Source organism: Aythya ferina (assembly GCF_964211825.1).
Source record: "Aythya ferina genome assembly, chromosome: 1".
Classification (NCBI taxonomy): domain Eukaryota; kingdom Metazoa; phylum Chordata; class Aves; order Anseriformes; family Anatidae; genus Aythya; species Aythya ferina.
The window spans coordinates 169259691-169330638 of record NC_140296.1 but is presented as its reverse complement, the minus strand read 5'-3'; the positions used below and the strand labels follow the sequence as shown (position 1 = coordinate 169330638).

General features: G+C 40.5%; 3 protein-coding genes across 6 annotated transcripts in view; 2 read left to right on the top strand and 1 right to left on the bottom strand.

Annotated features, from left to right (window-relative positions):
- Positions 1-5973, top strand: part of LOC311433321 (cathepsin E-like) — an 8863-nt gene extending 2890 nt beyond the window's left edge. The window contains exons 4-10 of the mRNA XM_084512334.1: positions 125-242; positions 778-896; positions 1072-1271; positions 1948-2070; positions 2744-2888; positions 4738-4836; positions 4921-5973. Of these exons, the coding sequence (XP_084368460.1) occupies positions 125-242; positions 778-896; positions 1072-1271; positions 1948-2070; positions 2744-2888; positions 4738-4836; positions 4921-5100 (984 nt within the window). The 3' untranslated portion in view covers positions 5101-5973. The remainder of the gene's footprint in view (positions 1-124; positions 243-777; positions 897-1071; positions 1272-1947; positions 2071-2743; positions 2889-4737; positions 4837-4920) is intronic.
- A 2743-nt stretch (positions 5974-8716) lies between these two features.
- Positions 8717-29399, bottom strand: BEST3 (bestrophin 3). Of its 2 annotated transcripts, XM_084515101.1 has the most exons (10): positions 29196-29399; positions 25716-25885; positions 23894-23988; positions 23103-23336; positions 17816-17970; positions 17004-17081; positions 16456-16608; positions 13561-13641; positions 12401-12552; positions 8717-10222 (listed from the first exon to the last, which is right to left on the bottom strand). In XM_084515101.1, exons 2-10 carry the CDS (start codon positions 25865-25867, stop codon positions 9313-9315), a joined length of 2010 nt encoding a protein of 669 aa, XP_084371227.1. In that variant the 5' UTR covers positions 25868-25885; positions 29196-29399; the 3' UTR covers positions 8717-9312. The 2 variants fall into 2 exon arrangements, with proteins under 2 accessions (XP_084371227.1, XP_084371228.1); XM_084515102.1 differs by lacking the exon at positions 16456-16608.
- Positions 29400-41092: 11693 nt separating this feature from the next.
- Positions 41093-70675, top strand: RAB3IP (RAB3A interacting protein). 3 transcript variants are annotated; one of them, XM_084521351.1, is made up of 12 exons: positions 41131-41175; positions 41934-42041; positions 47314-47589; positions 47791-48052; positions 55232-55327; positions 57874-57951; positions 58326-58529; positions 61243-61371; positions 63637-63749; positions 67132-67231; positions 67323-67392; positions 70299-70675. In XM_084521351.1, the coding sequence occupies exons 3-12, from the start codon at positions 47339-47341 to the stop codon at positions 70379-70381; spliced, it is 1386 nt and encodes a 461-aa protein (XP_084377477.1). In that variant the 5' UTR covers positions 41131-41175; positions 41934-42041; positions 47314-47338; the 3' UTR covers positions 70382-70675. The 3 variants fall into 3 exon arrangements, with proteins under 3 accessions (XP_084377476.1, XP_084377478.1, XP_084377477.1); XM_084521350.1 differs by lacking the exon at positions 41934-42041 and having other exon boundaries at positions 41093-41175; XM_084521352.1 differs by lacking the exons at positions 41934-42041; positions 55232-55327 and having other exon boundaries at positions 41093-41175.
- The last annotated feature ends 273 nt before the right edge of the window (positions 70676-70948 follow it).

The following is a 70948-nucleotide window of genomic DNA, read 5'->3' as shown; positions in this document are numbered from 1 at the left end:
CGTTTAGCTGAACTTGCACTGCAGAGCTCGAGGAGGTGCTGCACCGTGTGCCAGGACCTGCCTGCTCCTCAGCAGCAGCAGCCGGGGGGACAGAGTGGGGCTGACCACTTTGTCCCCCCCCCAGGCGCAGTATTATGGAGTTGTGAGCGTGGGCACGCCGCCTCAGAGGTTCACCGTGGTGTTTGACACCGGCTCGTCCAATTTTTGGGTCCCTTCCGCCTATTGCATCAGCGAAGCGTGCAGTAAGAAAACCTTTTACCATCCCTCGCACTCCTCGTGTCCTGGGTAGATTGGCCACAGCCAAGCACAGACCTAACTGGCAATTCATTTCCTTGTTTTCCTATTTGTGCCACCCGTGAGCAAAATTTGGAAAAAATCCAAAAGGTTGTGCTCTGAAATTGTCAGGAGTTTGGGAGGGGAGGATCTGGGACAGCTCTGAAGGCTGCCCTCGCCCCGCCAGCTTGCTCCTGTGCTGCTGCTGCCCGGCCTCCCTCTGCACCACACGTTAAAGGTGTGAAAATAAATGGGGGAGAGGAAGAGAGAACTGCAGGAAAGTCAAGTTTTGTTTAGATTTCCTGCTTCCATTTAAAAGCCAAAATAAAAAAAGATAACCCCCCAAACAAGGTATTCTGTTTGTCTGCGGGGGGACAGGTGCCTGTGTCGATGGCTTCCTTACAAAAAAGCCAAATCTGCCTCGCTTGCATCTCAGCCAGTTCTGTACAGGGGAGTGGGTCCAGGACCTTCCCTCGGGGCACAGGTATCGTCTGTTCTGTGCAGGGGTGCACCAGAAATTCAAGTCCTTTCTGTCGGACTCGTATGAGCATGGTGGGGAAGCCTTCTCCTTGCAGTACGGCACCGGAGAGCTGCTGGGCATCGCTGCCAAGGACACGCTGCAGGTGAGCATCCAGCCAGGAGGGGTGCCAGCCAGCAGGGCAACACCAGGCTGCTCAGGCTCTCTGCACTGCCTATAATAAACGTACTGAATTCATCAAAATGGATCTGAAACGTGTCTAATTTCTTGGAACTGATGGTGCCCTTACTTCTGCTTGTTCTTTTTTTCATGCTGGACAGATCAGTAACATCTCCATCAAGGGGCAGGACTTTGGCGAGTCCGTGTTTGAGCCAGGAACAACCTTTGCCCTTGCCCACTTTGATGGTGTGCTGGGCTTGGGATACCCCTCCTTAGCAGTGGGCAATGCTCTGCCCGTGTTTGACAGCATCATGAACCAGAAGCTGGTGGAGGAGCCGGTCTTCTCCTTCTATCTGAAAAGGTCAGTCTTACAAGTGACAGTGCCCAACAAGAAGCAAATGTACTTGGGTTGTTGATGGAGACAACAGTGCAGCTGTATAGATCTTCCACTCCAGGAAGTAATTTCCCCTATTGTCCTCTTTATTTATTTAGTTATGTTCCAATTTTCCTCTGGGGAAAAAAAAAAAAAAAAAAGAATGAAAGAGAAAACTGTGTTGGGAGGGGATCATCAATTTTTGGACAGACAGTTCTTCTTGCTGGAGCTGGCCACAGACAAAAGAAAAGCTCAGACTTGCAGGAGTCCTGAGCTGCTGGAGGTTTCCTTATTGCCAGTGTAGATGAAGAGAAATGCAGTGCTACACCCAAGTGGCCACATTTCAGACGAGAAATGTTCCCTAATCTGAACCTAGCTGTAACTCCACCAATTTATCTGGAGTTTATTCTGAGGTGAGAGCAGTAACTGGCTCAACCTGCTCCTAGTGCCTGCCTTCAGCCCTTGGCAGCCTGCAGTAACTGTTTTGAGATTGCTTGGAGGCTCTGAACTGGGATCTATTCAGTAATAATCTGGAAATAATCAGGTTCAGGCATCAATATCTGAATTTAGAAAGGTCTGTGGCTTGTCCTTTGCTTTCTAAGTGTAATCTTGTCGGTGTACGCTGACATACTGCCATGTCTCTGCTAACGTGTTCTGCTTCCAGAGGAGATGACACTGAGAACGGCGGTGAGCTGATCCTGGGGGGGATAGACCACTCCCTCTACAAAGGCTCGATTCACTGGGTCCCAGTCACCGAGAAAAGCTACTGGCAAATACATCTTAACAAGTATGTATGTATGTGTGAAATATGTGGTGAAATTCACCTCCCCAGGTAAAGCACACAGAGGCAAAACCACCCAGCAATACAGATGCAGGAGGACTTGGCTGCAGTCTTTCACCTTGGAGGCCCTCAAAGAGGGGGTTTGCCAGGATGGGTCAGAGGATTACCAGCTTTCCAAATCCGCTGTGACGTGGGTAGCTGGTTTCTGGGAGAGCATTTTTAGATGTTTTAATGTGATACACCAATGTCCAAATTGACTCTTGGTGGACTATTCAGTGAAGTGGGGAACCAGGGAACTGAATCCAGCTCCAGATCCTGTTCTAATTTTTCCTCTTAACCTTGGTCAAAGCAGTCGGTGTCCCCTTTGTTTGTGCCTCACAAAAACCACGAGGATACACACCTCATTTTGGGTGGGGACAAGTTTGTCAGCAGAGAGCAGGTTGGGGCTGCAGGAGTCCAGAGAGAGAGAAGTGGGCCCACAAATGAGAAGTCTTCCTAATGCTGCTTGCTTTCTTTACTTTTCCTTTAAAGACATTCTTGACTTTTAAGATTGGGAAGGCTTGGTAGCTGGTTTTAACTGCAGGCTGTACTTCAGCTGGCAATGATGTGTTGCTTCAGTCACAGTGTGACAGTCACAATTTGTTTAAAGATGCTTTTTTTTTTTTTTTTTCACTTGCAGTATCAAAATCCAGGGCCGGGTGGCATTTTGCTCCCACGGTTGTGAAGCCATCGTTGATTCAGGCACTTCTCTCATCACCGGCCCCTCTTCACAAATCAGGAAACTCCAGGAGTATATTGGGGCAAGTCCGTCACATACTGGAGAGGTAAGCACTATGCAGCCAGAAAACAGACAGAGAAAAGAGAAACTGGTATTTGGTGCAAAGAGCTTATAGGGTGGAAAATAACTGAAGCAATGAATCAGAAGTCAGAAAAGACCCACACCTGCAGTCCTTGGCTCCCCACACCCCTTTCTGGGGGTGTTGCATGAGCTGAGGTGCTCGAGGTGGGGCTGGTCATCAGGGATGTCTCTGTGCTGCCCTTCGTATCCTTTTGGTGTTAATTTTCCGATCCCTGGCAATACCTGAAGCACTGAGATAATGAGCCTGAGATGACTAAACTGACCCATCTCCAGGGAGGGGACAGCTTATTTTTGCAGTGCATTATTGCTGGCCTTTTGCTGACTCCCACAGCTAATACTACCTTACCATGGCTCCAGGATGTGCAGTTCTTGTTAACTTTGCTGACTCAAAATTGTACTTTGGAGAAAATTAAGAGTGTTACTTTTGCCCAGTGATCCAGGCAGAGATCAGAGAGAAAGTAAGCTTTTAATCTGCCTCCCTTTGAAAGGGGAAGACCTGGAATTACTTCAGTGTAACTTATGAGGCTTCTGACTCCTTTTTCAATTAAATGTTAAATTTTGTTTCCATTCAAATTTTCAGATGCATGTTGAACAGTTTGTTTTGATAACAAGTTATAATGGTACATACTCATGGATATAGATAAAACACGTATTTCCAAAGTAGTTATATTAATATAATATAAAAAAGAAACAGGTCCTTTCTGTATACAGTTATCTACTCCAATGCTGAAGTAATAGCACTCAGCTGGCATCTCAGATTCTGCAAAAAGGAACCCGAAAGCAATACTTTATGTGACTGTTTTTGTGGCAACGACAGACAGGCTAAGTATACTGGCTCAAATGTATCCTGGTGTAAGTGGGTGCATCTGTCAATGATTTTACCAGAACTTTTATCTCTTTCCAGCAAGGATTAATTTGCTCTGGATGTACTAGCTATGTAAATGAATTATGTCTTGCTTTTCATATCCTTCAAACTATTATATTGGCTCCGTTACCCTTATCCTGTGTATCCCATGGTTTATTTTGTTCTAATGGTATGACACCTGCTAGGTATACAAAAGATTTTGGTCTCAGTTTTCATTAAGCAGACTTAACAAAAATAAAAGTAGACTCTTCCTTATAGGAAGCCCCTAAAACAAGGACTTTAAACTATACAGTTTGCAGCAAAGATCCCTCTGGGGCTTGGAGCATTCTGCAGTGCCAGTTGTTTCATAAAATAGCTAGAGAGGCCAGGAAACAATTTGCTGTGTTACTGTAAGTGAATGTATTATTTATAGAAATTAATGGACATGTCAGAGTTTAATTCTTCTTATTCTGTTCTTTAAATCTCACTCCAGGGCACAGTAAAGTATAAAGTCCTGTGTTCCTCATAGGCTTTTTGGATAGGTCTTTTTTTTTCCCTAAAACTATGATGTTACTGGAGAGAGTACATGGGATCCAGTCCCAGCCAGGGCATTGGAGGAGTTTTGCTCAGCAGACCTTGCTTATTTCTTCTTCACTGGGGCTCACCAGCTTGGTTTTGCTTCCAAATTTTAAGGGAGAACATCAGAGTATCCCTTTACCCCTCTGGAGCTTGCAATGATTTTCATCTTCCCTAAGTCCCCAGGGCACTGGGGCAGGTGATCTGGGCTGATAGACTGGCTTGACCCAGTGTGAGACCTGCAAAGCTGGAGGGCAGTGTTGGGCTGTAAGTCAGACTGATGTTGTTTCTCTGTGGTAAATTCACTATCGGCTGCAGCAAAAAGCTCGAACGCAAAAGACAGTGTTTCATAAAAGCCAAACCAATCGCATGTCAACCAGTGCATTCCTCACAGTATCTTGTAGACTGCAGAAGACTGTCCAGCTTGCCCCACATCAGCTTCACCATCGGGCACCACGAGTACAAGCTGACAGCAGAGCAATACGTCGTGAAGGTGCGTATCCTCCCAGCTCCTGGCTCCCAGCTCCCGAGCCGGGGCTGGAAGAGACACTGAAAGGAAATGTGCTTTCCCTTCCAGGAGTCCATCGATGACCAAACCTTCTGCATGAGTGGCTTTCAGTCTCTTGACATCACCACTCGCTCTGGCCCGCTCTGGATTTTAGGAGATGTCTTTATGTCTGCCTTTTACTGCATTTTTGACCGCGGGAATGACAGAGTGGGATTTGCAAAAGCTGCTCATAGGAATGATTATTACTGAGTTACAACTGCATTTATTCTGCCTCAACCCGAATGCTGCTGTAATAATCTTCAGCAGACCTGTGAAAAAGGACTATAACTGAAACTCTGAACCAGAATGTAGCCACCCCTCCCCAGAGATTTCAGGGTTTGGGATGATCCTTGTCCCAGAATACATAGTTTGGTTCAATCTCTATATATTCACAACCAAGACATATTTTCTTCCTGAATAACTGATGGACACCACAGCTCTCTAAATGAAGAGAGCTCATCACACCTCATCTCACAGATCTGCAAGAGGGCACGGAGGATAGAAATGCTTAACAGTGCAGGACTGACGAGATGGCAGTTAAGAATGGGTGAAACTAATCCTGGTCTGATCTGTTCTGGGTACTGTTTCTTCTTCTTGTGTGCTGTTTCCATCTCATTTCCCACTGACTTTCTTTTCCTCATTATGTTCCATGTTTTGGCAACCTTGTTTTCTTCATGCCACATAAATTCTCTTTACACAGGCTTGCTCCAACCAATTTGTATGAAGAGTTGGACTTATCCCTGTGCTTTCCCCTACCCTTGCAGACAACTTCCTCTCAAACCTGCTTTTCCCCTGTGTTTGTTCTTGCTTGTTCTTCTCTTTGGGGTCTCAGTGTTCAATGTTGCCTGACACCTCTGCCCTTTGGCCCTTTGGCCATTCAGGCAGGTGGGAGCAGCATCTATCTGAATTGCAAAAACCAGATCGCAGTCCTTGCAAGGGGAGCTGTTGAGCTTTCTACAGATGGTTAAACCAAAGAAGATCCACCTGAATGATACCCACTGAAATATATGTTTTGGTTGTTAAAACTGATGCTGCCCCTGTTCATGTGAATAAAATTTCACCCAGCAAAATCTTTCTGCTCAACACTGCCTTGTTTTGCATTTTCTTGCAGTAGTTTCTGCACTGCCAGGGCTGCCCGTGCTGAGGGGGACGTGAGGGTCAACAGCAATTACATTTCCAGCTCGCTTTGTGCCCTGGAGCGGAGAGATGGGATGTGTTGGGGCTGCTCTTCTGTCCCTAAAGCTGAAAAATACCTGTGTGTGGCAAGCTCTGAGCACGTTTACTCGGCTGGTGGAAGAGGCTATGACTTGAAGGCCTGGACACGAAGAGTCAAGTCCTCTCCGTCAGGCCCAAATGGCGCCTTATCTTCCACCTCCCCTCACAGCCAGGCCTGATGTGAAGTGAGGGCTGCCAGGAGGCAGCAGTGGTGGCAGATATGGCCGGTGTCCCTGGGCTGCATCTGTGGTGGCACTTGGGCAACCCTAGCCCCAAGCATCGGACACCTCCCTGGGGACATGGGCCCATGTTTTGGGGCCAGCTGGGTGGATGCCATGACTGGGCAGGGCTGTGGGGCACTGGGGACAGGCCCTGCTTCAGCATCCCTGGGGCAGGGACCGATGGCCTCAGCTGCCACGTGTGTGGATGTGCTCAACACAGAGCCACCGCTGTGCCCAGTGCAGGCCTTGGCAGGGTTACCATCACGGGGTCTTAGGATTTAAGGCTTCAGTTGTAAGACTCAGTAAATATAAATAAGGATAGGCGGTTTGTGTGTAGGTATCTCTGAAATATTGATCCTGCCTTCAGGTGTGGAATGCTTTCTCTCTCTGGTGCATGTTTTCACAGCTCTGTATTTGCAACTACATCGTGTTAGACATCTGGTATCACAGCTATCAACCTGCGGCAACAATAACTCATCTGCCATGTGTTTCCTTTTACAGAAAAGATTAAAGTGTATGAAGTTATCATTTATTTCAGGATTATCTTGTCTTATCCTCTCTTTATCCAGATCATTCTTAAAGAACAGAGTGACCATAAGCAAACTCCTTTGTCTAGACAACTTATTTTTCATATGTATGTGTGTGTGTGTGATATACCAAACATCTATGAACATGTATCACTCATTTAACAGCAGCTGGGTATTTCTGTTTTCCTGTTACGCAGTTGACTTACCATTCTGGTACATTTCCATTATTTCCAAAATACGTATGTATTCCTCAAACAGGAAACTGCAGGAAGAGTTAGAGATCTGTTATTTACGACTGAGGATTTTCAGGGTGGTAGGATGTGTCCCTGCAGTGTGAACACTGACAGCTTGGCTCTCTGAATCCTGGCATAGAGCACAAACACATCCTAGAAATACGTGGAAAGTCAGGCCGAGTGTGCAGGGACCATCCCTCTCTTTATTCTGATGTATCTTATCTCTTTTAAGATTAACACCACTTGCTGGGCACAAGCTGTTGTTCTGACATATTTATCTTTCCTGGCCCTATTATCTCCTCAGTCTTTTCCAGCTTTGCCCACTTCTGTAGGTTTTCCTCTCTGGTCCTAGTAGACATCGAGCTGATTTGCGTGGTGGGTCAAACCTTTGCCAGAAGTGTTTCTTGAAAGTTCAGTACAGTCAAGACAACTGCGTTTCTCAAAATAACTTTATTCATGCAATAATTCTACATTGTTCACATTGCCAGTGAACATGAGTTGTAAATTGTTTGGGGTAGCTAAAATAGTCAATTTACCATGCTAAGGCAAATAGTTCACCAAAATAAGTGCCTAAAAGAGCATGTAATTCCAAAAGATAATTTAATACAAGTCAGAACCTGCAGATGTTTGCAAAAGTGAGATAACAGATTAAACAAGAGGAAATTTTTCTGATAACTCAGCCCAGCAGTAGTTCTTTATTATTATATTTATATTATGGCTAACCTGGAGCTGGCCTGCTGTGTGTGAAATGTTATTTGCTTATTGCAGAATATACTGTGGGACTTCAGATCTGTCATTCCTACTTTAACATATATCTGCGTGTAATAGACACCTCTGTGGGACTTAACTGAAGCTTATCCACTCAGTGGTTACTGGATGGCTTCCTTTGGCCTCCACTGAAGAATGGACACTGTTGCTGGGCCAGGGAGTGCTGGCAGAGTGAGTGGGAGAAGCAGAAAAATCATTGCTCATGTCATGCTTAATGGCCTGGCAGAAAGCATGAGTGTGTGGCCTAGGTAGCAGCCAGGCCAAGAGGAAAATGATGGAAGCTGAGCAGAGCTGGACAATGAGAAGCTGGGAAGGCTTTTGCAGGCCTAGATGTGCTGAGATAAAACCCACTGATGTCTGGGTTGGGGAGGATGAGCACTCTGCTCCTACAGCTTTAACCCTGGTGGAAGCTGTGTGAAGGAGATTGAGTAGGTGTGGTGGGACCAGACCCTCAGTGAGGATTTGTAGGAGAGTCATCTCTAATCTCTGGCTGAAATCATCTTTCAGAGGGAAACACAGTACCTCAAGCTCATGGTCTGTGAGGACAGAGTTATATAAAAAGTCAGATTTTCTCCACAGCTGCTGAAAATCCTTCCTATATATGCCAACTGAAAATCCCTACAAGAGTGGAGGAATGAGATCAGTTGCCTCTGTAGCTCCCTACCTCTTGAGAAAGTGCCACAGCCCCTGGGCAAGCTACATACATCCTCCTAGGAGTAGAAACCAAGGCTCAAAGCTCCAATGCCCAGCCATCAGAAGATTTACATCTTCTTCATCTTCTCTTTTTCTTAATTAAATTAAATATTTAATCCATTTTTTTTTTCCTTTATTTTTTTCTTTTTCCCCCTCCATCCTGTAGTGGCATAGCTTCAGCAGGAGCAGATCAGGCTCTTGCCCCCACAGGCCACAAGCAAGGAGCCTGATTTTTCAAGCATCCCTCCAGGCAGTGGGAGATACCAGACTGTATCCCTCCAAGCGGAGGAGGGAATTGAGCCCACAACTCCCCTTCCAGCTGCTTGACTAGAAACCAAAGCTGTTGGTGATCTTGCAAGGATGTTACAGGCTTAAATCTGAAAGAATGGCCATCAGATTAGATGGCAGTGTTCAGGGTGGATCCCTGAACAAAGCCACCTCTGCTCTTCTTTACCTTAGTGTTTCCTCTAGGTGAGCCTATACATCTCACTGCTGTGTGTGCTGCCTGGTTTGCATCCACTTCTGAGGCTCTCAGTTCTCTCCATAAGTGTTTTCCCCACAGGGTCACAGATTTGAAGCAAGTGACCAAATGGCTTAAAGCATGTCACCACAGTGCCTCCTGTTTAGGTGCCCAAATCCTCTGTTGGATCTTGCTCAGGACTTGTCTGAGCAGCATGCCTGCTTTTCTGCACTTTCCAACAAATCTGTGTGAGAACCATTTTCAAGAAAAGACAAGAAGTTCAACCAGAACCAGAAGAAGCACTGTCAAAGTTTTCTTTCACTTTTCTCATTAGAAAATTCTACTATGGCTGTTTCTTTAGTGTCCAGGTTACCCAATAAGTGCTGCATTTCAAATGTCTCTGGAGCAGCAGCAGCAGAAGTAACATTTTTTCCATCACTTAAGGTCCTTTGTTGTGAAGTTGTCCCAGGATCTGTCACAGGAGGTGGACCGTCAGCATTTGACATTGTACTGGGACTATGGAAGCTCGGTAAACTCCATCGCTGGAGGTTTCCCTCATGATCTGTTACAAAACCGGCTATGTTACTACTATGGGGCTCATGTTTGGACTCCCCTATCATGCTAGGAAGTGACTGATGCATGTCAGAGTCTGGGAGGTATGTAGTCATTTCTGGGGGGAAGAAAGGGAGGTCCAGAAGAGTCACGTCTGCCTCAGTTAGGCTCCTTTGGAGCTTCTCTTCTGGCATGCCTGTGGTGCTCTCTGTTTGCAGAGCTGGTTTCCCCAGCACATCAGGTGCTTTCTCCTCAACTTCAGAGATGATGACCTCGGGAACCGGCTTGCTCGTCTCAGATGAGGTATCACTGTCATTGTACTGCGTCTCATTCCTCGAGGTTTCAGTTATAGGTCCTAGATCTCTGCTGCTGTGAAGTCTGTTACTTCTTTCAACTCCTTCATGTTTCTTCTTGAAGCTTGAGGTAGAATGTCTCCCCCTCGTGTGCATTTCTTGCAGCCTTCTGATGTGCCCCTTTTCATCCGCTGGGAAAAACACCGAATTCTCACTCGTCTGCCGATTGTAGCGCCGGTGAGCAGGGGATGAAGGACTCTCATGGACGCTGAGAAACCTCTTGACTCTTCTCAGCACTGAATGTTGTCTTCGGTGTTTCTCCTCTTCCCAGGGCCACTCTTCCCCATAGAGGAATTCGGTATCAGCCAGCCTGCCAAATAAACCAGGTGGTAGGTGTTATTTACACGGAGGAAGTGTTGCAGTCTGCATACACTGCAACACTTCTGCATGTATCCCACTGTCTTGGCAGGAAGAAAGCAATGAGGGAGGAGTTAGGAACCAAATCCCTCATGTGTCCCTCAGCAAGGGCATGGAAGGGAAAATTTGGGTCAGGAGCCAGGGCAGCCCAGCAAGGCTGCTCCACTCAATACTTGGCAGCAGCTCCCTGCAACACCTCCACATGGTTGGTTTGCTTTTGGGATTAGGGTAAGGGAGTAAAGAAACCCTGCACAGTGCTGTAGGCCTTCAGGCAAATGAGAACTTCAGGTTAATGAGGATAACTTCTGGTTAATGAGTTCAACTATTGTTTCATCTGCCAGGCCATTCACTACACATTAGAGACCTAGTCCATCCCAGAAGACAAGTCAAATTAGCCTGGTTATCTGTCCTAAGGGCAAGGATTGCAAAAGGACTCGGGCCAAACTCGAGGCAAGGAGCTCAGGAAGGAAACACTAACCCAGAAGGACAGAGGAAGTTTCTTTCTGCATTTGTGAAGATGCTAGTTTAGGGGACTGGAGAAGAACTTGGATTTGGGCTCAAGATTTATATACATTTGCTTTCGACTTAGATGACCCATCACACCTTGGTTTTGGAGTCTGCAAAAACTAACTAGCTCTTCTTTAGAGAGCTGAATGCAGAAATATTTCAGAGGGGAAAACTGTTAATAAGAAAAGCTGTTTGCATTTTATTGGGGCTAACACAAAACTATTCTTCATCTACTATCCCTCATTTTTGTGGAGTGCTTCTTATTAAAAAAAATGTTCTCAGACTTAATAATGTTTCTTATATTCTTCATTATTTTTCTTGTGGTAATTACAGTAAAATAAATTATACTCTATGGATTTTTCTTCTTCTCTTTTGGCTATAAAATAGTTTTTCCAGAATGAAAGAACTTCTGAAAAGGCTGTGTGTGATAAAATGAACTGATATAAAGCTTTGTTCTTTGTATTACAAGGCAATCAAAAATGGAAAAATAAGAGGAATAAAAATGAGAAAACATCAATTTCCTTTCCAAGACCAAATGAAGCAAAACAAACCAAAGCAAAACAAACCCACTTTTTTGCTTTGTTTTGTTTTGTTTTGATGAGGGATGGAAATTTTTGAAAAAGTTGAAAACTTTTTGAGATATATTTTTAGGCTACAAAAAAAGACCGAAGTTTTAAAAAAGATTTTCAGATAAAAATGTCTACTTGTCCTGGTATTTGCTTAGGCAGGATGGTATTTACACCTACTGCCTTGTTTTATATTAGAGCATGTCACAAGTGTTTAAACTTAACACCTTCTAAGCTGACTGGCCTATCACTACTGTGTAATATAGATCCTGACAACACCTGGCAGTCCTATAGACTCCCAACACTTCTTTATAACAAGGGTTATTCTGTTGGTCTTGGCAAATATCTCCTCTTCTTTATCCCTTCATAAAATCTGACCATCCCAGCTTATTTGCCTAGATTATTAGTCAATGAAAAGCCGTATAACATTTAAGATGACTTCTTGTTTACCTTCACAAAAATTTGGACTAATTTCATCCAGCAAAGTAAAAGGCATCATCTGCTAATTGCACCGGCAAAGGAATAGCTATTTGGGGTGTATGATTAAGCTGTAGTAAATAAAAAATTATTAATATAGCTTTTCACTGTCTTCAGGTGCCGTCCTGTACTCAGAGACTATCAGCAAGCCCCCTCAAATGTAATCTGTTCTTTAATTAGACAACCTGTGCCATGGATGCACAATTTGTATGAGCATGTGGATTGCTGAGGACATCATCCTGTCAACACCAGCCTGCCCACCCCCTCCCAGTAACGTAATTTCCCATCGCAGTCTTCCTCGTTCACAATATCATCACATCCTTAAGTCCCATGCCTCTTTATCACATTCCCACAAAGGAAATGGTCTTAATCAGGCGTTACAAACTGGAACTCCCAAGGCAGCTGCTCCAAATGAGCATCAGCAGGGAGGACCAGCCTTTGGGGATTGGTGAAGGTCCCCAAAGTGTGCAAGCCACTGGTGCCAGCCCGCAGCCCTGTGCAGTGTCCATCAGCCAACAGAGGTGCTGGGCTGCCCTGGTGGTAACCTTTCTTACGGCATTAAGGACTTCAGAGCCACTCACCCCATTTCAATAGTCGATCCAAGGAATGACGGAATGCAGTAATCAGCAGCTGCTTTTGTGTAGGGCGGCCGGGCAGAAGAGTCATTCCAGTAAATATCTTTCTCCATCCTTGGTAAGTTCATGTGCATCTCATCCACCGCCAGAAGCGAGACCTTAGATATTTTTTTGTATAAATTATGTCACGTTCAATATATGACAGCATACAAAATAATCTGCTTTGAACTCACGGACTCAATATTTCTTTCAAAACCCTTTAAAGTGAGCCATCTATGGTGCCCTGGGCATTGTGAAGAGACTCAGTGTTATTAAAATAGATCCCAAATACCCTCCTACACCCACAAAATTCTACATTTTATTGTAAACTGAGTCTTCTGTGCTGTGAAGATATTTTTTTGTGATAGAAGTCCTTTCCTTACAAACCATGTGGTTAAATGGATTTGGAGTCCTCTACGTGCTATGGGCAGTCTGTGCAGGGCGTTAACCATGCTCCTTAAAATGTTCCACAAGTTGAGGAGCTTTTTGATAGGCCTTGTCCACATTTTAACACCTGTACAATCAAGAGTGTGACTGTCCTGATTTAGGGCCTTGTGATATATTTCATAAAAAGGGCTCTCTGTCACCCTTGCACACGAAGCCTGAGGTAGTGTTAAGCCAGAGACCATCTCTGGCAGGTGTGAAGGCCTTTCCCACTTGCTTGATTTGCTTCATATTCAGGTTTGCTTTTCCTGCCCTTGCTGCCCCTAAATACAGTCTCTGCAGTACCTAGCACTGATATTATATATAAATACATATATATATTTATTTTTAAGGAAGATTAATATATATTATTATAATAATTAGACATTCAGATTAGCAGAACATGTTTTTGTCTAGACGGGAATAACATTATTTGCTTTTCCTGGCATAAAGTGAGCTTAAAGCTGGAGGTAGTCTGTCCGTGTGTTTAGTCAGGCAGCAAGCAATGCCAAATGCCAAAATTGGGGTGCACTAGATTATGAAAATAAAACCTGGGGATTATAGCTATAGGTACACCTTCAGGGAAAGAGTTTGTTTTGATGACGCTTGTTGCCCTTAATTTGTACCTCGATGTAAGAAATGGGATTAAATGTGATGATGATCTATAATACGGTAAAGCTGGAAGTAGAAATAACAACAGCAACCTGCAAGTTTCGATCGATGCACCAATTAGTTTCAAAATCATCATCATCTTCTCCAAATGGATTAATAAGTTGTTCTGCGACCTGAAAGGGAAAGGAGACAGTGTGAATAGAGGTTGGCAGGCAATGTCAGGACTGCTGCTTCAGAGAAAATTTGATCTGATTTTTCTCTCCCTCCCTGCCTGTCACTTGCAATCATAACACGGGCTCCAGTGTGATGTTTTTGCCAGTCGAGAGAAGGAACAGCTTGCTTTCCCCATGGATGCAGCCCCTGGTGTCTCGTTCGTGCTGTCAGTCATCATTGTCGGCACTGGCCTACAGGATTGGAGAAATGTCCGTGGCACTGTGATTGTCATATAAGATATTCCTTACCTTCCCTCACTGCTGTCTTGGGCTGATTTAAATTAATGATTTAGCTGCTGAAGGCTGTGTTATTGCATTATGGTCTACGATACTTCACCAGCCCATTCAGTTAATATTTCCCAGCAATGCAGCTGAAGACTTCTGGAAGGCATACAGCTGCCTTTTGAGCCCAGGCCTGGATGCCAGCCCCTAGCTGCTCCCTATTTTCCTAAGGTAATGCTAACTGCATCCCTCTGAGTGGTTTTGAGGAAAAGCAGTCCACAAAAATCCTCAAATATAATGAAAGCCGTGTGTCATGCTAGCCAGAGCCAAGATCCTGAAGATGGCCAGGGAGCAGTGGTGAGGTCCCAGCTTCAACACGGCATTGAGCAAAGAGACTGCAGGGTTAAACAGCCTCCCTTGTGCAACTTGCTATGGGCTGCTGTGATCTAAATGACTTATAATAGCAAGGCAGTCACTCTGTGGTTATTTATTCACATGTGCCTCATGATTAAAGACCTCTCAGCTGCAACATTAGCTAATCACTTGCTGACTCTCCTAGGCCAGCAGTGGAAGGTGAAGAATGAGGTGCTGAGAAGACCAACATTATGAAAACCTCACTGAAGGCAGGAGGAATGAAAAGCAGACAGGGAACACGTCTGCTCACACCCGTTGGTGTGCCCTGGGGCACTGGATTTCAGGTACAGCCATGTAGCTGCTGGAATTGGAGTGTGCCAGAGCACAAATGGTGCTGTGGCTCTCCAGGGAAGACAGTTGGTGTGAACTCAGGAATCACTGCCCCAAAACCCACTGCAAAACCTATCACATGAGCTAAAAAACCACAGTGAGCATGACAGAGGGAACAGCAGCAATGGCCTTTCCCTGGCCACTGGCCTTTGTTGTCTGGAAAGGAATGTAATGCTAGACAGCTCAGGCCTGTATTTGGACGGCCTGTCTATTACAGTAACGAAAATGGGGATTTAGCAATGTCTCACGTGACGGGAAACTTTGTCCCTGTATTGCAGGTATAACAGATCAGGCCTGAAGCCAAGGAATGAGCTCAGTTTCGCCATCATTTCTGAGGAACTGCCAAGTTACTGGAAGTCAATAGTGCTGAGCCCTTTACACAATCTGGCAGCTGAAGCCCAACGCACTCAGCAGGAAATGGGCTTTAACCTTCAGAACAGAAATATCCCGACTCTGTGGTTCTGCAGGTCTGAGGGAGCATTGCCGATTTTAAATCTGCTTTTTAAAAGCTGCTTCTCCTCCCTTTCATTGTCTTACGCAGAAAATTTCTCAGTTATTATGGCATCCCACACCTGCTGTTGCCTGGAGTTGGCTGGGAGCCTCCAGCCTAACTGGAAAAGATGCTGCTGACAGCCTTGGGTGTTGATGGAGGGGAAGGCATTGGGCAGGGGAGGCAAGAAGAACAGCATCCAGTTTTGTAACTCACTAGTAAACCCCTGAAAGGCAGTGCCTAGAGATAAAGCCTCTCATCTGCAACTTCAAAGAAAGTCCGTGATGAATACACTTTAAAAAGATAGGAATTTAAGGTCTGTAGGCATCTACCCTGCTATTAAATGTCTGCAATCCTTGCAAAACCCTTGCAACACACCAGCTTGGTATGCTGCCTTCTTTTGCCCTGCCATTGTGAGGTGGCTGTGGGATGAGGGCTCTCAAAATGGAGGTTGTAATGGGAAGAGGGCTCTAAATGGCCAGTGTTATTCCATTTATTTCCTAAAAAAAAGTGAGCTCAAAGTTTCCAGCTATGATTATTAATTCCAAAAGGAAACTTAATGTACAAATTTGCTTTTCATTCAAACCCTTTTTTTTTTTTTTTTTTTTTTGTTAGTCCACCTTGATACTCACTGCAGAGGAGTATCAACCAGTGTGAGGTGTGTGCCTTAATTACTCATCTATGAGATCGATGACGAGATGTTAACTGATGAGGCATCAATGGGACGATGGGTAGCATCCAAGTCCTTCCATAACTCTTTTTTAATGAATGTTTTTATGCAGTGGGATTGTAGCCAATATTAGCTGCCATGTTTGATAGCCATCTGAAACTGGAGACCTTTAATTGCCTGCATCTGATTAGTTAACAGTAGACACTAAAGGCAGGCTTTGATCCTAAGAAGCAAGTATGATTTAGTCCTGTTCAGCTCATGCCAGGTCTGCAACAACAGTATTTCCCCACTGCACAGCAGAGGGGGAGAAAACTTTTTTTTTTTTCCTTTATTTTATAGTCCAAGTCCTGGGACTGGATTTTGCTGGATTAATGGGGAGCTGTCACTGCTCTATTAATAAAATGGGCTCTTTCAGGTTCCCAACAATTTCTTACAGTAAGATCTGTTGAGTGGAATTAAAAATGTATTGGATGACTTTTTCTTTATGACCACAGGACACTCTGGGCTGAATCCTGCTTTGGTATAACTCCATTAATCCTTGGTGATTTTATAGTGTGCCGTGAATCTGACACCTTGACTTTGGCTCTGACACCTTCACCAGCTCACCCAGGGAGGGTTCCCCCATCACCTTCCCAGAAAACTAGTTTACCTTGAGCCATCCTGCGTAGAAGAAGAACTGTAACAGTGTGAAGATTGGAATGTAAAGATCTAAGTCATGTCCCTGATACCCTTGGTCAGTATCCAAAAATTGGCGCCCTATCAGGCAGGCAAAGAAAAAAGTATAGACTGCAAGAGTAACAACCTGCAAAGAACAAAACTTAATTGGAAACATGTCATAATACAGTCTTATGCATAAGGCATCACATATCCAAAGGCCTCTGACTGCCTTTTGTAATACTATTTACAAATCTGTAGAAAATGTTACAAATAAAGAGGCCACATGAGTAATTATGGCTAGGAAGTAGACCCAGGAAACAAAAATTTTGGTGCTTCCCCGCTCTCCAAATTATGCAAGGACTTCAAAACATCTCTACATTAAACACAACTTAAATATTTAGCCAGGCGTCCATAATCCAGTGGGACTCAGGGAGTGCCCAACAGCCTGGAGCTGCCAGTCAAGTCTATGGACATTTGGCACAAATCTCCCCTTTTATGGAAACTGTGTTTCAAATTTTGTGAAAGACAACATCTCAGTACCTGGGTATAGACCAGTGGAATTCCAACCCAGTCATAGCCAAACAAAAGGCTACACCAAGACCGGTACTTATTCATCTCCTGAATGGGAAGAGAAAAAAAAAAAAAAAAAAAAAAAAAAAAAAAAAAAAAAAGGAAAAAATAGAAACAAACCCCAATGAACTTAAATGGCATCAATTCTGAATGATAAACATTTTGTTACAGTTCATTTTCATACATGCAAAAGGACAGGGAGACAAGAAAGTGTAGTATAAATTGATTAAATTATTATATCCAGCAACCCATTGCCATGCTTGAATATTCACTTAATTTATGGAGTTTAAATGGTTTAAGTATGATATCTATTTCTTCACAAATTGTATTTTGTTTATATTTATCTACAATTTAGTTATATATGAAAGAGAATGTGTTCTATCATATAAAGGATGTTTGGCCACGTAATAAAATATTCAGGGAGATTATTTTTCCTGAAACTGATATTAACATTTTCAAAATGCCAAATAATTCTTAGATATTTTTTTTTCCTCCAGCAATGGACCAAGTATAAATTTACAGTGAGGCTAGAAGAAATCTTTACTCATCAAATTGTTGTTTCAGGTAATAAATACCTCCTTAGTCATATAAATACAATCCCAGTGCACTGCTGCTGTGTGTGCCTGAGTGTACAGTGGTGCACAGAGAAAAGTGGTACAGACTTTGAGTAAGATCATTTAGATGACTGGAGAGTCATGTGCACTAAATCAAGTTGTGTAAGTGAAAAGCTACTGCATAGCAATTTAATACTAGTTTTCTGTAGATTTACTTTTTCTACTTACATTCATTAGTGTCTGCAGATCCACACTGTCTCGAATTCTACCCTCTTTCCGTGCCTTCGATGCCAAATTTCCAAACCAGACAAAGGGAACCCAGTATTTTAGGTGGGGAGACTTGAGGTCATCAAATATTTTTCTTTCATATCTTGTCATAAAACCTGTATACAAACAACAGCAGCAACAACAAAAAAAAAGAGTTGATTTATTCTGTGCAGACAGTGCAATTTATGTAATGTATTTTGAATATGATTATGTTCATATGATATTTCCATAGAACTATGCAAAACACTAATTATAATTCTAAATAGTAGTCTCCTTTAAAAAAAATATTCCAGCATGACTCTTGCTTAAAAGCAACTTCTTTCTGCACTAAGTATCTGAAAAATAATCCATCTTGATCAATATATGCAGCAATTTGCTATAGCTCTGTTTTTCTATGCGACTGCTGACATACTATAGATGCAGATAATACTAAGTATTGTACAGATCGCTCTCTAGTTTCATATCCTACTTTTAGAAAAATAAGGAACTGGATAACATCAGTCAATAAACTATCACTTTTCAGCAGTGATGGCTTTTAGCAAGATGTCATTATACATTGCAAGGCAGCCCGGCGACCTTCTGATCCTGATAATTTTTTGGTAAATCTGCAATGAAGTGAGCAAGCCAGGGAGGACGCAGGCATGTGCATGAAACATAGCACAGCAGAGAGCACGCCTTCTGCCAGCGAAATGCTTCTCTGCCAGCCTGTGTTTCATCTTTGGGGTTATGCAGGTGAGTGAGGAGAAGGAAGAGGAGCCATGCAGAGAAATCCTGCTGCTCGTGGTTCACTGGGCCATGCTCTGGGGCTGCAGGCTGAAAGCGTGCTGCACTCTGCCTGGCAGCCTGCCTGGCCCTGGCGCTGGGAAGGCATTATGTTTCCTGCAGGGATAGCCTGGCCTTGTGAAGTCCTGCTTCCCTCCATGGTGAGAAACTCCAAGGGCAGCCAGGGCTGTGTTTGACAAAATCTGTGCTGCCTGGGACTGGCATGGGGGCAGCTGGCTGTTTTGAGCAACACCTCAACCCCCTTGGGCTTTGTGGGTAGGAAAGTTCAGCTCTGCTCTGCTGTCATCCTTCCACCTGTGGCTTTGAGAAAAACAACCTCAGAAATCTAACGACAGGGAACCTCACATTTTCCTTTTAACGAATCTTAAATTTTCTAGTATAAGAGCAATCATTAGCTTTGAGGATCTCAGTTTTTGCTCAGGTGGGTATAAGGCTTCTTTTGCGGTGTTGATATTAGAATTGAAACAGGACAAAAATAGTAACAAAGCAGCTCCAAAATAAGTGGCTCATCCATTAACTACAAGTTTAATAATAGATGGAGTGCTGTAAATTCAATTTTGGGGAACTGAGAATGGAAGTGATTTTGTTCTAGTCCTTTAGCTAGTAGCTAAGAGTTGATCTGCTCTTACTAACTATGGTGATGATACATGAAGGTGTGAAAAAGAAATATATACAAACTTCTACAACTTTTTTTTTTTTTTTTTTTTTTTTTTTTTTTTTTTAATGTGAATAAGCTAAGAGCAAAAATTTGTTAACCAAGGTGACCTCTGTAAACACTCTGTTATTGACACTAATGCCACTGCTGTACAGTTGCAATAGTACAGCACAGGAGGTGCGAACACTGCACGTACTTGGAAGGAGCACAAGGATGGTACACATTGCTGTTGGGCTAGAAGAAAAGCAGGTCAGCAGCAAGATATAGTATTCTTGCAGAATCCTGGAACTTAAGAACAGAGTAATACACAAGTTTTAAAAGGTGCCTGTGTGGTTTGCAACCAGCTCTCATAATAAGTTGCACAGAAATAATTGGGAAACTGATTATTGACCTGCTAGCCACAAATCCTCCTGACTCCTGAAAGTCAGTCTTTAAGGCTGCTTTTGATTTTTGGCTAGACATATTTCTTATTATAGGGCAGGAAAAGGTGTTTCTCTCATGCTGAAACAGAAGGAATATAAAAACAAATGATAGTCTGGAGTATGCAATTCCCTGGAGAGGTTCTGGGAAGTCATTATCGAGAAGGGCAGAGCCTGAGGGGTTCATGAAGAAAAGCAAAGCTCCAAGAATCAATGGAGCTCTGCACTTAAACTGGGTACCTTTTTGTTGAGAAAAAAATAAACATCACTGTTCTTTTCAAAGTAACATTCAAGTTGACATTATTTCTAATATTAAGGCATTCATGTTTATATTAATTAAATATTGTCTTTGATGGACATTAATAATACCTAGAATACTTATCACAGAAAAATATTTCCTTCTGGTAAATGTTACAGCAACACAAGCAATACACAATACAGAATTGCTTGTTGTAATTGCAGGGGTAAGAAAGCACCTTATATGCCATGAATTACAGGAGAGGATATTAAACCTCTATTATTAAACTTAAACAGCTTCTAAATATGTTCATCTTATTTTTATTTAAGAGAATTTAAAGAATTAACTGACAAACTCTCTGAACAAGAACATTGGAACTGGAAGACTGGAGCAGTTCCAGAAAATTGAAAATATTTGGCAAATACTCTGCCAAGATCTTGGAACGGGTGATCTAAGGAATGATAGGGCACTGAATACTTGTAAAAATGTGAAAAGCTTGACACGGGATACAATCAATAAAGAATGAAAAGACAATAATGTGAAGAGTATTAGCCAAAGTGATCTTATAGAAAAAGTATTAACGAGAACACAAGTCTGGCTGGAAAAAGTCAGTAGTGCTCTCCCTGAAATGATTCACAGGGTATTCAGGGCTCCCATCAAAATGGGATGGATTGAGGCAAGACTGGTTCAGGGTACCCATGTCAAATACTGTAATGGCTAGAGGTTAGAAGAAGGAACTGGTCGGTGGGCATCTCCCACATCTCCACAGTGTGCTAACAACAATCAAATATATATGTTTCTCTATTCTCATCTGAGAAAGGATTAGTTAGGTACTTCATCCCAGTGGTGGGTCTGGGACTGTGCACTTCAGTCAACAGTAGGTAGCCATGTCACTGGGTTCAAACCTCACGTTTCTCTTCAGCACCTCCTGTTTGGTTTGGGTGGCTTGCTGCCTACCAGTTGACTCATGTTTTTCAAGATTCACGTTCTTGAGCATCCACCTTTCCTCTCACAACTTGCAACAAACAGGATTTGAAAGTTAAGGACTGCCAGGCATTTGATCCTTATGGTGTACGTGCTGCAGTACTCAGCATCATGATGTCATGAGTCTGTGTGAAATGCCTGCCTACAGTTCCATAAAGAATGGTAAAAATGAAATGAAAAGCTTAGAAAATAGTTATGAGGAAGATCCAGAGCTGAAAACCATACCTTGCAGGAAGAGACTAAGGAAGATGAAGCTCATATTTTTTTTCAAGCCTCTATGCCCTCTGCTAATAGGTAGTTATTGAGAGAAAATGGTATTTTCACCTAACTAAAAAAAGAAAGAACAACCAAAACCATTTAAAAATCCAGTGAACAGAAAATGACTGTATGCAAGTTCAGGCTCTGAATGAAATTCCACTTTTCAACAGTGAGTTCAGTGTTGTGAATGCCAGCTCTGCGGTGTATTCTCCATTGTAGTCAGCTGAATTTTAAATCAGGGCTGCTTAGATTCCTAGAAGGTATTACAGTTCAGTCAGAAATTGCAGCTTGATAAAGGAGGCTGTGAGTAAGCTTTTCTGCCGTGTGTTGTGGATGAGTCAGACTAGATTATCATTGTCCTGCTCTCAGATTTAAAATCTACAAATTTAAGCAGTTCATTTATTGAAAAGGGAGATGTGTAGCAGTAGTTACACTATGGCAGTTCTCAGTTTGAGAGCAAAATGCAAAATCGGCACAAGTTGTTTCAGTGATGCCTGCTCTGTAAGTATCAGATTCTGCCACTCACGTTCATATTAAATGTTGCCCTCCCATGCAGCCTGTTATATAATGCCGCAGGGAATTAGGGAGGGGATAATTGCAGAGTGCTGTCTTAATCACTGGATGCTCGTAGTAGCAAAATATACCCTCAAGTGCTCAATACTGCATCAACAAAAATTCTGTGGCACAATGTGCATAAGGACCTACACAATCTGTACTGAAACCCACGGAGCTGCCTGCCAATTCTTAGTTGTGTAGTGTATAGTAGAATGTTTTCCACTGTGCAGGAAAAAAAAATAAATCTTGTTTTCCAGTCTACAATTTTTGTACAATGCTGCGACATTTTGTCTCTTTCGGAACAGATTGTCTTTAGCAATAGGGAGGCAGAGCTGGATTAGCCTGCTGGAAATGTGGTAATTTTCCAGTACATGCTAGAAGCAGATTGCTTGGAGAGAGCAACAGAAGCTTCCTTGACCTCTCACAGGCTCAGGTAAACAATATTTTTGAAAAGCACATGGAAGAGAACTACAAAATTCAACTGAATTTTGGAAAAAGAGTGACAACAAATGATTTTTTTTTTTGTAAGATCAGTGCATTCTGCATGGATTTTTTTTCAACATCAAAAGCTTCTTACACATATTTGAATGTGTATATGTATATACACACTGCATATTTTAACTTGCTACAACTTTGCTTACTAATCCATGCCAAAGGAATAATTTTAAGAAATGTAAAATGTTCAGTAAAAACATATCTCCTATTTGGAAGAAATCACCCAATCTCTATGCTGAGAGAATAAAGACATATTTAATACTTAGCATATCTATCCTTGAAAAACTAAGTTTAAGGTGAGGTTGTAAATTCAAAGAAAAAAGCCCTGGAATTTGGGATATTCAGAGTGCATCCCAACCAATCTGCAACCTACTCAATCTACTCAGAAATAATTGAGATTAAACTGTATTTGTGATGTGTCTGTGGAAACCAGCCCCTGATGCACTAGACCCTAGACATTGAGACAATGATGGATAAAAAGCCAGCACTCCTAATGCATTATATGACATTGCAACTACGTCAGTTTTCACGCCTTGGAAAACCTTGTACCTGCTCCACATACTTGTTTGTTGGGGACAGACCTATTGCCTCCACAATATCTGCAAGAAGATCCATGTGAGAGTATCCAACTCTTTCTGCTCTCTGTAGGGCCACTAGATGAATCTTGAAGAACACTAAAGGTGGCCATCTAAAGGCACTTCAATTAAGGCAGTGGCAAAAAAGTGGCACTTTGACAAGGGTTAGCGTGACAGACACATGGGGCCAATGAAGAAAGGAAACATGAAGGTGGTTCCTTCCTTCCCTGTACCCCTACCCATGAGGGAAAGAAAAAGAAATTCTGGGAGAAGGACGCAGCAGTACCTGCACCCACCACATGGTCCATGGTGGGAAACCTTTTGTAGACGGCTGTGCTCACGGAGCGAAAGATCAGCAGAGAAGTTAAATTCACGTAGCGCATTAGAGTCCTCCTGAGCAAGCGGCCGTATTCATCTCTTCCCTGGACACAGCTGGAGATCAAGAACATCAGTCGGTCTGGCCATGGCAAATTCACAAACTGGTTCCACCACCGGTTCACCACCAATGTGACATAGAAACCTGTGGGTTGGAAGAAAAAAAAAGTCCAGTCCCTATCAGGGCTTCTGCTTAGCTTACCTTGATTTACATTATAGGGCAATATTCATATCACTAAGCTACTACATTCCCCAGAATACATGTAAATGTGGTAAGTCATGTCAAAATCAGTATGTAATCAATACTTATTTAATAGACACTGCAACTTAATGACCTGTTACATATGAGTATCTCATACAATGTTAAAACAAACTTCCAAATTTCCTTTTCTGCAGTAGACTTTGAGTGAATTTAGTGCTTTGCAAGGTCAGGCACAATGTACCAGTGTTAGTGGGCACTATATATATTTATATATATGTTAAAATGCTCTTTTGTTGCAATATTAAGAACTTGAGCATAAATGTTGATGTGACAAAAGCAACCTGACTTTAAGGAAACCTGCTGGAAGCCGATGACTTTACTGTGAGCCTCTAATCTCCCATATGCCCCTCAGCTCTGCAATGCTTCCTTGCACATACACTTACAAGATACTTGGACAGAGACAGTGTTGGAGAATAATTTCACGTGTAACCAGTACTTACCAAGCACGAAAGTTACTGGGATTTGTTCTGCATATTTGTCACAGTAAATTGATAATTTTTCAAAGAACCGTTTTTGGCTTCCTGTAAGAAAAAATCTGCAGCAAAAATAAAATGTATATGTCCTTTTGCAATATTCTGGCACTACAAAGTGCAAATACATGCAAATGATCATATAGTTGTATTTGGGAGCAAGTTTGACTAACGTCTTCAAGAAGATTCTTAAAATGCTGAACACTTGTACCATGTCATAAAGAAGCTAGAGAAGACTATAATTCTCATGTCCTTGCTGTTTTCTCATGACTAATTCGACTGGCACTGCTAATTAGAGTCAATACACCTTTAGAATTAGCATGCTATCTCACCCAGACCAGTGATGATAATAAGAGGTAAGTGAGCAAGCAGAGCTTGCTCTCATTTTCCAGAGGCCTACTTAACGAAAATGCTAAGGTCTGTCTGAGGTGCAAAAAGTTGCTGATTTCTACTCACTGTTATTTGAAAATGCCACATTGTTGCAGCAGTTTTTGCTCTTACTCCTACAAAATTTTGCTTATCCACAAACTGAAAAACACAACTGTATCCGTCTTGCAGTGGGGAAAATATTCATCAGATGATAGAAAATTAGTGGAGCACAGCAACTTATTCCCATGGAGAAATATATCTAATGAAATACAGCAGGCTTAAATACAAGCAATTATTTTATTTGGCTCTATAGGTATTACAGTTATTCTTTGATTTCATATAAAAGGAACACGTGACAAAGATTTGGTGGATTTTGCTTACAATCATGTAGTAAAAAATGTGGTATATATTAAGTGCTTTCCATGTCATATTTATTACCGTCTTTAATTGCCTAACTTTTCAGTGAAACTAGATTAATTTAAATGAATGTCAGACTTCATTTTTTCTTACATATTAATACTGCAATTTTCTTTCTGAATGTACAGGTATAGACCACTGAACATCGTGTGAAGGTGGTCATTAATCACAAACAAACTGAAGCTATTTTTCCTTGTTACACATAAAAAGAAAACACCGGGGGCTAATTACAGATTGAGGCAAGATCTGAATCATGGTTTTGATACACTTGTGTAGTGCACTTCATCAATTAAAAGGCTCACTACATTAATTGGTGCGTTGCTTCTGTTTAATTCACACCTTGGTGGAAGCAGTAGCTCCCCTTCTGGCCTGGGCCTCCCAGGTGCTGTGTTGCACCCAGGTAATAACCACAGCGATTTTCCAGCTAGTCTTGCTTGTCCCTTTGCAAGCTTGGATCCTTAAAAATAAAGTTAGTCATGCCCTCCTACCTTTAAGGATAACTTCGCCTTTCCTGAGAAAAGACTATATAACCTGCCCCTCAAATTATTCACTTCAGTGTCATCAGTGAAATTACCTCTGAGCAACTGAAGACCAATTCTGCAAGCAAGAAATGCCTATACTCATCATCCAAAGCAGAGAGGCACACTCAGTGCCAGAACGATAAAGGCTAGATATCACGGGATACTTATGGTATTATTAGTTAGCCTAACTAACTAATTTAGGCTAACTTATTTAGCCTAACTTCAGCAGCAGGGTTGCTCAACATTGGCAGAAGGCTGAGAGTGGAACCAGTTGAGTACGATAGACCATATTTTATTTACACTCTACATGCTTCTTCTGGATCTATGATGTAAATGTGGAAATTAAAGGAGATTGGAAAAGGTTCAAGGAAAGGACGACAATTATGTGGCACCCCCCGCCCCAACCAGTCACTCATCAGCCTAATGCTACAAAATGTGAACCTTCAGTATAACATTTAATGAGATGTGAATTGGAAAGAGTGTACCTGTATAACACACTTATTGCTGTGTAAAGAGTAGCAAAAACAATAAATTCTCTGTACAGCAATTTGTAGATGCTGCCTTTCCACTTTAGGAGCAATCTGTGAAATCCAAAGAAAGTGGCATTTGCTACTTTGCTGGAATAAGTGACTGTCATCGTCTTGGCAGGCTGTGCCTAGAAACAGTGGAAGAGAAGCAGGAAACCAATAACATTTTAGACAGCGTATCCTAACCTGAACGCACACAGATATACACGCACAAATATACATATAACAGTATACATAAACATATGCTGTGTGTTTCTACATGTAAAAAGAGAGAAAAATGTGAAGATCTCATGGTTACAAGCCCTGCTGAGCTGCAGGTAGATGGATGTAATGTTGTGCAATGTTTGGTTGGCCCCAGCCACCACCCAAAAGCAGGAGCCAGCGTCAGATGTGGCTGCCCGCCTGGGTGGCAGTGGCAGTGTCAACGGGGACACATTACACCTCTGAAGCCTCTGCTTACTCCCAGTTTGCTCCAGTCTGGTGCAAGCAAAGAAAAGAAAGCAAATTTGCTTGAATTTTTCCCAAACTCTGTCAGAGCTCCAGCAGCAGAAGCAAAGCTGAATTCACCAATGTACCTTCCTCCCCAGCCGGTATTTTTAGCTGGCTTTGGTAATTACACTCATCGAGAAGCAAATGAGATCTGGAGACGGCCTCTTTCATTAACAGTTACGACAGCAGCTGAGATCGGTTGGGGAACCCTGTTATTTTTCTCCTTGGCAGCTAGACACACTCAGCACTACACTGGTGCTTCAGCACTGCATGGCCATGCAAAAAAAGCCACGGGGTTGCTCAGGTAGACAGCATGCAACACCACGTAATTAAAGCAGCACTAAAAGCATACTGGCAAATATTTTACACTGTTTTTCTTGCTTGCTTACTCGGTGCAGGGATGCTACAGCAACTTTTCTGTGCTTTCAGAGAATTTAACTCCAAATAGAGATGAAAGCACTTTTGTACAGCATTCAAGAAAAGGAACAAACAAGACAAGCACAAAGCCTCAGGGTAGTTATTGTGTAAGACACTAGCCTAAATATTGTTCTTGTACGCATTTTCTTGGTGCCAGTGTAGGTCACTTACTCTCAGAAAGAAATATGAACCCACAGTAAATAGATGGCTTGATAGTGTTTTATGTAACTTGGCTACATCTCCTATGCAGAGCATAAAAACAAGCCATTAAAATTCAGCTGTAAAAGTGCCACTTTTTCTTTTAGTCACCATGGGAATCAGCAGGGAAAAGACACCATAAGCCTCCTATTACTGACAGACTGTCTCTTCCCATGTGCCGAATGTCTGCTTGAGGTTTGCCAGCTTGAGCTCTGAGACTTTTTTTTTTTTTTTTTTTTTTTTTTTGAGATGCATGGTTTTTATTCCTTAGCATCCAAATCCAAATGATAGTTTTTCTGCATCTGAGACTGGACACATCCCTTTAAATGTTGTTGTTGTTGTTGTCATTGAACTCCCAAAAGTTAAATTCAGGAGCCAAACTGACTGGCTGGCATGCAGCAGCACGGCCCTGCCTGCTGGAAAGCCTGTGGTCAGGATGCAACATTAAGGAAATGGAGGCAGAGATCTCCATTCCCAGCAGAAATGGGGCTTTAAAGGCAAGGAGAGGTCAGTGGCTAGGCCATAGGGTAGGAATGGGGTAGAAAGATGTCAGCGGCACACTGAGTCTCCTGGGACGGCTGTAGGAGGTTTTAACCTTGCCCATAATGCCAGGCAGTGTGTGTTCAAACAACACAGTGAAGACATGTCCACGAGGATCACCTGTCACCAGCTCCAGCACCCTGTTAGCTGCAGGGCTGTGTTTTTTCCCCCAGCTCCCTCCCCAGTTTCTGAGATCTGTGCATTTAGTGTGTTCCCCCTGGCTTTCCTCTACAGCATCAGTGCCTGCATGGTGCCAGAAATCGACACTAGCTCAGCAGGACAAAATGGGTTCACCCCCTCTAAGGACCTGCAGCAAATCCTGCCTGGAAATGCTAGTGGGTGGATTTTGGCTACAGCTGCAGAGCTGTAATGATAATAGGATTCCGGATTATGAATATTTCCCCTGACATTAAGCTGGGAGAGGGGAGTTTTCTCCATGAAGTGCAATTTGCCTGCTTAAGTTGAACAGCTACATTTCACTTAATCAGATTCCTGCCATCTCTCTTAGCACTTTGCTTGAAGTCCTTGGCTGTGAGTAGAAAATCTTCATGTGAACGTGGGAGGCACGGGCACCAGTGGCTTTTAATTTCTGCCTCAGAAATGGGGCAAATAAAAGTGAGACTCTCACAGCAATTTCAGGCTGTGGTGCCTTGGTTTTCTTTCCTTGCCTTGCCTGGGATGTTCTGTATTTTAGTTTCCTGCTAAGCAAATGTGTTATTGAATGTTGATCGTTGGGCTCATACAGGGGTTTCAGGGTGAAATGTAATGTCCCAAAATACACCTTAGGTCAGATTAGGTGACCTGAGATCACTTCAGACTATAGGAACTATGACAGAGAGCAATGTGTCTGTCTGGTTAGATCTTAGCAAGTATAGATTTAAAACTGCACTTGTGTTTTTCCCCTGTGAACAGCTACCACCACCGTGGTACTGCACACGCACATTTAGGCAGCAAATTTTTGCATAAATCCTGGTGCTGTGGCTGATTCCTGTGCGGTGGTCCCAAGCCTTTGGGGCATGGGCAGCGCTTGCCCGAGAGTCCTTCCAGCATTACTCATGGTCACAGGAAATTAAAAAGCTAAAGCTGAGGCTGACAGGAAGAGCGAAGGATCACGATGCCCCCAGCACATTCCTGCCTGTCTTGGCTGGGGCCACAGAAGGACAGGGCACTGGATCGGACACCGCAGGAACTGCTGCCATGCAAGACTGTCCTATTAATCGCCTTGCCCTGGGCTTCATTAACAGATACGGGGCTAGGCTTTCTGCTGGTTTGGATTTGTGAGTTCCGACGACGTGACACAAGTTATACCCATTTTGTGCCTGCAGAAACTTTGGCTCACATCCGCGACATTGCTTTTCCTTTGGCTCAGTGTTTGCTCCCTCTCTGAAACTTTCTCCAGCCTGGACCGAAATGTGAGGTATATATCACTCCACTTTTGCTAAGATCATCAGATGTCCTGAGACATAAATGCCTAAAAATAAAAGATCTTTTTCCCCGCTAATATTGAGCCCAGTTGTAAATAGGATTTTTGCCTGGCTGAGAATTTCAGGATGCATTAGAGTTCGGAGAGAAACCACAGTAAAAAATAACAGCAATCAGCGTTCCCTAACTGACCATTAAAGAGACATTACAGAACATATAAATAAATAGTGCCTCTGCACAGACCTACCCTTTGTCATTGTGTTATCTGATTTATTTGTTTATGGTATATTAGAGAAAGCAAGCGAGAGAGAGAGAGAGATCGGCGTTAAGTCAGGCACAAAAGTACATCGAGCACGCTCCATGCCCACTGACCTGCTATTTGGATCTGGCAATCCAAGCACGAAGGCAAATCCCGGACCCTTCCTCTTGCTCAGACGTCCCAAACAGGGCACCCCTTGGGGCTGGTGTAATCCCTGGGCTCTTCCCCTAACCTGAAGCAGGGGATCGCTTCCACCGAGCCCCGGGAGGAGAGGACTGACAAGCACAGGGGTTAAAATGTCTTTCCACTTCTGGAAGGCTGTTTTTGCCAAGTCCTCTGTCCTGTCAGTTACACAGGGAACAAACGCAAGCAGCAGCAGCAGCAGCAGCTGCTGATCTTGCTCTTTTCTAGTCTATAATTATAACGCCGCTTGCCGTCGGAAGGACCCCTTTCATTTGGATGCAGAGCCTTGCCACGGTTTGGCCAGCACCTCCAGTTTTCTCCATTTTACTTCCTGTCCCCAAACTGGGAAAGGCGAGGAGCATTTTCATCTGGGACCTTAGAAGAGTCACCTCCTCAGACCCAGCACTGACTGCATCTAACCAGGAAGACCAGACAACCCGGACAAATTTGGGACAAATTTAGGGATGTGCCCCAGGTGCACCTGGTTCCCACCCTGCAGCACATTGCTGCTCTCCCGCTGCCTTGAATTGGGAAATAAGGGCAGCAGGGCCCTCAGAGCCTCTCATCCCTCAAAATAAATGCAGTGGCTCTTACGAGAAGTCCCATCAGGTTCAGTGAACCTGTTCACGATGGCACATTGGTGCCTTTTTGTGACTGGAGGGAACTTCTTCCCCTCTTCCCCTCTGTAAAATGAGATGGACTCCCTCTTTTATGACTCATGGCATTAAGAGGGAGCTGTAAAAGGTGACAGACTGTGAAAGCCCGTGAGAGGCCATATAATGTTGCCATAAATCGCTATGGAGAATGAAATAGTGTGACTGCGAAATAAATAAATAAATAAATAAAAATTCCAGGGGGAGAGAGTAAGCAAGATTTATGGATTTAATACATTTTATGATGAAAGGTTTTTTCCCCTGCCTTCACCCCATTATAAGGTACAAAGCTATCTGAGAGCACTTATTTAATTAGAACTCTCTCTGAAAGCAAATCAGCCGCTGTCATTGTTTGCCTTTCTTCCCATTGGCAATCGCAGAGGGAAGACACTTTGATGTCAAGGCAGGCGAGACACGAGACTGTGGCATGTGTGTGTCAGGCAGCGGCCTGCAGTGAGAGATGACAAATCATTTTAACATTCGGTGACTTGGCATGAAGAAACGCGCTGCCCGATCCTATTACAGCGATGGCCCGCCCCGAGAAGACTCCTAATGACAGGGATCTTCTAAGGTCATTGTTAAAATAATCACTCAGACCTGAAACTCAGACCCCACGGGCTGCCTCCATCCACCTGAACGTGGAGGAAGGCAGGGAGGGAAGAGCTATAGCTTGTGACTGCTACCGGGAGTCCCTGCTTAAGGAGCTTGTTACATTTTCTTGCTGATGCCAATATCTGTGTTAGCATGAATGGAGACCTTTTGCTGTAAATTTTAAGGCAGCCTTACATTGTAATTCAGCTCTTCTGTTTGTGTTTATGTTGGTATCTTGAATGCACAACGTGAACAGCACATTGGTGGGAGGCTGCAAAAGCTCAGTTATTAGAGAAGGGCCGTGAAAGCCATCACCATCACTTCTTTGTCCCTCATCTCACTAAGGACTGGCTACAGAGCTCTGCAAAAATCCTTTTCTTCCGAGACATTAGAAGCTGCCTTCTGCTTTAAAGCAGACAAGAAAGAAGGGGGACTTGGGAGGAGGAATACAGCAGCAAATGCTGTTCCCCATCTCCAACAAAGCGTCAGTGATGTCAGCTAAGGCTAAGGACTGAGGAAACGTTGTTTAACTCTGATTTGCTCTTGGGGGATGCTGACAGTCATGACAGTCCTGCTGTATACAAAATGCCTGCCACCTGTGACCTGCTATTTAAAACTAGAACTGATATCTCGTACTTTCTTACAATCCTGTCTTTCTGCCAGATTTGTTGAATGAGCAAATCTAACCTACAAGGAGCCTCCTGCGCAATCTGAGTGATCTTCTGGCCCTTTAATGCAAGGTTTAGCAAACAAGCAAGTTCAAATAGGGTGCTGACTGATTAACTGGTTAATAGGCAGCTGATGTGTACAACATAATAGAGGGAACAAATAAATGTGTATATTTTGTGGAATTAAAAAGATTTTCTTTCTGTAAGGATTTGTATTTGTATTGTCTCTCCTCTGCTATGTAACTGTTTCCACTGTAAGATGCATGGGTGGTCATCACCATTTATTAGATTTTAAAATGTAATTAAGTCCACTGCAGCAAATGAAGTTTTATAGCAAACTCTTAAAATCTCATAATAATGAGTAAGGGCCTGCAAAGTATTGCTGGAGCTCCAGTGATCTCTATACTATAGAGCACTAATTATTTCACCTCTGTATTTGAGGAATAATTCTGCAGACCCTGCAGACCTTCTAAAACCTATATGGAGTCTCATCACAGATCATTAATCCAAATGAAGATAGCTTCAAGGCATGATAAGTAATACTTTGAGATATTCACACCTTTGCTATCACAAGCAACTATTTTTATCAGGTGTCATGTGCCTGGTAGCATGCAGAAATTCTGTTTGTATACAGTATGTTTCTAAAAGGGTATCAAAAAGGATAGATGTTTGAAGTGTGTAAAACAGTATTTTACATTTGCAATGAATGGTTTAAGTTTATCATTTCTTGTTCTTTTTCAGATCTTTCATGATGGACATCCTTAGCATCATTGACAAACAAGGGCAAAGGACGTCCTTTGTTTTTACAGACATATATGGAAGACAGGAATTTGAGAGGTCTCATCTGCAAAAATAATTTTCAGAAGTTTCTCTAGATGTTCAGCTCCACTGGTGATCACTACTAATGGTGTACTTTGCATCCATGTTCTCTTGATTTGTTTTGGACAAATATAAATTGCAAAGGGACAAGAAGGCCAACGGCATCCTGGCGTGTATCAGAAACAGTGTGACCAGCAGGGCTAGGGAGGTGATCGTCCCCCTGTACTCAGCTCTGGTGAGGCCGCACCTCGAGTACTGTGTTCAGTTTTGGGCCCCTCGCTACAAGAAGGACATCGAGGTGCTTGAGCGGGTGCAGAGAAGGGCGACGAAGCTGGTGAGGGGCCTGGAGAACAAGTCCTACGAGGAGCGGCTGAGGGAGCTGGGCTTTTTCAGCCTGGAGAAGAGGAGGCTCAGGGGTGACCTTATCGCTCTTTTTAGGTACCTCAAGGGAGGCTGTAGCGAGGTGGGGGTTGGCCTGTTCTCCCACGTGCCTGGTGACAGGACGAGGGGGAATGGGCTAAAGTTGCGCCAGGGGAGTTTTAGGTTGGATATTAGGAAGAACTTCTTTACCAAAAGGGTTGTTAGGCATTGGAACAGGCTGCCCAGGGAAGTGGTGGAGTCACCATCCCTGGAAGTCTTCAAAAGACGTTTAGATGTAGAGCTTAGGGATATGGTTTAGTGGGGACTGTTAGCGTTAGGTCAGAGGTTGGACTCGATGATCTTGAGGTCTCTTCCAACCTAGAAATTCTGTGATTCCGTGATTCTGTGAAAAATATTGTATGCTGTGTAACTAAACAGGTTTCTGCTGTTACCATCAATGGGTGTTTAACAAGACAATGCAGTGCAGCAGATGGTAGGAATCTATCAAATACAAGTTATTTCATTTCTTGGTCCTTCCTGCTTATTTTCTCTTGATTTTCTTTTGGTTTTCCAGTCTTCTACATTGGAAGATTTCTGGAAGAAAGTAATTAATATTGCGTGTTAGTGAAGCTTCAAGCAAACACGACAGTATTTCTAACAATACATTATACCAATAACCAATGAAATGTCATAATAACAAGGCTGAAATGTAGTATGAACAACATGAAAGAATCCCCTCGTTGAAAAGAAGTAAATAATTAAAGTGTTGGGAAGAGGGTGGTATTAAAGAAGCTGCTGTCAGATTTTCTCAGACAAGAATGGATTGGGTTTTGCTTTATTTTTCTACTTACTGTCACTAGCTGCTAGAATTCCTGTCTTAAACAAATGAACAAATTAACATAAAATGTCCTCTGACCTTAAGGGGAACATGTGGAGAGCTGCTGTGATATCTTACAGCCTCTTTCATGGGAGAAACGGCAATAATTAAAAGTTAATCTACTGTGAGAGATACCACCATACTTAGCATCACTCAGTGAGGGTTGTGGAAATATACTTTAAAGCAGGCTGGTTTATCTCTGGAAGTCACATGGTAGGATACTTCAGAGGATTACAAATGAATTTGTCTGCAGCATAAAGCCGGCTGCCTCCATGGATTCATTCTCGGAGTCCTATAAGACCATATTCAGGAACACTTCATTTTGCATCTTCCTTGTAATGAAATAACCAGCATTTTTTGCATAGTAGTGCTGGGTTTGTTATTGTGAATATTGTTATTACTGTGATTGCTGTCAGCCTCAACAATCTTTTTATTGCCAGAAGGTGCACACACACCAAAGTGAACTGATAGCACGGCATGGGAGCTGTCAGACAGAGATGGGATGGACAAAGCACCACGAGTGAGGTGTCCAGGAGCCGGACTCAAAGGCCAATACCTGGGACAACTTTCTCTTGACTTAAAATAGAGCTAACTGCATAGCTGGGCATAACCAGTCTTTTTTACTTGGGGGATCTGTTGTAAAGCTGTGGTGCAATATACTGCCTTTGTTAGAGGTGAGATTAAACCATGCTGCTGCAACTGATGGAAGAAACTATGCCCCTCCTTACCTGTAAATGTAGAGGCATGTTACCACTGAATCCATCCAGGACTGTAAGGGCAAGGGATTTTCTTGAGCTGCATCATGGACAGAGAGGTTTGTGCAAGTGTCTGACTGTATGAGTAAAAAAGGGAAAAATGAGGCAGAAGATATTCAAAGAATGATCTGTAACCTAAGAACAGACAGAAAAGTGTCTGCAGGAAAAAGTGTTTAGAAAAAGCAAGTTCTTTTGCTTTAGATGTTTTCTGTAAAGGATTTGGAACCAGAAACTATTCATTGCTGCTGCACTTGGGAGAACAGGGTTATTGGTATTTGTGTATAAAAAAAGGACTGCATTAGGATGCCTGACTACCACCAATTTCTCTTTGTAAAGGGAAAAACTGAGAAGAGCTCTTTTTCTTATTTACCTGATTCTAGTTAAAAAAAAAAAAACAACAAAACACACACACAAAAACACCTAACAATACTTACAATGTTAAAAGAAGTCACTTGATAAACACATGAAAAGGATAAAACTGAGTGACCCAGACAGTCCTGCTAGTCCCTTAAAAGCCAGTTCTGGTTTTCCTCCCTAGCATACTTCAATGCTAAACATTTCTCTCAGAACTTCTGGTGTTTTGCAGATGTTGATTAAAAGAAAAGAAAAAAAAAAAAAAAAAAAGAGTATAAGAAGAGAAGGTAGCAAATTGAAAAGCGAGTTTAGTGAACCGACATAGACAAACACAACCGGCCTTCCCTTTTTGTATTTCCACCTGAGCTACAACAAATCCTCTTCTCTGCTTTCCGCAACTTTTTGGTTAAAAATGCCTAAATCCCCTTAGAAGCTTTTGCAAAATACACACTCTGCTGTTTGTTTACCTTGGTTCAGAATCGAAAGTCTCATTGCTCCCCCAGCCATGAGGTTCAGACTGTGAGCCAGGAGTGGACAGACCAAGCCCCAGGCTGGCTGGAAAGGGGGAGAAGCTTGTTGGGTTGCTGCCCAGCCAGATGACACACGGGTATGGCACGCTGCTAGTTGGGGGATTTATCCTTCACACTCCTCTGGGTAAATCCTTGTTTTGACTATTTTAGTGAGGTGGGGGAAAGCTTTTCCTGCCATGGTGAGTGTGGGTACATCCCAACTCAACGTACGTAAATATTCATGGAGACAAGAGTCTTGGGAACGGCTGGCACTTTGGAGGCCACTTTGCTTCCGTCTGCTAGAGGCATAGCAGAGTAATCCTTCTCTTTTTTAGAACTGAAACTGTTCTGGTTTCCATACCACATCAGCTTTTTTACCATCTATGGGACTGAAGAAAGAATTTCAGAAAACCCTCTCCGATCTGCTGCACCAAGCTCACAAAGGATTGCTACCATGGGCAAGTCAGCTCAGGAGACAAGGAGAAAAGGCCACTGGGGGTCATTCCTGTGCCCAGTAGAGTGATGTCCATACAAACTAGAAAATGCTGGACAGAAGAATAAAATGGCTTTTATGTTGTGTAGGGAAATGGTTGGCAACTGCAAAAGCTTTCCTTTAAGACTGGTTTTACTCCTCAGAACATGGCAATAACTGGCAGCCTTCGTTTGAGTCAGTTTCTGAATCTCTGTGTCATTGAGCAAAAATAATGAAAAAATCTGTCCTGTAAAGCTACATTTTGAATTTTTATAGAAACTTTGGTCTGAAAAAAACGAAGACTTCTGAAACACTTGTTTTCTGAATGTTATAATAGGGCCACATGTAATGGGGAAGGAGGAAGAAGTCTCAGGAATTTCAGTTTAGAGATGGATAAATCAAAGCACAGTGAGGGTGTCCTGATCCAAAACAGAACTGTGAATAAAACACACAATTCCTGAATCCTTACCCTATGTTTTTCACTGTTACTAGCTAGAGTATTTGGTGGAGATATTTTTGGAATCTCCTCAGGTAAAAGGATTCTTGAGCTTTACAAACAGATTTATCAGAATTACAAAGTTTGGCTTTCAGGGTGTTAAGTTTCAGGTGAAAATGCATTTCGTATTTTTATTTTCTGATTTCTGAGTTCAGTTTTGGCATCTCTGCCATTTTCCAGCTAGGGATGAACATGGTGTACTATTTTTAATTGCACTCAGGATCTGTCCCTGGCTTGCTTCTAAAGATAAACGAGACCACATGTCAGTCCTTACATAAGTTGGTAAGGCCATTTCAGTCTTTTGTTTCTTCCGTTTAGTATTGAATTGCATTTATAAGCACCTTCAAAAAACCTAGAAGAATTATTTATTTTATAGGCAGCAGCAGAATCTGACTAGTTCAGCAACTTGTTTGCAGGATCAGCCCTATGGTCAAAGTGGACAATTTTGAACTAGCGTGCTCAAAGGGGAAGTTAATCCTTGTTACTTAATAGTTGCTTTGTATTCCTGGTCAAAATAAGAACTGATATTCTTTATTTATTTGTATTTTCCCTAATGAGGGTGGGTTCTGTGTAGTCATATAGTTTTGTTTTGTTTTGAACACAGCTAAGAATTTGCCTTTCTTGTTATATTGTGTCAATGAGTGAGTTCTGCAGGTTGTGTATAGATACATGCCGTGCACTTATAATTAAGCAATACAAGTCTTTAACGAACATTCGCTTTTTAGACACCATTTGAAGCCCTTATTTCTCTTTTCTTATTTATTATGTTGACAAGTCTAACAGAGGAGAAGACTATGAACTGGTTTGAGGTTTTGATTCTGCAACAGATTAGCTATATGATTTGAGCAAACCATATGAGTCATTCCAAGACAAATGCAAAAGAAGCAATATACGTGATATAGACAGCTTTTGAAATTCCCTCCTATGATGTCATTAAAAAGTGAGGGAAACACTGGCTTGCATGAACTACTGCAAGACTGTACATGACTAATACAAAAACCATGCTCAAAACATGGTTTTGAATGGCCAGTTGTTAAAGCACGTCATCTCAGAGGATCATATTGGTTCTGATAATATGCTATACTTTAACTAATGACTTGGCTGATGGAACAATGCATGCACTTACTAAATTTGCAAGATATGAAGGGCCAGCATCTTACATGAACCATGAAGAAAGATTAAAATAACTCTTTAGTCTTTGAGAAAATGGAGGGGATAGATGATGCTGTCAAATACAGTAAAGATTGTTGTTTCCTGTAACCGCTGAGATAAGCTCTTTACCTCTTGTCCTACACTGCAGCAAAGGAGATTATGTTAGACTTTAGGAAGTATTTCTGGCTTGAGGATAGTTGGCAGTGGAAGGCACTGCATAGGGAGGCTGTGCAGCAATCTCCACCACTGGAAATGTAGAGAAAGAGTAAACATCAGTCTTGTCTATTTGCCTTATTTTTTTTTTTTTTTTTTTTTTGGGGGGGGTGGTGGTGGTTATTTATGCCAGTGTACCAGTTAGACTTGCTTTCCAAATGTGCAGGTAAAATGTTGAAGAAATATACTTGACTGAGGAATTCTTGTCTGTGCTGTGGTTCCTCAAACTCTATAACTGGTTCAGTTGAACTAGTAGAAGGAAAAATGTCTTTAGAATAGAGAAAAGTTACAACCTCTGAACCTTTTTTGTACTTTTTTTTTTTTTGTACAAAAAAAATTTTGTACATTTTGTACAAACAACAAACTTTTGTTGTTTCTTTACACCATGCTATGGGGTTGCTACACATGTGGGACTTCTATGAGTATATTCATCCTTTGGTTTGCTTGAGTTTATTGTTTTTTGAGATGGAAGAAATAATTACAGCTTATCCAATATTAAAAAACAATAAAAGAAACCAGCAAAAAATACCACAGGCAAGTAAAAACAAGATCATCTGTTTTAATTACCTGTGAAATTTTTGAGGCATCCTTCCACACTGGACACTCAAACATGTATTAAGAGAAGAATAATCTCCCTCCTTTTTTCCTCCCAACCTTTAGGAGAAAAGATTTGCTTAGCTGGCATTTTTGTTTGTGCATATATGCAACAAATTTTAAATCAATTCAAGTCAGACCAAATAAAAATGCTGCTCTTGGTTTCTTTAAAGTCCTTCAGGAATTCTTGCCTTCAGCAGAGAAGACTGTGATGTCCTGGGCCTGGCTTCTGTGAAACACCTTTGTCTCTTCTGCTTTTTCTTCCCTGAAATAGGTTTCTTTATGTCCAGTGGGTTGTAACGACTAGTGAAAGACACTGTCAAACAGATGGTTTAAATGCAGTAGAAGATCTGGACAGACAAAGGTGCCATAGTCAGGGAGACTCTGAGCGATGAGGGAACTATTTGCAATGATGTTTGCCACATTTTGTTCAACAGTGACTGGACACAAGCTGCACTGATGAGACCACCACTCAGTACATGGATTGCTGTGGCCAAGTCTGACACTGCCAAGATATCTATCTGGCTTTTTTTTTTTTTTTTTCTTCAAGATATCTATCGTGCTCTCTTGGTTGTCACCTCCTTGGATGAACCTCAGACCTGTGCTATAGGTGCCTTTGTCTCTAGTCCTGTCTCTTGCTCTTCCTGACAAGACTTCTTAGATGAATCCTGGACCTGATTTGATATCTCACCTTTCATGGTCACAAAGCCTGTTGCTGTTGCTAGCTCTCGACTGTGCCCTCACTGGTGGGGTTGCCTGTGGCTCCCAGCTCATGATGCCTGGAGGAATAACCCCACTCTGACACTGAAGTACACCTCAGGAAACAGCCAAGGGTTGAATAAAAGCACTCTTTAAGACAAATATTTACTTTTCCTTTTTATGTCTCTGAATTTAATCCAAATTACTTTGACTTTTTAATTTGAACCATATAAATTATATTTTCTGGAGCTTGTTGCTGTCTGACTTCTTAAAGTATTATATACAGCAAAATACAGGAATATTCAGACAAAATAAATCTGTTGGTGATTAATTTTAGCACAGTCAAATGTCTTTGAAACTGTATTCCTTTTAGTTCTTGAAATGCAAGATGTCTAATCTGGTTAAGACAGCAGATTGTCATGCCAAGTACAGTCATGTACCGGATTAAGAACTATAGGATTACAGATCCTAATTATAGACTCTTGTCAGTTTACTATGTCTTAATACATTGTTTTCAACCTCTGATTCCACTTGTCATGTCTTCTTTGCAATCATGTTTTTAATGAGCTTCCTGACACATCTTCTAATTTGGCAAACCTGTATTCTGATACCACTGCACGTGTTCTATTGCACAGCAATACTAGGGAATTAAATAATTTTAAAGGTCAAAGCTCTTCAAACTGAAAACTCCTGTTCTATGAGGCTTCTTGCAACAAACTTCAAGTTACACTGCTATTTGAATACTTTGATTTTGCACCACTTAGTTTCTTGGTTTTCCAATTCCTTCCAGAAAAGCTATGGATGATGATTCTCTTCAGCCATTTTTGCTGTCTGAGCCCCATTGTAGTCTATGTAGATTCACAGGCTGAAAACTGGTCTAGAATATATTACCGTTTATAGGTAATATATTTACTTTATGATGAATGGCATTGATGTTTGTCTTTTGACATCCTCTTTGTAATATTATTTTGCCCTTGATGAAGCTCTTGCTTGGCGGATGCTATGGTTAATGTGTCACAGAGAACATTATTTGTCTGTGGCAATGTCCTGCAGGACTGGCCAAACGGGATTCTTTCACATTCAGTGGAAAGCTGTCAAGATAATTAACATTTCAATTATTGACTGGAACGTGGCCTAGATTCCTTAACTGATGAATGGGACAAGATCTTGTTTACATCTTTTTTTTTTTTTTTTTTTTTTTTTTTTTTTTTTTTTTTTTCTATTTTTCTGAAGTTCCTCACCAAAGTGCAGGGTGCAGTCAGTGCAGCTGTCATTGGAAGCACGCTTCTTGGTGATCGCATTGGACCAGTGGTAAAATTGAGCCCTGGCTACGGCAGCTTTCCAACATTTTGCCTACTGCTTCTAAAGACATATAAACCACAAAACAATGCAGACCAGGACTTCAAAGGTTAAAAAAAAAATAAAAAAAGCAAAGTGCGCATGTTAACCTCTGAAAAGATGGAAAATTGCTTGATCTATTGTGGTTGTATCAAGGTGGCCTTAACGAAGGCTAAGGACATAGGTAAACCAAGATTAGAAGTAGTAATCTCTCTTTATCGGACAAACTACTAGAGCTGGAAAAACAAATCTTTTTAGCGTGTGAGCTCTGTTTTAGCTGTATACTTGACCTTATTTCACAAGTCTTGTGCATACAAGTTACAATTCAATCTTCATTACATGCATTAGACAGGCTCCGTCCCAATTTGGGGCAGTGCATGTCCCATGAATGAAAAACCACTGCATAATGATGTGGTACACATTTCATTTTCTCATTTTTAATTGCGTAACAGAATGTCTTTGTTACTGTATATTACTAACCCCAGGATTATCAATTTCCTTGTGTTTTTCATGGTAACAGACTTTAATAGCCCTGCCCTTGTGTGCCCTCAGACAAAAGTGGTGCTGCAACCCTTTCTTCCAGACCATGCGCAGAGGCACAAAGTGTTGATGGATCTGTCCTGAAGTTATGAGTCCGTCTGCAGTCTGTCTGTTCACACTGTCTTCTCAAGCACACCACCTGAAACCATTTGCTCAACCACAAGCCTCCACTACCTGCGTTGGCTGGCCTAGAACGACCAGCCAACAACACTTTATGGCCTGTGTGTTTCCCATGGACAAGTGACCCATGGCTCTAGTGCTGCCACTGACCGACCCAACCCGTCCTACCATGCCATGCCACCCCCTTCCCTCAGCCATGGGCCTTGCCTTGCCTTGTAGCTTGGCTACAAGGGGTGAGAAGATGGTGAAATTTAGATTGAAATTAGGAGATGTTTCTTCTCAGAAAGTGTAGCCAGGCACTGAAATGGGTTGTCTGGGGAGGTGGTGGAGTCACCTTCCCTGGGGGTGCTCAAGGAGAGGTTGGACGTGGTGCTTGGGGACATGGCTTAGCGGGTGACATTGGTGGTAGGACGATGGTCGGACCAGACGATTCTGAAGCTCTTCCCCAACCTTTACGATTCTACGGAGGTCACCTCCAGCCTCTTCCCGGCGGGCTGCCTCCGCCACAGCCACCCAACCACCCCCATGCCCCACAGCGGCGGCGCCCCCCACCCTCTCCCCTCTCCCCTCACTCCCGCCTCGGCCGCCATGCGGGCGGGGCGCCGGCGGCTGCCATGCGCGGCGGCCGCCCAGCGAACCGCCCCCCGGCCGGCTGCGGGGACGCGGGGCGGCGGCGGCCGCTGGGGCTGGCTCGGCGCAGGTACGCGGCGGCGGCTCCGCTCTCGGTCCCGGTTCCGGTGCTCCCTGCGGGTCTCGGGGGCTTCGTGAAGCATCGGCAGCTGCGCCCTTGAGGCGCTGGGAGGGGGGTCGCGGTGCGGGGGCGCCCAGCCCCGCCGTGCTGCCCCGGCCCCCTCGCGGGGCAGGTGGGAGGGGAGGCGGCCCGGGAGCGGGTGCCGGCCGCTGGGGGAGAAATTTGGGGGCGAGACCAAAATCTGGAGGGGTTTTCCGGCGGTGTTTGGCTTGCGGCTCGGCGCGGGGCGGGTTAAAGCCGGGCCTGCCGCGGTTCTGCCTCGCCTGGTTCGTGTTACCTGGTGGGGAGGAGGATAAATAATTCACCCTGCGGTCCCCTTTTAATAAGTAACAAGCGCCGGCAGCCGGCGGGTCCCGTTGCAGCCGGGGGGAGGCAGCCCCCAGCTCTCAGCCGCCACCGCACTGGGGGAGCGCTCGCCGGGACGCCAGGTCAACCGCTCCCTCCGCTCCCCGTCAGCTTGCAGCTTTTCCCGCAAGATTACCCTGTATTTTGGCTGTTTTTTTAATTCTCCTTTTTCCTACGGTATTTAAAATACTACTATCAATCGGCCAGAAGTTGTATCAGGCTCTTTAGTAGTATCCTAGCCATTTCTTCAGACGTAACATTCCTTTAAACTTACCTGCGCGCACGGTGAGGAAGCTTTGCGCGCCTCGAAAACTGCGGCCGCCCTGACTTAAAGCTCGCTAATCAAATATTTTCGGTGTTAGCTGAAAAGGAGAGGGTCTCCAGGCCAAGGCTCGGCAGGAATTACACTGCCGCCACGCTCGGAGAGAGCAGGCGCCAGCCCGAGGAGGCTCCGCGAAGTTCTTCCCAAGGTAAGGCAGAGCTGAGGGGCTCCCTGCCTTAAGGACACAGCCTGGAGAAAGGACACTGCCTGCAGCCGAGTGCCTTGGTTTGGGTACTGCGAGCTGAACAGCCTTCTGTCAACGTCGGCTCACAACAAATCCTGAAGTATTCCACCTCTCAAAGCACTGGTTTTCCCCTCGAATAAGAGGTGTGCTATCCAGCAGGCTCTAAGCCGTGGTTATTTATAGGTTTCACAAGCACTTTGTAAATATAGATCTTTGAATCGTGTGCTGCTCGTTTCTTCCCATAAGGGGTGCAGCTTGCTGTCTGCACCTCTTTTTTTTCTAGTTGAAGATATCCCTGTAAGTTTTCAAATAAGCTTTTTTTTTTTTTTTTTTTTTTTTTTAATCATTGCTTCAGCAAAACACAAATTCTTTTAACTTTGTGAAGTCTTGCTATAATAGTCTTGCTCAAATAGTCTTACACGTTTCTTTATAACAGTGTGAAATAGTGTTTGGCTGGCTAACAGGGTAAAGAAGGGAAAAACACCTGCATGGCATTATACGACAAAACTAGGGGGGGTGCAATAGAAAAAGGTTATCATAATTAGATAATACTTAGGGCAATATTATGCATTTATCTACTAAGAGGGTTTTTTTTTTTGCTAATTCTTAAATTCTGTAGATTTGCTTACCTGTTTCTTTTACTATTGATTGGTAAATACATTGTGTAGGGTTGCTCACAAGTAAAAACTGCATTTAAGTGCTAGAGTATTTGAACACTATTTTCTCTTGTGTTTTGCTGTCCTCAGAATAACCTGTTGCACATTTGCACTCCGTAAGTACAAAGATCTATCATAATTTTAAAGGTGGGAATTTTCTGCAACCTTTAAGGGAATGCCTGTGCCAAGTCTTGAATTGTGTACGTGCAATGAGCTTGCAGCAACAACAGTGTTTGAACTTGTATGAATTTTGTGGCTAAGCTTATATATAAAACACTGTTTAGTCCTGTAAAAAAAAAAATAAATCACCAAAACTCTTTATCCAGAGCTAACATCTAATGAATATCTCATATGGAATAGCTGCAGTTTAGTTGGTGTTTTGAACCTTAAATTAACATCCACATAAACCTTACAAAGAATTTTAGTTTTTAAACTGCCTGCTTGTGTCTGGTAGGTGTTGGTGTGGAGTTACAGGATTTAACTGGACTGTTTCATTAAAAGGTATTTATTAGTCTGCCACCGTAATTCCCTGCTGAGTCCTTTGGGACTCGAAACATATTATGTTCCAGACCATAAATGCCAACTATTTCAAACGTGATTTTTTTTTAAGCCCACTGAGAAGAATGCAGGCCTTATGGTGTGTCAGTCCTTCTGAGGAACTGGTCCAAAAAAATCCCCTCTCCTGGCCCGCACCCCCCTGCTGCTACTGCCCCCTCCTGTGTTAATAGAGGTGAGCTTTGGAGTCCTGTAAATGAAGCCTTTGAGACTTCATTCTGTTTTGAAAAGCCTTCTGTATGAAGATTAAAACACTCTAGGTAATAAGCTTGTTTTTTGGTAACTGCTGACTAGAATTTGCGTGTCATCAAGACGTTCAGAAGTAGTAATTTCTTTTTCCTCGTGTCCTCCTCCTTGAGCAGGTAACAGTTGTGTTGTGTTGGTGCTCTTCATCAAAGCTAAAAATGACGCTTTCGACGTGTGAAATGTTGCTGCTAAATGGGCTGTAGCAGTTAGGAAATTGCTTTTAAATAACACCAGGCTGAAGATGACAACTTTGAACAGCTTGTGAAAGACAAACTGGATTTGTAGCAGGCAGTCTCAAGTCTCAATTTTTGCGTTTTCAAGAGAAAACAATCCATGATAAGTTGCTGCTTTCCAGGGAGGTTGTGAGCATTTGGTTATCGGCTGCTCCTGTTCAGACAGTAGCCGAACCCTTCTTAGGGTAACATGAAAACTAGATGAAGTGTTTTAATTTGACCGTTGACAATGTTCACACTTCTTGTTTCTTGTTAGAAACCATAGAGGCATATTAAATTGTTGTTCAACTCATTTCTTTTGTAGCACACTTTTATTTAATCTTAGATAAATGGCATGTTTGTGCATAGTTTCCTCAGAAAGTTATGTGGATAATCAGCAGTGCGAGTGGGGCGGCGGAGATGTAATGAAATGACAACTTACGCCAAATTGGCTTTATTTCCAGATGAAGGTATAAGGAAATTAGCTTATGCTGTTGTTTCACGCTAGTTTATTACAGCAGTTGAATTTTGCATGTCATCCAAATTGCACGCTATCATCTCAGACAAAAAAAAAGCTTCATGTTCCCCCACAGCAAGGGTGTCGCTATTCGATGATCTGAACACCCCACCAAGCCTTAAACCTATAAGATTTAATAACACTGAAATTTAGTGGTTTTTTTTTTTTTTTTTTTTTTCAACCATTACTTTTAAGAGCTCTTTCCCAAAAGATAACTTTTTTTTTTTTTTTTTTTTTTTTAAGACTGCTTAGCTTTTTGCGTGTATGTCTGGTTTCATTAAAGCAATTAAAGCATAATGTGTGTTTGGCAAGCATTTGGTAACAACGTTCTGGTGTTGGCCAGTCTCGAAACGGAGATGCTCAATGTAGGCTTCTTCGCTGGGCAAACCACCCGTACCAGGCTTCTTCCTGCTCACTGCAAAGTGAGAAGTAACGCTAGGGAGGAAAGAAGTTGTGAATGGGAAGTGTTTTACACAGATGGTATGCCTGTGAGTGCCCATTTGAAAGAGTTTAGCTGAAGGGCTTTATTTTCAGCTCTGCCAGTTAACTTGTGGAACTTTCTTACTTACTGTATGAGAAAGAGCTTGCTTTTTAATAACTGAGAAGGTCCGTGTGGGTTTACTTACTCATAGATCTGTCTTGTCTGTTTAAGCTGAGATTGATACTTAATGGACAAGCAGAGTGATAGTCTTGTAAATAAAACTCCTTTTTTTTTTTGGTGTTGCCCATTAAGTTCACTGCAGGATTTAGGCACTTTAGGAAGAAAAGCCCTTGGATTCATTGCAGCAGGGGCGTGTAGGTGGGATAGGTATTTTTGATAAACATGCTACTTGTAGATGATGTGATAGTCTGGGAGGAGAGCTGGAAATGGATTCGAAAGTCTGGAAGGTAATAAACAGGCTTATTACATATATATATATATGTTTCTGTGCAAGCCAGCATGACTTTGTGCACTTCATAATGTAGCTGGATTTGTGTAACTTATCACAAGGATAAGGAATGGCATGCCTTCAGGTCTGCTGTTTACTTGGTGTGCTTGCTACATGGTATTTGGACATACTAAGAACACATTCAACACTGATAATTAAATTTTTCCTGAGCACTTTCTTGCTGGAAATGGCTAAATAATATTTATTTAAGACCAGTTTTGTGAAGAAACTCATGGAAAATTTCAGCTCAGTGGGATATTCTTGATTTCTTTTTTTCAAGATGGCAGTAGTTAGCTTATTAAATGCTAAATGCTGACACGCAGTAGTTTTACTGTAGACCTGAACACATTTTTGGATGTTTAACCTTGAAGAAACGTCCTGTAGCTTTGGCAGTCCCTTGGTTTTAATTTGTTGAGTCAACAGGTTTTATCATCATATAGAGCATATAATTAAAATGTTTGCAATAGCTAAGAAGAACTATAGGGAAAGCAAACAAGAATATTTGCCAAACTTACTTAAGCAAAACTCAAAACTTAGCTCTTTGTATTACGATAGAAAAGCTCCAAAGTACAAAATCGTGGCAGTTTTCTTTGTAAATGATGCTTGCACAGCTGTTGATCAAAACGGACTTCTGCATAGAATTTTAAAGCGTGTAGGTGTCCCTTTGTGTTTATGTAAGGTCCTTTTTCTGTGCTTTAAGTCTGGGCAGTTTCATAGCGGTGATTGTTTTTTTAGGGGAGCAATTAACAAAGAGCAGCAACACTGTAGGCAACTCGCTGTCTGAACAAATTATTTTCTACCTTTTGCTCCAAATGTACTACATAATGCAGTAAAACAACTTGTTTAACGTGGATGTGTGAGTGCTCAGTACAATACTTGAGGCAGAAAGCAGTTTTGAATGGTGTTCTTTGAGGTTTAAGGTGATCAAAAAGTGTTGATGTAACTAAAACTTTTGTGTGTGCACTCTTGAGGATTCCATTCCTGTAATTTTCTGTGTGTTTTATGAAATAATGAGCTGGACGTTCATACAACAGTAAGTAGATGGCATCTCTTTGTGGTTAGGATCTGTCATCTTTCTAGCTCTTCTCTTTACCTGCTCTTTTCAACAGAAAGAGCAAAGCAAATTTTCTCTATAAAACGCCATGGATTCTGTCAGATGCTGCAGTTCTTTTCCATGTAAGGTATCTCTGCGAAGCCTGAATCTTGTCTTCATTTATAAACTATGGAGGATGCTCTTTTTGCAGTGAGTAATCACTGCTAAGTGATTCCTTCACAAATTTCTTCATACTACTACCAGTTCATAGTTTTGAATCATGCAAAGATTTTATGATCTGATAAGCCGTGGAGAAAATCAGAGCTTCTCTATTGTGGTTTGTATAATTCTTGTTCTACCACGTTGATCTTATGAAAAGCATGGAACGAAAATGAAAAGTTAATGAGTTAAATTGGCCACGTCGCCAATTCACTGTACGCTTTTGCATGCATTATATGGAATTAATTCATTTTTGTTATAGTACTTATTAAATACACAATCTTCACTTAATTATGTGATATATTAAATGGACATCATCATGCTTCATGGGAAGTCTTATCGACCAGTTCTGTCACTTCCTTGAACTGCTACAAGGTTAGACATAAATGAACCAAAACTGTTATGGACTCTAATTTATTTAAAGGTGCACTGATTTCTGTCTTCGGATTATTTGTTTCCTTGAGATTAAAAGTGGAAGCTTTAGGTTTAATTTTTTTTTCTGCTTCACGGGTCTCCTACTCTTGAATGTAAAACATTTGTGTTTTGATACAAAACAATTCTAGGCTGTATTAATGATGACTTTGTTTCATGATAGTGCGTGTTCTTGATTCCATCATTTGGTTTAGATGTGGAGCCTGCTGTTAGAGCTGCTGAACTCAACAGTCCGATATATGGGAGGAAAAAATCATTGGTGGTTGAAGTTGATACTTGTGCAAAAGTTGTCCACAACTTTGTTAAATCATGAAGTATTCTGACCATATTTGACCATTTTAAAAAAATTTAAATGATTGTAACTCTATATGTAGTTATATAAAGATCTAAACGAACGTTTCCTGTTTGCATTCTGATGATGTGTTTATTTTGTTCAGGGTTTCATATGATGAGGCTTTTATTATGGCCAGTGACTCCTTGGAAGGCTTTCATGAAGTGAACCTCGCTTCGCCTACGACCCCAGATCTTCTTGGAGTAAATGAGCCAGGGACTCAGGAACAAACTACCTCACCCAGTGTTATTTACCGACCGCATCCTTCTGTTGTGTCCTCCGCACCAATCCAACCCAACGCATTAAATGTCTCTGACCTTCCCACACAACCTGTTTATTCATCTCCCAGACAACTGAATTGTGGAGAAATATCAGGTGTCAGGTAAGTTTTGTGCATCTGTTTACTGGCTTTTTTTTTTTTTTTTGCTTACAAACTATTTGCTTTACTGAAGATAGAATTTTAATATAGCATGTAATATTAAATAGTGTCCGTAACAGTACGTTCAGCACTACTACTGCTATTTCTAAAATATTTCTTCATAATATATAATATAAATAAAAAAACCTCTCTCTCTCTTTACAGCATCAATGTCACCGACACAGTACTTTGTTCTACCTCTGGACCCCAGGGTGGGTCATTCAATCACAATAATTCCAGAAAGGAGAGCAATAATGCAGAGAGAGAGTTTTTACAGGGTGCTACAGTAGCAGATGTTGCTGAAGGAAATGAAGATATTTTTGGGTTGAGTACAGACAGTTTATCTCACTTACGGAGCCCATCTGTACTGGAAGTAAGAGAAAAGGGCTATGAAAGATTGAAAGAAGAACTTGCAAAAGCTCAGAGGGTAAGGCTTGTTGTCTTGTCTCCTGCTTTTTCTCTCTTCACTATGATTCTGATGTGACAGAATGATAGATGGCAGTCCGAGTCTACTCATTTACAATAGAATTATTACAATGTATTTATTTTAAGTAAAGTTATTCTGAATGGCTGCAGTGCTAACGTCTTAAAACACTATCAAGGAATAATTCTTTCTAATGCTGCAGCTATTTACCATGGAAAGCTCTTGCTGCAGCTTCTGGTTAAACTTTCTTTTTCTTTGAAATGTAGGCCATTCCTTCATTCTGGAATTTGAGAATAGGAGTAATTTACTGTTATCCTTCTGTTACATTCTAAGTTTGTATAATGCTGATTATATACCTTTTGAGTCTTTTTTTCTCCTGTGGTACAAAAGTGTAGCTTGTGTCAATTTAGAAACATTTTAGAACATGGTAGTTGCCATGTATCATAGACAAATGCCCCTATGAGAAAGAAGCAATAAAGATGTCAGGGAAGTTCTTTAGAGTACTGTTACACCACACTTCAAATTGAACATGGATGCCTTTGAGGACACTGGCTCAATTCATTAATATTTGTAAAGCGCTTTGTCTTGTTTGGATGGATGGTGCTATATAAATGCAAAGCCATTATTTATCATTCTAACATCTTTCTGTGCTTCACCTTTCCAGTAGGTTCTGTGCTGTTTGTACCTGTGCCCTTTCCTCTCCTCTACATGATTCCACTCTTGTTTAGATTTAAGCCCATCTTATTTTGTGTTTGAACTTGTTTTCCTCTGTGCTCGTTGCCTTTCTGTCGAATGTAGAAATCATTTGTGTCATAGCTGCATTTGCCCTTGTCATTGTGAATCTTAAATATGGATTTTGATATCACTTCTTCTGTTGGCTGTTTTGTCACCGAGTTATTGCTTCCTTTGCTGAGGTGTTTGTGTGCTTAGCACTTGACCACAGAAAGGAAACATTAACCTGAGCTAATGTTGAGGACCTTGGATGTGAATATATAAACCTAGCAGTTAAACTTGAAACCTTAGAAAGCAAGATCAAACTAAAGTTTAAACTTTAGAAGAGCTTTTCCAGCTCCTGGCAACTTACAGAAATATAGCTAACATACTTAAAATCTGCAACTTGGATCTGTTACTGTAACCTTTGAATTATCTGAAAATATTAATCTGGTGTAAAGTTGCGTGGGTTTTATGTCTAGCTCAGCTCATATCTTAGGGTAGTTTTAAAAGAAATAGCATTAAAGCTGTTAAGGCATACTAAATGTATGTTAAGTATTTTCAAACACTTCTGATGTTCTTAAAAACTTGATTCAGCTCTAACTTGAGAATGTTGATGTCAAAGTCCTTGTTAATAATTCTCAGCATATTAGGTTGATTCTTATCAGTGTTATACTAGGTGAATAACTTCTGTCTGCTTGTCTTCCTAAGCTTGCACTGGTTCAGAATTACTCAGTAATGCAGGAGTCTTTACAAAGTACACAGTGATAAACCCTGTTCCTTTCACAGTATTTCTTCTACTTCCTGTATAGGGACTAATTTTTTGTATTCCTAATTGATCTCCAACTGCTTTTTCCCCAAAGTTATGACTGTTCATATAGGGTTGTGCCCACTCTGCAGTATTTAGTGTTGTGCAGACTTTGAATATATATCCAGCTACATTCACTTTTGTCAATGAGTGCTGTTTAAAAATCTGCAGGGATATAATTAATAGGTGGTGCTTATGTACAGCTCGTTGTTTTTTACATGATTTTTTAAAGTTCTCTTCAAGCCTCTATCATTCATTCAGTTTATGAGCTTTGTCAGGAACAGTGAGAAAAAAGAGAATTGCAATTTGCACTTGAATTTTATGAACTCATTCAGCCTGGAAAAATGGATTCTCCAGGATTGAACAGAGTAGATACAAATTTGCTGTTCTGCCTTTTTCATTTGTTCCGAATTTCTTACCTGAACTGTGTATGCAGTTTTGATATGTGTTAAAGAATTTCTTGCGGTTGTGATTGGAAGGATAATGAGAATGGAAATAGGGATTTTGAGGCTTAGGGATCCATTACCTAAATTCTTTTCATGCTTTGAATACAACTTTTTTTTTTTTCTTATATGCTCTCATTTTTTTTTTTTATATTAGGGAATATATATACGACATGTAGTTTTTGGACATCTAAATATGGTTCTTGAAATTGTTCAGGAATAGGATAAAGGTGTTTTCCCTACTTCTATATGTGCCATATATGTGTATTTATTCAGTCTAGGGAATTCACTTCTCAAAACGAACAGCATTACTGGCAAAATTGTTGGCAGAAAAAATCTTCCAAAAATTTGTTTCTTTATGGGAGGAAATGTATTTTCTGCATCAATCTAGGTAAGCTGCAGTCACAAATCATACCATAAGATGGTGAGAGAGATTGGGCTGGAAATAACAGTAGGGCAACGCTCTATAGTAACACAGTGTGTAAGACTGGACATACTTTTGCCTCAAAATGCTGCCTTAAAAATTAAAACTTGGTATTTTTTACTCTTTGAGTCCATTCAGGCCGTTTCTTTTCAGTGAAGACTTTCTGGCTGTACTCAGTAAAGTGGAGCTGAAGAGCCCTTGCTTTAAATGATCTGAACCTTTCCATGTGTTTTACTCCTGTTTTTAAAACAGCATCAAGGAAATAGAGGAGGAGTTAAAAGGCTGAGTGATTCAGTGCCCAGGACCTTATCTCCTTGTGTCTCTGTGCATTTGTATTTTTGTTTTAGCCATCTTTGGATTGAGCTGTGACACAGTGGCTGCAATAAACCACATTTAGGTAACATGGAGAGAACAACGATGCCATTTTGATATATGGTTCCTCTTGATGTGTAAGTTTAGTGGAGCCTTAGCAATGGGGTACCTTCTGTTTGTTTTTCATACGAAGTAACTGCCATGTTGCATGTATTTTTGGATACCTTGTTTGCAGTTTCTGAGCTGTGGCAGTTCATGGTCATGTTTTCCTTCAATTTTTGTGTGACTTGACCGTGAAGTTACTCAGTCATGAATCTGACTGTCAATATAATGATGTCATCTGTAACTGCAGAGGGAAACTTAATTTTCTGTGCTGATATGTTTTCTCTGGGAGCATTGTCGTTTTCAGCTCTCACTGATGGGTAGCCCCCTTTCCTGATGAGGAAAGAGCAGTCTACCAGAAATGGTGCCAGTAAATGCCATACTCAGTTTGAGAATGAATTCCATGCTTCCTACTACCTTTAGAGTAAGATCTGTAGGCTTATTGGCAATGACCAAAACCGGTTAATTTTTGTAATAGAAATTTGCATTATTGGCTTTTCCCTAGTAGAGTAAAACTGAGAGGTTTTCTTACACCGATAGAGTGATTTTTGTGAAGGAGTAGCAGCATAAAACATGATATTGTAAATATCAACATTTTTCTGGAGCATGATACTCGGAGTTTATTTCAGTGGCTTCAGTTTCTGTATGCATTCTTCATGTCATAAGATCAAAGTGGACTTACAAGTTTTATTTATATCTTCAGATCTTGCATTTTGATAGAGGGGTTGAAGTGGATTTTTCCATTGTTCTGCCTGTATTGTCAAAGAATCCAGTGTAACAGATGTTATCATCATAGTGTTTCTGAGTAGGCTAACACTGCTGGTTAAATCTGTATCTTTTCACAGAAAAATATGGTGTTTTTAGAAACTGCATGGATTAAGGAAAAAATAGATTCACAATAACTGCCCAGGAATTCCTGTAGCAGCATATGAGAACATTTGGCATTATTACATTTCTGCTGCCACTTGCTTATAAATTAATGAAGAATAAAAATGAGAAGGCTCCAGAAAAAAAATACCATCCAAAACTCCACCAAAGAGCATGCTTACAAACTTTTCTAAAACAAATAGCAGTTGAATTGTAAGGCCGCTGGCTTGTCAGTGTTGAAGATGGTTTCTCTGACGGTGTTGTAGGAGTTTGTTGCTGTCTTGGAGTGACGAAGGACTTGTTTCCACACTGCTGGCTGATGCTGTTGTAGTATGTTGCAGGCATCACATTTTTTTTCAGGCAAGTAGTAGACCACATGCACGCAAACCAGAAGCATCTTCAGCCACACCCATAGGACACATAATTCAATAGTCTATTCAATTCAGATCCATCAAAAGTTCAATCGCATTGAAAACCCTTGAAATTTGGTTCCAAAAGACAAATTTCCATGGAGCTTGTTTCTTGTGGGTGCTGAATGAAGACCAGACGAATTTAAATGTATTCTTTTAAGGTGCCAACTTTTTTTTTTTTTTTTTTTTTTTTTTTTTTTTTTTTTTTAACAACTTCAGAATTCAACCATATTCCGCAGTTCTGATTTTAGGTGAGATCTCTAGAAAACTTTTGTTCTTTTCTTGATCTTCTGCATTCAGTGATGACTTGCTTAAATTGCTGAACTAGATCCAGGATGATTTTCTTTCTAGAATTTAAAACATTATTTTGAAGCAGCAATTTGCATTCCTTATTGCACCGTTTTTCTCTATAGACCCACCCTGTACTCTGTTCATGAAGGTCAAAGTGAAATAAGCAGTAATATGACCATTTGATACAGGAATATTTATTTTTAAAAAACTTTTTCGTGCAAGTTTCAGATTTTTATCACCTACTTCAGTAACTGTGTGTTCTGATTTTCAATAGCTCATCTTCATGTGCTGTATCAGAGCAGTAATGTGGGAAGGGCTGCAGGAGGGCTGGTTAATCTAGTGCACGTGGTCGTCTTCTCTGCCTCTGTGTTATGTATGGCTGGAAGGCGTTCAGTAGGGGCTTTAAGGCACAAGTGGTGGTAATGGCTCTAATAACTGATAAGCTTTTGCTTTGGGCATTCTTAATTTCTTTCCTGCATAAAAACCATCGGCTGGAGCTATTAAACTTACGTGACAAAATAACGTGGTATATTGCGCTCCTTCTGAGTCGTGTCACAGAAATTTGCCCAATATTTGACAAATACAGCTAAGCAGCTGTGTGCAATACACTGCATGCTGTCGTCTCCCTTTTGCTTTCATTAAGTAGCTTTACTCATCTGCCTACGTTTTAATCTAAGCCTCCCCCTAATCTTCCCAGTTGCAGGCAAAGCTGCAACAGTCTTGCCTGGAATAATGTATTGATGGTGGTAGGCCAGAAGTGAGCCGAGCTGGTTCTGCCTTTGCTGTGAGTTTGATAGCTCTTGACCTGAGTCTTAACACAGCTTCCTTTTAGGATGTATTGTAGCACTTTTGGATTTAAGTTGTCTATAGCATTTTCCTTATAAATCAGTGAAAGAAATAAAAAGTATTGATGTATGCTCGGTATTTATAGGAACATATAAAACTTAAGCTTTAAGTATTTTGCATCAAATCTTTCATTTCCCTATTACCAACCATATCTTACATGGGAAATATTTTAAAGCAAAAAAAATAAAAATAGATTGTTTCTTTTTTCATTATCTTTTCTCTTTTTAGTTTTCTGTATTCCCTTTTCCTTCCATCTGTTTGTATCTATTTTCCTTCTTTTTATTTTCTTTTTTTTTCCCTGAGACATAGGTCATTGTGTACAGTATAGTATATAGTAAGTAGGAGTTGAGTACAGTCAGAAAAATACCATGTTTGTGAAAAAAAAAAAAACAACACAACATTTAAGTGGTACATTTCAAAGGGCTTCGTATGAAACGTAAAATAGCAAATAAACTAAACTAAAATTTGATGAAAATGTTCAAAGTTAAAATCAAATAAAAGAAAAAAGAAATAACGCGTTTTCCAATACATGGGTCTTGAAAAGGCATCAAATTTAGGGGCTGGAGTCAGACAGGATCTTCATCCTAGAGGAAAACCTGCTGCCAGTTCACTGCAGAAATTGAGAGCGTGCTGCAAGGCGAGGTGTAGTTTCCCACACTGTTGTGTACAGCATTACTCAACCGTGAAGACTTTGGGAGAAATACTAATTACCTCCTAGAAACGTACAGAGGCTGACATTTTGGCCTCTTTATGGCTCTGTAGGGACTGGCCTCCTGGAGTTTTCTGAAGGCAGGTTCTGTGCTGGTTTCTGGAGGTTTTGGAAACATAACTGTGTTAGGTTGGATTTGGAGTCTTTAACGTGTCAGTGACAGACTTGGGTCCTACCTCCCCGGCGTGACACTAGTGCAGGAGCTAGATTGGCAGGGAGAAAAGAAGATGGAGAAGAGCTAGGTGGGGATTATAGGTGGGAGGGGGATTATGGCCCAAAGAAACGCTTGAAAGGTCAGGATGATCTGCTTTCTGCTTTTCTTTCCCTTGTTTTTTCTCACCATCCTTTTCTGTCTTGCTAGAGCTTCCAGCATTTAATAGGTGGGGAAGGGGAGAGGAACTCTTTTAAAAGAACTCTTTTAAATTCCCAGTCAAACTTTTTGTACTTCTCTGCCAAAATACTGCACTTTTTCCTCAGACTTGGGAAAATACAGACAAGATTGGGCATGTGTATCCCATATACGGCCAAATCTGTACTAAGGTCTTACTGTAAAAGTGCCTTCTTCTCTTAAGTGATATTTTAGTGATATCATAGACAAATAACATTTTGAATTTCATAAGCTATTTTCATTTGATTTATGTATCTCTGCATAAACAAGAGTTACAGATAAAATCACAGTATGATTTTGTAATTATGTTAGTCATAAGGAGACCTACAGGCGAGACACTATTTATAGTAAGATGTGTTTTAAGATTGTAAGAGAATTGGGGATTGTCTTGAGGCAAAGCTATTTTTGAAAACTTTTTTCTTTAAACAACAGAACCAAATACTTGTGGATTACTTTTAAGTGTCTGATAAAGGATGGGTAAACAGAACTGGTATTCTGTCTGTCCCAGTAATTAATTTTATCTCTATTTTAATGGACTGTAGTCTTCTGTACTCTGTATCCTTCTTAGAGAAGGCAAGTTTTTTTTTAACCTCCAAATTTTGGAAATGCTGATGTTTAGGTTAGAGATACTGTAGATTGGCCTGGTAGATTGCTGTATAGAGGAAGAAATAGCTATTTTGCATTATTTTAATTAACGACGTTAATTTAATTGCTTCTAGTTTTAAGACTAATATTTTGAAAGGCTTTGTTTAGTGAAGGTTTTGTGTTCCTCTGATATCTTTTTTTTCTTTTCCCCTCTCTCTGTAGTAGTAGCTTTAAAAGGCCAAATTACTACTCTAAGTCAGAATAAATAACTTTCAATTTTCCATAGGAGCTGAAGTTAAAAGATGAAGAATGTGAAAGGCTTTCTAAAGTGCGAGATCAACTTGGACAGGAATTGGAAGAACTTACAGCTAGTCTGTTTGAGGTTTGTTGGAGTCTTCGATGTGATATACTTAAAGGAAGCTGAGCCAGATGTTTTATGTAGAATCAGTGTATCTAATGCTGACTTTTTCTGCAATAAGCTTATAAAGGGATTTGTGTTCTGAAGATCTGGGTGTGCTGGTAGAGGCTTAAGAGCAAGCAGTAGACTTTTCACTTAGATGAGAGATGTTGTTGAGCTTGTCAATTTGCCTAGACACAAAATGAAGAAAATAAGGCAAATGTGTCAGAAAGCTTAAAACTATTTAGGCTCATTTTTTGGCATAACTATTTTGAGACAGCTTCTCTGTCTGACAACAAGGCTATCTAGATAAGAGCTAAATTTGGGGTTGTCATGGTGATTACATGCAAAATAACATAGTTCCAGATCAATGGAGGTAGCACAGTGTATAACTTAACCATGCTTTCAGCTTTTGAATTTTGGGTCTGGCAGCATGTTACTCCCACAAACTTGAAGAGAAACGGAGTGATGCACCAGGGTGGAACCTGGTTGCAAAGTGAGAAACCCTGAACTCTTAAGTGGGACCTTTTCAGTTGAGAAAAGAGCAGTGGTTCCAACAAAGATTGTGAGCTTGCATTAAACAGAAAAAAAAATCTTAAATCCGCACTTGAAACAGAATTGGTTGCCATTTTGCCATGGAATACCTAGAAGCTAAATTATGATATGCAAACCTGTTGGAATAAGTTTATTAACTAGTGATACTTCGTGCTTACCAAATTGTAAATATTGTCTGTCAGCGTACACATAGAGGTATAAACATCAGATGTCTTTTAGAAGCAATACTGTTGAAGTTGTAATGGTATAAAAGTGCTATAAAAACTGGAAAGTATTAATGTTCAAAAATGAAGTAACAGATTTATCTGTGGAATGCAATTTATTTCATCATCCCAGTAGGGCAGTTACTTAATATTTTAAGAAGCTTCTGCATGTAGAATAAACATGAAAAGCTGGAAAGCTACTTTTTAGCATAAGTATTTACGTAGATGGGGTGGAGAAAGGTGATGGACAGGCACTTTAACTGTAGAGGAATAGACGTAATTACCCATGTAATTCTATGTTAATGACAGTTGATAAATTAAAACAGTGTGTCAGTTTGTTAAAGCTATGTTTGAAATACAACACATTATTAATGATTATTTAATGAGTTTTAATTATTCAGAACTCCCAGCTGTTGTGGGCATGTCACTCGAATTTTCTTTTGTGTTGTGATTTCACAAAGAGTCTCTAATAAAACAGTGCTAAGGTTTCTTCATTTTTGCACTTGGATCTACAGCCCTTGGATTCATGTTCTGTTCTGAATCCCATTAATTTCATGAGCGTACGGGTGGATATGCTGGAGTTTATATTAATGTAGCCCACTGGAGGATGGAGACTTGTTTTGCACAGCTGGATGTATATATTCCATTATCACCCTGTAATAGCATGGTAACATGCTTTGCTTTTAAAGGTGCATCCCTAAGCAGAAACTGCATGGTCAATGTTAAATGTATTTGTACACATTGTATAGATGTGTATGTGCCCATTCCTGCATGTGTCTGTCACTATTTAAGAGAATTTTATGAACCCATATTACACAGCTGTGTTGAATGACGATGGGAGCCAGATGTTCTGGTGTGATGATGTATGACATTTTTGTTTTATTTATATAGCGTCCAGATATGTGCTAGGCGCTTTACAGATATGAGAAGAATCCTATCCCAAGTAATTTAGTCAGTGGCCCTGATCTTTCAGTTCTTGTTGCCTTCAGTAAGTACCAAATAAGAACAGAAATTTGATCACAGGCATAAATTGCTGGATCAGAGCCTAAACAAATACATTATGCAGACAAAAGGCTTAGAAGTCTGAGGTAAAAAGATGTTTTAAAAAAATCCCAGTCCTTTTATGCTTTGTTCATTATTAGCTTAGTCTTGCTTGCTCACTTGGATTGGTTTTTAGTGCTTGTTCTGTTCTACTGAAGAAATGTTTGTTAATCCATAAACTACTTTTAAGCTTTTACTTTAATTTTTTTTAATTGATGGTAAGAATTCAGTTCAGTTGTTTGACCAGTTTTTTCATGCAGAAGTTTACAGATGATTAAAACTGGTTATTCTGGCTAGAAGAAAGGAGAAGTTCTTTTGAATGTGCTGCTGTACCAATGTTGTTTTTGTTGCTACCAGTTAAATTTTTCTATTGGGGGGCCAAGGAACTTCAGTGGTCAGCTCCTGAAATGTGACCAGAGCCTGGTATTCATGACAGGTATTGTTTCTGCTGGAGGGGGGTGGTGGTGGTGGTGGCTGTGGCTGGGAGGAATTGCTGAGTACCTCTCTCTGGGCTCAAGATCAAGGAGAAGGAACTTGCTGGTGCAGTGATGAATCCAGATGATAGATTTTTGGTATGTAACTATTTAACTTCAGCAGATTGTTGCACAGCTTACAAGTTTTACAAGTAATCTTTGTGAAGCACAAGTATGATACAACTCTGTAGGTTTTTTTTTAAACTTGATGTTGGAAATTTATTGAAGCATTCACATTAGCTAAACTTTTTTTTTACAGGAAGCACATAAAATGGTTAAAGAAGCTAATGTCAAACAAGCTGCAGCAGAAAAACAGTTAAAAGAAGCACAGGGAAAAGTGAGTTTTTTCCAACTTGCTTGCTTTGTCTTTTCACATAGTTTTAAAACTATAGTGTAAATGATAAAAAAAAAAAAAAAAAAAGAAAGATGTGCATGCATTATTAAAATATATACTGAGTTGTTCTGTGTTGTCTTGACCTGTTCTTAGCTAACACTGATAGATGTAGAATGTTAGAACCTTATCAGATAGCTAGCAAGGTGTGCAAGAAGCCAGTGTTATTAAAATACGCAGTTGCACAGGGATCTGTGTGTTAGTACTGCTGGAAAATTAAATTTTGATTTGAACAGAGGTAATTGGAAATTGTTAAATGATTTAACACGTTTGTAGGCTAATATGATATTTTTGTTTTACTTTCCATTTTTATTTTCAAGATTGATGTCCTTCAGGCTGAAGTAGCAGCATTGAAAACGCTAGTACTGTCTACTTCACCGACATCTCCAACTAAGGAGCTTCAGTCTGGTGTCAAAACTCCTTTTAAGAAAGGGCATGCAAGAAACAAGAGTACAAGTAGTGCTATGGGTGGCAGTCATCAGGACCTTACCATGATGCAGCCAATTGTAAAAGACTGCAAAGAGGTAAGGATTGTCCTCTTTTTGCTAACAAGCAAGTTTTGTTTTTTCTCATTTTTTTCTCTAGTATATACTAAATCTTGCAATACTGTTTATTGAAGAGATATTTTTGTTAATGAAAGACTTTTTTTTATACACATCAGTAGGTGTTGTATAACAACAGTATGACTGGACGGCAAGCTCTAGTTGCTTTTTTTTTTTTTTTTTTTTTTTTAAGTTCATTAGCTTTCATAAACTTTTCATAGAAAACTGTCGCAACAGGAGTTATCGTTTTGTAGATCAATAATGGGTGAAAAGGAGTTGGGGGGAGGGAGCAGGATCAATGATAATTTATTAGAGAAGAAGAGAAAAGTTACCACTGGAGTCCCAGAGGGCCTCTGTTTTATCTGCTCATGCTGTTGAGAATGGGGAGATACTGAGGGAGTAGCTTGGTTCTCAAGTCCTCAGAATGTAGTACTTGAAAGTGTCCAAAGAGTTGTGAGAAAGGTCTGTCTCACGATAGTGAATGGGTAGTGGAACAGCAGATGAACTTCAAAATCAATAAATCAAAAGTAATATATCTAGGAGGAAAAAAAAAAAAAAGGCAGTTATGGGCTTGGAATTAACTACGTGATGCAGGAAAAAAAAATTAAGTGTACTTGTAGATAATTCTCTGAAGGTACCATGTCAGTGTTCAGTGATGGTCAAAGACCCACAGAGGCTTAGGATTTGTTAGGAAAGGAACAAATGGCAAAACAAAAAGTGTTACATCGATGTATAAACAGGGAGGTAAATATATGTGTCCATTTCTGCACACAGCTATGACACCTCCATCTCAGAAAGGACAGAATGAAAATACAAAGAAGTGTGGTGTGATCAAAGCAATAGAAGCCTTTCTGTCTGTGTAGGGAGACTAGGGCTCATTGACACACAGAGCAACAATCTATACAGTCACAGGTGACGAGGAATATGAATGGTGGGCAACTATTAATGATTCCCCCTAATGAGAAAGCTCTGGAAACTAAGCTCTGGGTGCCGGCATCCCAGACAACTACTCTCTAGCATTTGGGAATAACCTCAAGGATATGTAGATGTGTCTACTGCTTTTGCTACTGAACCTGTTTTAGGCAAGCTCAATAGCTGCTTGGATCTTAGGTAAGCAAGTAACATCAACTTAGTGTAAATGCTAAATGCGTCAGGTTTATTTTTTTAATTTTTCAAAGAACTGAAATGTTTCTTTAATGTATTTTACTGTAAAAATAAAACATTAAAATTTTACAAATTGTAGTTACAATTGGCTATTTGATTGCAGGTAATCAAAATTTCAATTTAGGGAAAGTACAAGTAGAGGTAGGGAGCAGATATACACGTAGCAGTGCAGATTGGAAGGGAAGAGCATGAAGCTATTATATTCACTGAGCATTTTTTTCAAGGCAGCTTATTTATAAATTGTAGGTTTGGGTGAATTGAGTTAGATACAGAAAATAACCAATAGTTGCTAACAAATGCATTATAACTTCTTGATTTCTACTGTGCACTTCTAAAATAGCATTTTTCTGCTGATATCCCTGATTGTACTCATTTTAAAACCAAACCTAATGTGGGTTTTAAGGTACGGGAAATGCTTCTTTAGGGAGCAAGTTACACCTATTGAGTTTCACTCGTGGTGGCCTAGCAACCAGAACGTTTATGGACAAGCTTAATTAAGATGGTCGGTCCTGATTGTACCTGAGTGCAAGGCAGGTACTCTAATGGAAAACAAATCTGCAGTCTAACTTTTGTAGATTTTATTCAAGGAAAAAAAAAAAGAATACTTCCAGAAACACATGTAAAGGAATGGTAAAGTGCTGGGAGTTCAGAAAAAGAGTGATGCATGATAAAGAATTAAAGACCTGAAGGAGGTTGGTTCTGATCTTCTAAAATGAATTAAAAATCAAAATTGATTTTTAGCATCCATTATTTTCCCTTTTTCACTATCTCATCTACATTATTCGTTTTTAGTATTATAAGACTTCAAAATCACATTTGTTTTTTTAGATACATTTTATAAAAGCAGTATTAATATTTGCTGGTAGTGTCTAGGGTTTTCTTTAAAATACATTCTCAGAATACTGCTTTTCATCCTCACTCCTTTTTGCACCCTGTTTCTCTCACTGTGGAGTGGAGTGGCAAAGAAGCTCACAGAGGGAACAGCACTGGGATCTGCTTCTCATTTTTCCACTTTTCTAATCTTTTTGTTTGTCTTCTGTGCTTTGACTGCAGTCAGGTTTTTTTTTGTTTTTTTTTTTTTTTCTCATTCTGCATGACTGCCTGCCATTTCTAGGGGCACTTTTTTACAAGATTATTTCTTCCCTTTGTTGCATCTCATCTTTGGGTTTTATTCCCCTGACCTTCCTGACCTATCTTTGGCCTGCAGTTTATATCTCTCCATATGCCTTTAGGTTTTGGTTTTGGTAAGCCTGTTATCCTACAAAAAAGGGATTTGACAACCAGTTGGAGGGAAAAGGCACTGAAGTCTCTGTCAACAAGAATCTCAAAGCCAGTCTGAGCACGTCAAGTTGGTGTCACATAACTTAGGAAAGTGAATTTAAGGAGGTGTTTGTAGCTGGGGCACAGTAATATTCTCTCAGTGTGATAAGAGACACAGTCTTCAGGCTCATTATTTACCTCTGGATATTTGTAAACGATCAATTCTGGTGTGATAATTACAGTACTTGATTTGGGAATCTTTGTGTTTTAGGCTGACCTGTCTTTGTACAATGAATTCAGATCTTGGAAGGACGAACCTACTATGGACAGAACATGTCCTTTCTTGGACAAAATTTATCGGGAAGATATTTTTCCATGTTTAACCTTCTCAAAAAGTGAGGTAAACAGTTTACATGTTGCCACTGACCCTTTTCCTTTAAATATGTTCCATGAAGCTAGCTGACTATTAAAATCTCTTCATATAAAGCTTTACCATTTGTGTTCCATTAGAGTGTGACAGTTTTTAGTGCAGTACCGAAGATTATTCTGGAGTATTGAAATAAATCACTTTTTCTTCAGCATTTGCTATTCCAGGTGTGGCTGCCTTAGGTGGAGATTACCTACAGCTTTAGATGTTCATGCTGTCTGGCAGAATCAGTGTTTGTAGGAATGGATGGTGGGTTTTCCCCCAGTGTGTCAGAGGTACTGTTCAGGAGAAACAGTGTCCTGTCGCTGCCCCTTGTTTATAGAGGGGGCACTAGAGCTCAACATAGTTAATTTTGTGGCCCTATTTTCTCTCCCATCAGTCAGAGCAGGTGGAAAGCCAAGTCTGGGTATCTTCTTGAAGAGAGGTTTGAATTTCAAGAATTAGACTTTGGGATTTGAAGTGATTCAGCAGGGATGCTTTGGGAATATGGTTTCAGATTAAACAAATGATTTGACTGTGATTTTTCCCATTCCCTGCTTTTCCCAACACAGAGGAAGGAATGGTGTTTTCCTCATCCTGGGATTACTGGGGAACTGGTTCCAGCTGCAACTGCTGTACTTATTCTTTGTTGCGAAGCAGCATTTATGGGCTGTAGTTGTAATATCAGTCTCCAGAGGAAAGGAACTTTATTTGTAGATCTTTAATAAAGTAATAACAAATTTTGAAGCCCTCCAACTTGATTTTTTTAAATAAGATTAAAAATCTCTGATGGAAAAGGCTGTGTTTTTTTCAGGATAGTTGTCTGTTTTTATGTGGTGTGTGTACTTTACCCATGCTTTTCATCTGCTGTTAATTTCTGGCCAGAAGCGTGCATGGTCTTCTAGTGAATTGTATACCAGTTCATTATGGTTGGTCTTGAGCATCATATGAAACTCTCCCACTAAAAAGTTTACCTAGTTACTATGGGAATTAAATTACTTCTGCAATATGTGTAAGTAGGCCACCCTGCTGTCTTTCCCAGCAACTTCATTTTTTTTTTTTCCACCTCGGTAGTGATACAGTCACTGTAGAATCGTGTTTCCTCTTAAGGAAAGAATGAGGCTTCTAGCACTGGTCAGCTATATCAGTCATTGTTTCCAGATGCTGTGCATAGTGACAAACTTCTGTTTTCCTTTGAATAACAGTAAACTACTGTGCAGTTAATAAATTACACATGTATTATGGTTTTGAATAATTGGGAATGCAGTTTTCTGAATAGTTGAAGTATTGCATTATCTCTTCGTAGACTCTTGTGTAGAAGTGTAATCTTGTTTTGCATTTGGTAGATGGTATTGGGAGAGTATTTGGTATGAATTTCTTTCATAGCATTCTATTTTAAAAATATTTAAAGTACAATTGAAAAATATTTCTATTAGTAGCAAGGAATGTGGGCACAAAATCATGTTTAACTGCTAACATAAATAGTGCGGTCTTTTAAATCAAGGTTGTTGTGAAGCAGCATTTAGGTATTACTTGTGCATACTTAAACAGTAGTCTTGGGCAAGTGTTGAGTCCAGTCAAGCAAAATGAACATATTTCTAGTGTGTAACAGTTGTGTGATTATAAATAATAAACAAAGTTCATTTTTTTTATGTTAATGAAGGTGATGTTTTAACTATGCTAGTGTTCCAAAGTCACAGTAACCTATTGGCTCTTCCATATGTTGTTCAGTCTCATTTGAACACCATTGTAAAACTATCTCTGGCTGAAAAGTGGACTAATATTTACTTTTTTTTTGGCCAAGTATAGAAGTCATACTGCATCATTTTTTTTACATAGAACATAATAAAATTAGAGCAATTTTTAAAGCAAGCAAAGTTTGTGCTGTATCCACTATCTGACAGAAACACTGCTTGTGCAATTGTACGTGCTATTTGGGCTTATGAGGAATGACTGAATGTACAGTTAGCATAGTAGTCAAGCATAACATTCCGTGCTGTAAAAGCAGTTATCTTGCCTCAGGGAGGGCAGGGTTATTTAGAGGACAGAATTTAAACTCGAGCCTGGGAATGGGACCTCTTGTGTATGGCATAGGCAAAATCTCATTTGTAATTGAATTTCTGTTTCAGTTGACTTTTTCAGTTGTTTGAGTTGACTTTTTCAGTTTTCCTAACTTTACAGAGGCAGAAATGTGTCGCTGCTTTGAGGCAACGGTTAACACTGAGCTGTTTTTAACTGCTTTCTTAATTTCTCTTGCAGTTGGCCTCAGCTGTTCTGGAAGCTGTGGAAAACAATACTCTGAGCATTGAACCTGTTGGCTTGCAACCTGTTCGATTTGTGAAAGCTTCTGCAGTTGAATGTGGGGGACCAAAGTATGTTAAGCTAACAGACAGAGGGGGAATCTGCACTCATTTGAGATAACTCTTGGATTGAGAGAACTGCTATCAACTGATCACCTCATTGACATTTGTATATCTTAAACTTGTAAATATTTCTTAAAATCTCAGATTTCAAGATTGCTGTTTCAAAATTTTATGGTGAAAGTAAGCAACTAAACTTAAATGGTAAAGTTTCTCCTAGAGTAGCATTTTAAGATAATTTTTCTGTTTGGGAGAGCTGCTTGTAGTCAGTGCATCCTAGGTGAAGTAACATTTACTTCTGTGGAGAAAGACCAGCCTGATACTTAAAAATGAAGTCTTTTCAACTAAGGCTATCACCTGAAAAAATCATGAAAAAATAGGTATAGAAGTATTACAGGCTGAATGTCAGACATATAAGAAATGTACAACATATGTAGCATAGTGGCAAAGTCAGCTGAGAGACACGAGAGGAGATCTGCAAAGTAAACTGTCTGAATATGAGCAGGAGGAATGTAATGAAGAGGGAATGAAAGTAAGGATGAGTTTAAACCTAAAGTAAGAAGTGTGGATGAATGACCAGATGGTTCATTAGAAAGTCTGGAATGGTCCTAGAGGAATCTGAAGCAAGACTTGATGTCAGGTACTGATACAGACATTAAGGTTAGGTGGGAGGGACTTGCCTGAGGCACTGGGGCTTTGATGAACATGGAGAGGAAGGGAAGAGATTTCTGGTGTGCTTTAGTGCATGTCAGGGTTAAGCAAACAAAACCACTGTGAATACAGAACCTTCCAAATTTTGAGAAAGTCTTCATTTCTCTGCTGGAGATCTTTGGGACAAGTTAACGTTTCTCTGTAACACTTATTTTGGTAGACTCAGGTTTCTGGTAGAAGATTTGCATCAAAATGTTTTCATCTAGCTTAAGATTTTTCTTTCTTTCTCATTGCTACTGTTTTTTAATTCTCACTTTTCCTCATTATTTCTGTGTGGAACAGAAAATACACTTCAAAGGAAGTTTTAATTTCTCCTTCTAAAGAATCTGTATAAAATGAATATTATGTTTTATGACTTAAGCTAGTAAGGATCAAAGACTACAAAATTCAGGCATTCAGATATTCTTCAGCTTACTACTGTCACCAGAAAATGTGTTCTTTGAGCTGTAACAATCCTCAGTCAGAAGGCCTAACCACAAGTGATGGAGCTGCTCAAGGGGTGGTGGTTTCAAGTCCAAGAGGCACCACTGTGAGCTGCAACAGAGAATGAGGACAGCAAGAAGCTACTGAAACAAGTTGTGTGTCATTAAAGAGCAATTGGCAAGCTAGTCTAAAATGGTTGTGGTTCAAGCAACTTTCCTGCATCTTGATAAAGGACTCAAAGAGGGCACTTGTTTGCATCAGTCAAAAGTTTAGTGAGAGTTTTAACCTTCTTTTCTCCAATGTGATCCAGACTAATTGGCTGGGCATAGATTAGTATTTTGAAGGGTCCATGCACAAACTGTACTTTAGAAGTTTGAAAAAAGTCTATTTTTTTCTATCTTTTCCCACTGTCACATAGTGACAAACACTTCTATGTTACTGCTTGTAGTTAAGTAAGAGGTGAGGAATGTGCAGTATTTAAGCTTAATTTCGCAGCAAATGTGCTTTGTCTTAAATATTACTGGCACCGAATGGGAAACAGCTGTTTTGGTTTTTACTTAATCAGGGTAGCAGTTCTGCATTTTCATGTTTTCTATTTTAAATGGTGAAAATCACTATTTTTATTGAACCACGTTCTTTAATAGGTAGCGTAATGTAGACAAGCAGTGTAAATAAATAGTAATGGCAATTAGAATAATGCTCCTAAAGGAATTCTTTTTATTGTACAGTTGCCTGGAGGATAGAGGGAACAGATGCATAAATAGCAGGTAATAAATTGCTAAACAGCAAAACAAGGAGTGGAGGCCAGGGAGCTGTGATAATAGCGAAGAAAGGTTCTCGACATACAAAAGTTATTGAATAGTGCCTGTGCTGGTGTGTAGGAAGTATTGCCTTAACAAAAGGCAGCTGGGTTTCCCCACAGGATCCGAGTAATTGTCCCCACGGGGAACAAAGCAGTAAGCTGTACAGAGCAGAACTCAGCCATTAGTAGTAGCTGTCATGCCAGCGTTTAACCTGGTGTGATGGAAGATAACGTATAGGAGGTGGTTCTGTTGCCAGAAGGGAAAAAAGGGCTCTGTTTTCTTAGCATTAAAAATCTGTTTGTCTGCTCACAAAGGCTTGGCTGTAATTGTGATCAGCTTGCTTCAGCCACTGTAGTATTTCTTGGATCAATGGACTTCTGTCAGGCCTCATAAATTACTGTGGAAAATCACATACAGTCTTCAATATTCTCCTGTCTTGCATGATTTTGTGGGCCAGCTGCAGACTATCTAAAAGGGCCTCTGGGCCACTGTTTAGAACTGTAGAAGCTTAATAATTTTTGTTTCACTTTTGAAAGGCTGCTGCTTCGTATGCTCCCTAATTTCATGAGATAGAAATGGAAGGGAGAAGAGCCAGCAGCTTTCAAAATCAATGAAACAGCGGATACCATGACAACCCAGTTCATCTGAGATACCGCAATATAGAAATTCCAAGTAAATCACATTCCTGGGGTATTTACATAGTATTACTAGCAGTTTCTTCAAGAGATGTAAAACTTTAGAAAAAAAGAATGCTAGAAGAATTATTTTGAATTCTTTGCCTTTTCGTGAATTCTGTTTGGAAAACTCCTGGTGGCTACTGACCTTTCCTTCTTCCTGTACATAATACAGGAACAGGACCAGAAAAAGTACATTTATTTTACCATCTCTTTTTATAATGGTAATGGAAAGAATTAAGCAACCTGTTTTCCTTTGCCTCAAACTTTTATACGCTGGAAGTAAAAAAAACATGATTTCAGTTTGGGCATAAATGCGAAGCTTTTCTTAGAATGCATCTGACAGAGGCTTCAGAATTATTCTGTAGGCCTGAATTTTTTTCTGACGTGCAACAACTAGAAATCTAGTAAAAAAAAAAATCTGTTTAATTGTTGGAATCGATAATTTAAACCAAGTTTATTTCACACATAAGGAGTTAAGGAGTTCCCATTGTTCATGTTTGACAGTCTGGAACTAGTGAATGTGGAAGTACCTGACCAAAGCTGACAAAAGATTTAAAAATCAGCAATATATCACGATGCACTGGTGTTGAAACAAAATTAGTCCTTGTCGAGCTAAAATAGTTGACAACATCATTTTAAAGTTACAATTATTACATAAAGGCAGAGACTTGAGTATCTGAGCTAATACAAAGTAATTACATTAACACTTTAATTACATGTGGGTGTTAGACATTAATGTCAGATTTGTTTATTAAATTAAGTGAATGTTATATTTTGTAGGAAATGTGCTCTCAGTGGACAAAGCAAGTCATGCAAGCATAGAATCAAATTAGGAGATTCAAGCAGCTACTACTACATTTCTCCTTTTTGTCGTTACAGGGTAAGAAATTTAGCATGATTTAATTTTGAGCAGTATTTTTTCTGTAACATTATACGAAATATTAACCACTATTTTTATTATATTGTCTCAGATCACTTCTGTGTGCAACTTCTTTACATATATCCGATATATACAGCAAGGACTGTTGAAACAGCAAGATGGTGAGTAGCAAGTTGTGTTTTGCTTGTATAAACATAAAATTTAGATAGTGCATGAGCCTAAAACTCGCTATTGATTTTAATTATGAGAACTTGGTGATACCTACCCTCCCATGAAATTATAAAGAAAAAACAGTGCTTTTTAGTCCATTTAAAAAAATACATTATTAAGGAAGAAATTTCATTAAGAATTCTGTGACAAGGGGAATTAAGTGATGATTTTTCTATGCTGTATTCAAAAATGAAGGCTCTTTCACGAAGTGTGGAAACATGGCCTTTTCTCACTGTACATTGTTTTATTCTTCCAGTTACATGTTACATTGTTTTCAAGCTTGAACAAGAACAAAACAAAGTCTGCTTTTTTTGTTCCAACCTATGAAATAACTTGTGCAATTTCACTCAAAAAAAAAAAAAAAAAAAGTGTTGCATTGGTAAGAGAGACCAGAAAATCTTCAGTTGGTTTGATCTGGATTCTTTGTTCACTTTGTGAATTGGCACATCTTACATCTTTTCTCATTTTGTACACTGAGGACTGACAAGGATGACAATTTTTTTTTGGTTAATTTTTTTTAAAGAAACAACAACAAAAAGCAGGAAATTAGGCTGTAATTGTTTATCTGAATGCAGCTGAAAACTAGGCAGTTGGTCTTTGATGTGGCATTGCAAGGTCTCTTGATTAAGACTCTGTTCATAAATGTAGCTGCTGATGTAAGGCTTCTTTCTCACTGCACCTCTCTCATCCACAACCCAAAAAGGAAATGCGTTTTTACTGCTGTTGCTTCAGGCTGTTTATTTTTCCCCACCAGAGTTACCTGGCTGCTTTGTTCCTGCCAAGATAGCTTATCCAACAGCTGCCTATTGAAACTCTTATCTGGGCAGTGAATCGGAAATTTGCTTAACTGGGCTATTTGGTTTCAGTATGTCCGTATAAATGTAGATGGCTAAGAACGTGTATATGCTGTATGGCTGGATTTTAGAAACACTCTGTGTATTTTGATCTATACTCATCTCTTCTGATATACCCCACTTTGAAGAGCTCAGGACTTTAGTTAACCAAAATCCCATATCTAACCTGAAGTATTCCTGAGATGCCAGACTGTTCGTTACCCAAGCAGTGCTATTTACTTTCGTTTCTAAAGGGATTTATTTTAATGGAATTGACCAAAAAAGCTATGTATTCTGTATACTAAATTATTTTTAACAAAAGTTTCAGACAGTGGTAATTGTTACTGTATTACTGTCATTGGAGAAGGCCTTGAAAATGCATTATTTTAAGCTGTAATCTGGTTTATATTGAAAGGCTTTTACTTTCCACAAAAGGACTGTGGCTGTTTAACAACCAATGGGCAGTGCAACTCCACCGTGCTGTTCTTTCGCTCTCTCCTCCTCCTCAGATGAACAGGGAGAGGAAATATGATGGGGAAAAAAAGCAAAAGATGCAGGTTGAGCAGTTTAATTAAAGGAAAAGGGAGGAGGAGGAAAAAAAAAAAGCAAAGAGTGTGGAGAAGAAAAAGGAGAAAACTGTTATTCTGCACTTCCCATCAGGAAGTGATGTTCAGCCACCAGAAGCAGGGCCTCAATACATGCAGTGGTTGTGCGGGCGGACAAATGCTTCCGTAGCAAAAGTGCCTCGTCTCCACCTCCCTCTTCTCCTTGTTCTTCCCCAGCTGTATTGCTGACCCTGACACCGCATGGTATGGGAGATCCCTTGGGTCACTTTAGGTCAGCTGATGTCCCTCACTCAGCTTGCTGGCCTTGGGGCTGTGCTGGGGAGATGCTGTGCCAGCATGGCTCATCAGTAGGTAAAAGACCTGGGTGATATCAACGCTGTTCAGCTGCAAGCACAGAGCACAGCACTGTATGGGCTGCTGGGGGAAAGTTAGCTTCTTCCCAGCCAGACCCAGTACAAAGGCATATATAGCTTCAACTAAATATTGTTTACCTCACTATTAATGAGATAAAGAAATTGACTTAGTGTTTTATCCATCAAAATGTTTTCAGCATCATTAGAATTACTTATTTTTCACAAGTAACAAAAAATTGGGCTTGGTTTTTCAGATCAGTTGTCATCTTTACCATTAAAAAATCTCGCATTTGTATCTTTATGTAAATACTCCAACAACATCTCTAGAAGAATGTGGGCACTCCTAATTGTCCTCATTGTTCATATTTCTTCTGCTAAACCATATCATTTTGGAGACGGAGTTCACTTCTGCAAAAATGCTTTTTGAAATATGGTACAGGAGACCTTGACCTCAGGTTAATAACCTTTGTATTCAGTCTACATCATAATCTTGACTGCATGGAAATAATTTTTGTCTGGAATAATTATATACTCAATTATTTTGATTTGTGTTGCAGTGATGTTTAGCAGTATAAGGCATGCACCAGGCTCATCATGTTTGGCGAAATACAGATGAAATTAAAAAAAGTCTTTCCTCCCTAATTCATTGCTGCTGTCAGATTTCTGATAGGGAAAAACAAAAGAAGGAGGAAGAAGGATCGAATGGAAAAATTACAACAAAATTATAGGTTTTGTGATGAAACAATTTTTACTTAGTCAACAAGTTCTAATTCTTTCGTTTTGCAGTGTTTTAATTATACAGAAAAATGAATCAATGGAAAGGACAATTATATTGAGAAACTGCAATTAATTAAAGCTGAAAAGAAGTACTGATGTAGTTTTGTTCCCCAATTAAAAAAAGTTCAAAATTTAGTCTTTTAATTGGACTATGTCTTAGAATTTTCAAAATAAATATTTTTTTCAAAAACAATCACAAATAGCGCTCACATTTTAATTCTGGTTTCACTAGATGTTTGTTACTTCTAAAGTTTCATTAAACCGAGGCAATGTGTATACTTCAGTTAAAATATTAACTCGTGTTTAATGACATTTTTATCTGTTTCAGTGGATCAGATGTTCTGGGAAGTTATGCAGCTGAGAAGAGAGATGTCACTAGCAAAACTTGGCTACTACAAGGAAGAACTCTAAATCTTTTTACTCTTGCGCGTGCATGAACTTCATTTAATATACATAACTCTAAAATTTCGGAATCTTTTTTTTGTCACTTGATATTTATTTCCACAAAGTGGGTCCAAGATCTTTCTCCTTTTGCAGATTGCACTAAGAAGTACTGTGATTGTTTTAAACTGACCTATGCTGTATATGCGTACATAATAATATCTAGTTGAACAAATGTGGTAAGCACTTGCAGGTGTATTAGTGACTGTAATTTACATTAAAAAACAAAACTTCTGATTAAATAAATGTTAGTCTGAAGCAGAATCGGTTGTCTGTTCTTTGTGATGCAGAATGTTGTGAACCTCCCTGGAAAGCTAATTAATTCCAGACTGTGACACTGAGGTGATTTTATGATGAAGGCATGAATGTCTGGTATTTTCCTCAGTGTAGTGTTTAGATGCATGTATGTATCTTCTATATGTATGTATGCCGATGCAGTTAACAGACAATTAGGAGAACTTGATATTCTTGTAAGTGCTGCTTTCCTATATTTTTTTCGTTTTTAAAGCAATAGAAGAGAATTGTGTACTGTGAAGA

Coding starts and splice junctions, on each gene's coding strand:
- RAB3IP (XM_084521350.1), top strand. CDS start 47,339: ATGGCCAGTGACTCCTTGGAAGGCTTTCATGAAGTGAACCTCGCTTCG. Junction 61,372..63,636: donor TAACCTTCTCAAAAAGTGAG/GTAAACAGTTTA, acceptor TTTCTCTTGCAG/TTGGCCTCAGCTGTTCTGGA. Junction 67,232..67,322: donor CTCCTTTTTGTCGTTACAGG/GTAAGAAATTTA, acceptor ATATTGTCTCAG/ATCACTTCTGTGTGCAACTT.
- BEST3 (XM_084515101.1), bottom strand. CDS start 25,867: ATGACAGTCACTTATTCCAGCAAAGTAGCAAATGCCACTTTCTTTGGA. Junction 16,609..17,003: donor TTCCACTGGTCTATACCCAG/GTACTGAGATGT, acceptor TGTTCTTTGCAG/GTTGTTACTCTTGCAGTCTA. Junction 13,642..16,455: donor TCTACGCAGGATGGCTCAAG/GTAAACTAGTTT, acceptor TTTCCCTTTCAG/GTCGCAGAACAACTTATTAA.